Source organism: Erythrolamprus reginae, chromosome 2 (assembly GCF_031021105.1).
Source record: "Erythrolamprus reginae isolate rEryReg1 chromosome 2, rEryReg1.hap1, whole genome shotgun sequence".
In the NCBI taxonomy this organism is placed as follows: Eukaryota; Metazoa; Chordata; class Lepidosauria; order Squamata; family Dipsadidae; genus Erythrolamprus; species Erythrolamprus reginae.
In genome coordinates this window covers 10,570,124-10,641,919 of record NC_091951.1, presented here as the reverse complement: position 1 = coordinate 10,641,919, position 71,796 = coordinate 10,570,124, and the positions used below count along the sequence as shown (strand labels likewise).

At 40.3% G+C, this 71,796-nt stretch overlaps 3 protein-coding genes across 6 annotated transcripts; 2 read left to right on the top strand and 1 right to left on the bottom strand.

Moving 5' to 3' along the window:
• The first annotated feature begins 30,090 nt into the window (after positions 1–30,090).
• Positions 30,091–30,888, top strand: LOC139159136 (vomeronasal type-2 receptor 26-like). The gene has a single exon (XM_070736492.1). It carries the CDS (start codon positions 30,091–30,093, stop codon positions 30,886–30,888), a length of 798 nt encoding a protein of 265 aa, XP_070592593.1.
• Positions 30,889–36,245: 5,357 nt separating this feature from the next.
• Positions 36,246–44,223, top strand: LOC139159134 (vomeronasal type-2 receptor 26-like). Its single transcript, XM_070736491.1, has 5 exons — positions 36,246–36,253; positions 36,465–36,756; positions 38,457–38,663; positions 41,866–41,992; positions 43,313–44,223. The coding sequence occupies exons 1-5, from the start codon at positions 36,246–36,248 to the stop codon at positions 44,221–44,223; spliced, it is 1,545 nt and encodes a 514-aa protein (XP_070592592.1).
• A 3,391-nt stretch (positions 44,224–47,614) lies between these two features.
• On the bottom strand, positions 47,615–70,774 carry LOC139159691 (patr class I histocompatibility antigen, B-1 alpha chain-like). Of its 4 annotated transcripts, XR_011557820.1 has the most exons (10): positions 70,688–70,774; positions 70,109–70,261; positions 68,389–68,661; positions 63,735–64,013; positions 61,527–61,811; positions 57,981–58,070; positions 54,464–54,499; positions 52,886–52,917; positions 51,102–51,227; positions 50,494–50,537 (listed from the first exon to the last, which is right to left on the bottom strand). XR_011557820.1 is itself a non-coding variant. In XM_070737020.1 (9 exons), the coding sequence occupies exons 2-9, from the start codon at positions 70,179–70,181 to the stop codon at positions 51,222–51,224; spliced, it is 1,074 nt and encodes a 357-aa protein (XP_070593121.1). In that variant the 5' UTR covers positions 70,182–70,261; positions 70,688–70,774; the 3' UTR covers positions 47,615–51,221. The 4 variants fall into 4 exon arrangements, 3 of the variants coding, with proteins under 3 accessions (XP_070593121.1, XP_070593119.1, XP_070593120.1); XM_070737020.1 differs by having other exon boundaries at positions 47,615–51,227; XM_070737018.1 differs by lacking the exon at positions 51,102–51,227 and having other exon boundaries at positions 47,615–50,537.
• Positions 70,775–71,796: the final 1,022 nt, after the last annotated feature.

Sequence of the window (71,796 nt, the reverse complement as noted above, 5' to 3'; positions counted from 1 at the left end):
TGTAGCCTGTATTTGAGTTCTGTTTGTAAGTTTCTCAATGTTCTTATTTCCTGGAAGTGACAAATTTGGGGGGCAGGAAGTCCAATGAGTTCATGCTTTCCCCGACTCCTCTGTTTGCATCACAGCTTCCTTTGTAACTATCTGAAGATAACTTCCCTGCTGCTAAGATTGCTAAATAATCTCCATTAAAACTTCATCCCTATATCCCCCTAATTTGACTCTACAAGGAGAAACGTGGCTCATTATGGTTATGAGAATAGTTTGAAGTATTCCCATTAGCACCCTGATCCCCTTTCATAGATGGTCCAAAACCAGCCCCAAATCATCTGCAAAAGCTCTTAGGTTGTACAGTAAGTCCCTTTTTAATTCTCTATTCCCACAATCCTTGTTTTATGTCTCTATTCAGTATTACATGAACTATAATAAGCAGAAAAGGGGACAGAGGGCAGCCATGTCTTTTTCAGTCTGAAGTGGTGTAGGGTTTCCTGCCTAAGCAGGGGGTTGGACTAGTTGACCTCCAAGGTCCCTTCCATTCTTCTATTCTATTCTATTCTATTCTATTCTATTCTACTTTACTCTATTTCATTCTCCATTAACAATATTTGGTGCTTTCTGTAAAGTAGTGGTCCCCAAACTATGACACGTGGGTTGCATGTGGCCCGCTGAGGCCATTTATCTGGGCAACGGGTGAGTGACAGCGCACCAGATTTTAGACCTCCTTCCAGCACCGCTAACAGTCCATTACTGTGGGGGCAGGGACCACAGCAGTCGGGAGATTGTTGTTGGGGCAGCATGGGCCCGCTGATGTCAAGCCCTGCGCCAGCCAGCAAAGCTCCCCGCCAGGGAAGCAGCGTGCTTTTCAAATGCGCGCTTTTCAAACGCGCTGCTTCCACGGGCAACCAGCTTTGCTCGCCGCTGCTGGGCTTCACATCAACAGGGCCCTGCTGCCCTGACAGCAACCCCCTGACCGCCATACTCACATTGTGCCATGGGGGCGGGGGGGCCACTTGCAAGCCCCTCACCTCCACCGCCTCCTCTTCCACTGCCCCGCTGCCTGAGCCTGTGCTGTTGGAAGATCTGGTGTCGCTTTTGCTAAAGTTAGGCAAAAAAGAGAGGGGGTGGAGGAAGGAAGAGGGAGAAAGAAAGATGAGAGAAAGGGAGGGAGGCTGGCTATGGATGGGTTGGCTTTGTGGGAAGCGGCGGCGGCATCGGCAGCAACAATGTCTGGAGGAGGTGGCATTGGGGACCCCAAGGAAGGCACAGCAGGTTGAGGGGAGGGCTGTGGTAGCGGTTGTTTCAATATGGCACTGGCAGCAGCAAAGGGAGGGAAAAAGGGGGTGGGCGCCCCTGCTCTGTCCTCACTGCAAGGCCTTCAATGAAAAATATGGTGAAAAAAATATGGAGGAAAAAAAGGGGAAGGCTGAGTGGAGGAGAGAGGGAAGGGACAGCTGAGACCCTCACCCCACATCTCTTGGGCTTTAAGCGCCACAACAAATGCACACAGAGAAAGAAAAAAGATGGAAGGAGGTTGGTCATGGTGTTGGCGCGTTCAAGGCTGTGGCGCGTTGCCATCTTCAAACCCCTTCCTGCCAAGAGGGAAAGTGGACGGCTCTGCTGTGTCAAGAAAGGGAGGGAGGGAGGAAGAGAGAGAGAAAGAGATGGGGAAGAAAGAGGGAGAGAGAAAGAGACGGAAGGAAGGAAGGGAGAGAAAGAAAGAGGGGGGAAGGGAGATTGAGAAAGAGAAAAGAGAGAGAGAGAGAAGTGACTCTTGATTTAAGCATATGGTAAAAAGCACCCAAATAATAACAGAGAAAAAAATCCCAGCCCTCACTTGTTTTTGGAAATGGTTCAAGAGTTCACACACACACACAAGGTGGGGAGGAGACACGGATGGAAAAAGAGAGGAGAAGTGAGAGGGGGAAGGAATGAAAGAAAAAGGGAGGAAGAGGGAGAAATGAAAAAAAAATGAGAGAGAAAAGGGGGAGAGACAAGAGAGGTACCCAGAAATGAGACAGTGGTAGAAATTTGAGGAGGGATGATTGATTATTAAATATGGATTGACTATGGAATGATGGTAAAAGATATATTTAGGTGTTGTTTAATATTGGGATATATTAATTCGTAAAATTGGATTAGAATTTTAGAATTATATAGAATTACATGGGTAAAATTAATGGAAGATACATATGATAAACAAGGGGTTTATGATATGTACTGTATGATTGTATGAGTCCGCATTATGAATTTAAAATATACTTGGAAATGTAGAAGATTGATGAAAGTTAATAATAGTAAAAGCTAAGTGTCTGAAAATTAATTGAGCTTGGAAATATTGAATGAAATTATAGAAAAGTATAATTTATGGAAGTATAGGCAGGGATTTTTTCATAGGTTTTTTTTATAGTCCGGCCCTCCAACAGTCTGAGGGACAGTGAACTGGCCCCCTGTGTAAAATGTTTGGGGACCCCTGCTGCAAACCATAAATCATCTTTGTCCATTTTGTAAAATTCTCTCCAAAATTCATATCTTCCCAAACTTTAAATGAGAAAATCCCATTCAAAAGATTGAAAGCCTTTTACTGGTATTCATCGGGGGCGGGGGGGATCTATGCTGTTTCTTTCTTTGTTTATTTATTCATTATTTACATTTATAAGCTGACCATCTCCTTCCGGACTCTGTTTTTCATTATGTTGTTCTGAATATTCTAAAATGCCCAGCATAATTCTTTCATGGTCATTGAATTGTCTTTTAGGTAACAACATGCCCTGGTCTTCATGAATAAATTCTTGTAAAATTCTTGTCATTAGGAATGAACTTTAGCAGGACTTAATGTCCATATAGAATAGAATAGAATTTTATTGGCCAATTGTGATTGGACACACAAGGAATTTGTCTTGGTGCATGTGCTCTCAGCTTACATAAAATAAAATATACATTTGTCAAGAATCATGTGGTACAACACTTAATGATTGTCATAGGGGTCAAATAAGCAATGAAGAAGCAATATTAATAAAAATCTTAGGATATAAGCAACAAGTTACAGTCATACAGTCAACATGGGAGGAAATGGGTGATAGGAATGATGAGAAAAACTAGTAGAATAGAAGTGCAGATTTAGTAAAAAGTGACAGTGTTGAGGGAATTATTTTTTTAGTAGAGTGATGGCGTTCAGAAAAAAACAGTTCTTGTGTCTAGTTGTCTTGGTGTGCAGTGCTCTGTAGTGATGTTTTGAGGGTAGGAGTTGAAACAATTTGTGTCCAGGATGTGAGGGGTCAGTAAATATTTTCCCTGCCCTCTTTTTGACTCGTGCAGTATACAGGTCCTCAATGGAAGGCAGGTTGGCAGCAATTGCTTTTTCTGCAGTTCTGATTATCCTCTGAAGTCTGTGTTGGTCATGTTGGGTTGCAGCACCAAACCAGACAGTTGTAGAGGTGCAGATGGCAGACTCAATGATTCCTATAGGCTACCTTTTATCCATGTGAATATATCCTTTGCTTCCCAACCATTAAATATCCATTCATTCCTGACATTTATTTATGGGGAGCAGCTGTGTGATGAACAAGTGGTTTATCTTCTGATCTCCCCTTTATTTGGAGAGATTTCAGGGATTAGTAGTATCCTCAGAGCTCCCATCTCCATTGGAATGACAGCCCCCTTCCTTCAAAACTGTCTAGTCTGCCATAGATTTCACCGGGAACTTCCAGAAGCAGCGAATATATTATGATACAGAAGCTAAATGGAGGATGACAGTGTGAGCCTGTTTATTTTTGCAGGGTAGAAGCAAGAGATATATGGCATCTCCTTTCCTTCTTGTTCACCATCCAAGAGATCAACCAGAGTCCAAGTATCTTATCGAATATCACTTTGGGCTACAACCTCCATGATATTTATTGCAGTGAACAAATGACTTCTGAAGCCTTACTAGACCTTCTTTCTTTTGGACAAGCCAATATTCCAAATTTTATGTGTGGAGGCGAGGAGAACCTGCTGGTTGTTCTTGATGAGACAAACTCTGACATCTCCATCCAGATTTTGACCCTCTTAGGCATCTACAAAATCCCACAGGTAAAGTTGGAAAAACTAAAAACTACCGATTTCTCCCCATTAAACTCCACCTGAAAACTCAATGCATAGCAAACAATGTAGTAGCGTGCAGTTAGAAAGTTACAAGGATCCATTAAGGTTGAAAGTTGAAGACTGCCTGTAATTTTGTCATTTTTATGAACTTATGTCCCCAGAGCAATGGTGAAATCCAACCAGCATGCCCCGGTTCGGGCGTACTGGTAATGGCAGCCCTGGTGGTTCAGAGAACTGGTAGCGGTGGGACTGGCAGTGTGTGACTCCACCCATCGGACATCACAATCCAGGCTCCATTGGCTAAACAGTGAAATGAAATGAAATTTCATTTCATTTCATTTCATTTCATTTCATTTATTTTATTTTATTTTATTTTACTTCATTTCATTTCATTTTCATTATTTATTTTATTTTATTTTACTTTACTTTACTTTACTTTACTTTACTTTATTTATTTTATTTTATTTTATTTTATTTTATTTTTTATTTTATTTTATTTTTTTATTTATTTTATTTATTTGATTTTTTATTTTTTTATTTTGTTTTGTTTTGTTTTGTTTTGTTTTACTTTACTTTACTTTACTTTATTTTATTTTATTTTTTATTTTATTTTATTTTATTTATTTTATTTTATTTTATTTTATTATTTATTTTATTTATTTTTTTTTTTTATTTTTTTGTTTTGTTTTGTTTTGTTTTGTTTTGTTTTGTTTTGTTTTGTTTTGTTTTATTTTATTTTATTTTACTTTACTTTATTTTATTTTATTTTATTTTATTTTATTTTATTTTATTTTATAAAATGAAATGAAATGAAAATATAAAATATTTTATAAAATGAAATGAAATGAAATAAAATAAAATAATAAATGAAATGAAATGAAATGAAATGAAATAAAATAATGAAAATGAAATGAAATAAATGAATTAAATTAAATTAAATTAAATTAAATTAAATTAAATTAAATTAAATTAAATTAAATTAAATTAAATTAAATTAAATTAAATTAAATTAAATTAAATTAAATTAAATTAAATTAAATTAAATTAAATTAAATTAAATTAAATTAAATTAAATTAAATTAAATTAAATTAAATTAAATTAAATTAAATTAAATTAAATTAAATTATGAAATGAAATAAAATACATGAAATGAAATAAAATAAAATAAAATAAATTTCATTTTATTTCATTTTATTTCATTTTATTTCATTTCATTTCATTTCATTTATTTTATTTCATTTCATTTATTTTATAAAATAAAATAAAATAAAATAAAATAATAATAAAATAAAATAATAATAAAATAAAAAATAAAATAAAATAAAATAAAATAAAAAAATAAAATAAAATAAAATAAAAAAATAAAATAAAATAAAATAAAATAAAATAAAATAAAATAAAATAAAATAAAATAAAATAAAATAAAATAAAATAAAATAAAATAAAATAAAATAAAATAAAATAAAATAAAATAAAATAAAATAAAATAAAATAAAATAAAATAAAATAAAATAAAATAAAATAAAATAAAATAACGAAACAAAACAAAACAAAACAAAAACAAAAACAAAAACAAAAACAACAAAACAACAACAACAACAACAAAACAACAGCAGTAATAATAAATGTGCAGAGGGTAAAAAAGCACATGCAATTGCGGTGTGCACATGCAGAGTGTACCCTTCTGAATTAGTACAGAAGGTAAGTAGATTTCACCACTGCCCAGGAGTATTTTTATAGTTTTAACACGACTCATCTGCAATCCCTTCTTTTCATCCAATCCGTTCTTTTCATTCCAGGCATCTTATGCTTTTGTTTCTCAAGTGCTGAGCAATAAAGATATGTTCCCATTTTTTTACCGTATGGTGCCTGAAGAGGGAATCCAATATTTAGGGATGGTCAAACTCGTCCTTTATTTCAGGTGGACCTCCATTGGCCTGATTGCTCCAGACACAGACAAAGGGGAGGTGTTTCTGAAAACTTTGACACCACTCCTGGAAACAAATGGTGTTTGTGTCCTTTTCTCACTAACCCTCTCAGGAATAAATCGGAACAAAGTGGATATCCCTTCTGAAATCTTTCTCAAATGGAAGCAAATCAATGTCTATATTTTCTTGGTGGAGACACATTCTGACTTCTTTAGAATGCGTCTTATAGAGCTTGCCTTTGAGGAGGAAATAAAACCTGAACAAGGGAAAGTCTGGATCATTACAGCAATGAGGAATATCATCCTTGACTTGAGGTATTCTTCTCTATCTTTCCAATACATTTATGGCTTTTTTTCCTTCTCCCTCCGGACCAAAAAGAAGATGAAATATGATAATATGGTTTCCTTTTTTGCTTCAATGGAGTGGTATGTCTATCGAGCATTTTGGTGTTCATATTCAAAACACGTCTTATCTGTGAAGGGCTGGATGAGATGCAGGGAGAAACAGAAGCTGAGGTCTTTGCCCCAGGAGCAGATTGAAAGGGTGCTTTCCCTCAATGGCTACCACCTCTACAACACCATCTGGACTGTGGCCCGGGTCTTAAACACTGTCTATGCCTCCAGATCCAATGAGAGGAGGAGGAAAAGTGGAAAAGAGTTGGGAATTCAGAAGCTCCAGCCTTGGCAGGTATTTTGTTTTCATCTTTGGAGAGGGGCGGCATACAAATCTAATAAATTATTATTATTATTATTATTATTATTATTATTATTATTATTATTATTATTTCCTCTGTCTAATGTAATCATCACTTTGCAAATAATCAGAGGTGAAATGCTTAGTGGCTTGCAATAAAGGAGAATATTCGTAGGTCAGGGTTGAACTATCATTAGACTTATATACCACTTCACTGTGCTTCCCAGCCCTCTCTAAGCGGTTCACGGAGTCAGCCAATTGTTCACAACAATCCTCATTTTACCCACCTTTGAAGGATGGAAGGATGAGTCAAACTTGAGCCTAGTGAGATTTGAACTGCCAAATTGCAGGCAACCGGCAGTCAGCAGAAGTAGCCTGCAGTACTGCACTCTAACCACTGTACCGCCACAGCTCATGGAAATCAGAGGCCCTTGCTGCTCTCTGAACTGGATTATTTTCTTGCAGACATTTCATTATCCAAATTAGGTAACATCTGAATCATCTGGAAGAAAACAACCAAGGACTTTGTTGTTTGTAAAAAAAAACCAGGGTATCTGAGAAGAAGACACATGATTTATTTATTGTTAGAGTTGAAAGGGACCATGAAGGTCATCGAGTTCAACCCCCTGCCCAAGCAATAACACTATAGTACACCAGTCAAGTGGCAGTTCAATCTTCTCTTATAAATGTCCAGAGTGTTGGAGTTCACAACGTCCGCTGGTAGGTTGTTCCATTGGTTGATCGCTCTGACTGTCAGGAAGTTCCTCCTTATCTCCATGTTGAATCTCTCCTTGGTCAGCTTCCAGCCGTTGTTCCTCATCCAGCCCTCTGGTGCCCTGAAGAATAAAGTGTTCCCCTCCTCTCTGTGACATCCCCTCGTATACTTGTAGAGTGCTATCATGTCCGCTCTGGCCCTCCTTTTCTCTAGGCTATCCATGCCCAGTTCCCTCAGTCTCTCTTCGTAAGTCTTGGTTTCCAGTCCCTTAATCATCTTGGTTGCTCTTTTTTGCAACTTCTTCAGAGTTTCAATGTCTCTTTTGAAGTGTGGTGACCAGAACTGAATGCAGTACTCCAGGTGTGGTTGGACCAGGGCATAGTAGAGTGATACTAAGACTTCCCTGGTGTTGGAGTGTATTCCCCTGTTGATGCAGCTTAGGATTGTGTTGGCTGTTTTAGTTGCTGCTGCTGCACATTGTTGGCTCATGTTTAGTTGATTGTCCACCAAGACTCCGAGGTCTCTTTCACAGTCACTACTTTTTCACGATTTTCACTCATAATTATCACTGGCTTGCGCTGAATCTTCTGGCTCCCTTAAGAAATGGTTTGTTGGCACCTTCTGGACTTCACCATGACACATTTTGCCAAGTGCCACATGTCCTTTGTGAGGTCTAGGAACACCTGGCATGGCTAACTGGCCAAAGAGCAACACACTGCAGGACAAGAGTTACACTGATATAAAAAAAATGGTGGAATATAGCTTCTAAAATTTGTCATTCTAGCTACATCCTTTTCTACAAAATTCACAATTTTACAACAATTCCATAGAGAGTGTATACTTGAGTAAGAATGGAGAGCTGAGAGGTGACTTGGACATTATCTACTGGGTGAAGTTTCCCAATAAATCTGTCAATCAAGTCATCTTTGGGAGCATAGAGAGACAAGGATCCTTGGAGTCCAAGTTGATTATCAAGGAGGATGCCATCGTGTGGCCAAAATGGCTTAACCAGGTGAGAACATATCCCATGATTGCCAGCAGCATTCGGGAAGTGGATTGTAAGATACAGCATCTGAATAAGTTTTTCAATTCCTTCATTGTCAGCTTAGCAACAGTGGTATATTTCTTGTTTGCTGGTTTCTTTAATCTAAAAGGTAGAATCTAACCAACACTTAATAACGTTTATTGTCATTTTACAGTGTGTTATCATATTATCATCATTAGTTTGGTCACCTTTAATGTTTGTCCAGTTGTTACAGTGTTCCTTATTTACTACAATCAGTGAAACACATATAGACCTCTTCTCTTCTCTTCTCTTCTGCTCTCCTCTCCTCTTTTCCTTCCTTCCTTGCTTCCTACCTACCTTCTTTTCCTTCTTTTTAAATTATTCACCAAACATTACGAATAATTTCACATGTTCTGCTAGCATTGATCATTCAAAACCTTTTGAGATTCTTTTTAGAGGTTTTGCTAAAGGTTTGGTTTGTTTGTCTGTTTTGTGCCCACGAAGTAGTGTTGACCCCTGGAGAAGTACCTACAGCTTTCTTGGCAAGGCTTTCAATAATGGCTTGCCATTGCCTTCTTACAAAAGCTGAGAGAGAGAGAGAGAGAGAGAGAGAGACTGGCCTAAGGTCACACAACTGGATTTGTGCTTAAGGAGGGATTTTGGAAGTCATGGTCTCCTGGTTTAATGGCAGATGCTTTAACTACAAATCCACTCTGGTTCCTGCCCTGACCCCAATGGAGGATAATGGACAGTGGAGATTAATTAAGAAGCCATAAGCAATTATTCTTGTTGAAGAAAGTTAGTGTTAAATACAGTTGTTTCTTAGATGCAGAATCCCAAGACCCATTCATTAATATATCTTTTTTCTATTTAGTCCATGCCCGCTTCCAGGTGTGTTGACAGTTGCTATCCTGGATGGGTCAAGCTAGTTCCAGAAGGAGATCCAGTCTGCTGCTACCAGTGTGTTCTTTGTGCAGATGGGACTATCTCCATTCAGGAAGGTGGGAACTCTAGCGGGGTAGGGTTTCAATCAGTCCTATTATCCATCTCTGCATCCCCATTCCTGTGCCCAATTGATGGTTGTATGAAAGTGTGGTCCTGGATAGCCCCAAGTATAACATTATGAGAATGTGGAGCTGTATGAAGTTGTTGATGAAGATTCTCCGTCTATCCAAATAGACCTGTCTGGAAGTTGAGTCATGACAACTGGACTTCTTTTCTTGACAGTTTAAAACATTTCACTGTTTGGCCAAGTAGCTTTCTCACTGTGAGAAAGCTGATATAAAACATATGTCTTCCAGTGTGGTTTCATTTATCACCTAATCTGAATAGGCTCATTTGGACCCAGCTTTGTCAAGAGTCTGAATAAGCATGCAACTCCGTGAAAATTGGCCTCTGCCTCTTTGTTTATTCCAGGCTAGGCCTAATATTCCTGCTTAACAAGTAGGCAGAGAGTCATTGGGATGTAAGTGTTCCAATTCCTAAACCGGGATGAAAGTCAGCAGGTTCTGGAGAATTGGTAGTGGAAATTTTGATTAGTTTGGAGAACCGGCAAGTACCACCTCTGGCTGGCCCCATAGTTGGGAGGGAATGGGTATTTTGTAGTTTTCTTCCTCTGGAGTGGGGTAGAAATGGAGATTTTGCAGTGTCCTTTCCCCATTATGCCCACCAAGCCACGCCAACAGAATCGGTAGTTAAAAATTTCATCATTGTCTTAAACCCCTTAGAGCCATGATGGCGAACCTATGGCCAGCATGCCACAGGTGGCACGCAGAGCCATATCTGAGGGCATGTGAGGCATTGCCCTGTGTCAGCTCCAACATGCATGTGCAGGCTGGCCAGCTGATTTTCAGCCCTCCAGAGGGCAGGTGAAGGTTGTTTTGAACTTTCCATTGGGCCGTTTTTTGCCATCGACAATCTCCGGAGGCTCTCTTGAAGCTTGGGGAAGGCTGAAAATAAGCTGGAATCCATTTTTCACCATCCAGAAGCTCAGGAGGCTTCAGTGAGCCCTATGCACATGTGGGCAGGAGCAACATGGGAGGTTGTGCATGCATGCATGGGGGGGAGGGCATTGCATTATGGGCATGAACTTGCACAGGTGCATGAACTTTTTGCATCTGAGAAAAAAAAGGTTTGCTCTCACTGGCCTAGAATCATTAAGTATGGCCTCCCTGGTGAACCTGTGAAGTGGTCTTAATCTTCCTAGGGACTGATGAATGAACAGCATATAATGGGGAACAGGTTGTGCCTGAGGCCCCCTTAGTTTTTTCTCAAGCTAGCTTAGTCATCTGGCATCTCTTTTTCCATGTGGAGCTCTATTCTGCATTGCTGGGAGTAAATATGGATTCCAAGAGAATAAGTTCCTATTCTTATCCTTTGCAGATTCAGAGCAGTGCATCAGATGTCCAGACAATCTCTATCCAAATGAAGATCAAGATCGATGTATCTCTAAGTTTATAGTCTTCTTTCATTACAGAGAACCTTTGGGCATCGTTATGGTTTCCTTTGCTTCATTCTTATCTTTAATCACTGGACTCATTTTAGGAATCTTTATTAAATATTTGGAGACCCCAATAGTCAAAGCCAATAACCGGGACGTTTCCTATATCATCCTCACTTCCCTCTTGCTTTCCTTCCTGTCCACTTTTCTCTTCATTGGACAGCCAAGCAAAGCCACTTGCCTCCTCCGACAAACAGCCTTCAGCATCATCTTCTCAGTGGCTGTCTCTTCCATCCTTGCCAAAACAATCATGGTGGTACTTGCTTTCCTGGCCACAAAGCCAGGGAAGAGGATGAACAGATGGCTTGGGAAGAGTTTTGCCAACTCCATTATCCTTTCTTTTTCTGCTGTCCAGGTAATCATTTGCTCCATCTGGCTCAGCGTCTCTCCACCTTTCCCTGACTCTGACATGCTCTTCCAACCCAGAGAGATCACTCTGCAATGCAATGAAGGATCTGTTGCCATGTTTTATGTTGCTCTGGGCTACATGGGCTTCCTGGCTGCCATCTGCTTCACGGTGGCTTTCCTGGCCAGAAATCTGCCTGGGGCCTTCAACGAAGCCAAGCTGATCACCTTCAGCATGCTGGTCTTCTGCAGCATTTGGGTGTCCTTTGTGCCTGCCTATCAGAGCACTAAGGGAAAGTCCATGGTGGCCGTGCAGGTTTTTTCCATCTTAGCCTCGAGTGCTGGTCTTCTGGTCTGCATCTTCTTCCCCAAGTGCTACATTATCATCCTAAGGCCCGATCTGAACACAAAAGATCATCTGACCGCAAAAAAGAAACATGGCACCTGAATCTGAAATTTATGAAATATTCATTTTTCTGAAGAAGCAGTCTTCCTTCAAATTGTCATATTAGATACTGCTAACTAAGCAATTGCCTTTTCTTTTCATCTTAAACCTTTAGAAAAAGAAGTCATCAGGGATGCATTAGCCAGCAACCTTTTACATCTTCTTCACATTTAGCTTGAATTTTCATCTAAGTCATTTGAATCCCTTGTCCTGTCCTTTGGCCTAACAGAGATGAAGTCTATTGCTGAAATGTGATAACACTTGAAATATTTGAAGAGAATTCTTGCATTTGCTTTCAACTCTCTTTGTTGTAGTCTAAACAAGCCCATTTCCTTCAATTGTTCCTTCTGGCAGTTGTTTCCAGGGCTTCAATGTCTTGCTTATCCTGAGTCTCTCATCCACATCTCTATAACTATCTGGTTCAGTTCTGCAACCCAACAAGACAAACACAAACTTCAGAGGATAATCAGACCTGTAGAAAATACAATTACTGCCAACTTGCCTTCCATTGAGGACCTGTATACTGCACAAGTAAAAAAGAGGGCCGTGAAAATATTTACTGACCCCTCGCATTCTGGTCATGAATTGTTTCAACTTCTACCCTCAAAACGATGCCATAGAACACTGCACACCAAGACAACTAGACACAGGAATAGTTTTCCCCCGAACGCCATCACTCTGCTAAACAAATAATATGTTCAACACTGTTAAATGATTTACTAAGGCTTCATTACTATTATCATTAGTATTCTCATTGTTCCTATCACCCATCTCCTCCCACTTGTTGCTTGTATCCTTATGATTTATATTAATATTGATTGTTTCCTGATTGCTTATTTGTACCATGACAATTATTGTTTCAGGTCATGATTCTTGATAAATGTATGTTTTCTTTTATGTGCACTGAGAGAATACGCACCAATGACAAATTACTTGTGTATCCACAAACTCGGCCAATAAAGAATTCTATTCTATTCTATTCTATTCTATTCTATTCCATTCCATTCCATTCCATTCCATTCCATTCTATTCTAAACTTGTAATTGTTCTTTCTGTACTGTTATACCTCAGAATTAGATACTATATGTGGAATATTCTAGTTTAGTGAGAACACCTGCAAACAATTAGATCTTATGGTCAAGGTTTCTGAGGGGCAGGTGTGTCAAGCAAAAGAGACCTCTTTACATGGGATTGTACAATTTTTGTTGGTGAACTGATTCTGCGGCAGCTGTCCGAGGACTGGGATGGAAAAATGCTGAAGCAAGAAGAGAGCATCGTCCAAGGAAACAGGTTGGATGGACAATAGTGGTTGATGGAGAAAAAGACCTACATTGATAAAGTCATCCAGACAAAGCATGACCAACATGCAGGCTAGAAGGAACAAAGCTAAAATAAAGCATGACAAACCTCAATCAGTCAGTCAGTCATTGAGTTTAATAAATGTTTGGATTATGGAGAGAGCAATCAAACAGTGAACGAACTGCAGGAAGCTGTGTAAACAAATGTATATTTGGTTGTGTAAATTAAAGATCACTGCATACGAGAAAGATAAGCATAAAATATTTCTCCTTCAGTGCTAACAATAAAAATCTGTTTGGTTTGATAGAAGAACACTGTGTGTATCTGAGTTTGTTTCAGTTTCTTTTCTAGTCACAGTTCTCTCACCTGCACATTTTTTTTAATGATAGTTAAATCAATTGTGATAGTTTCAACTTACAACCTATGAAAAGTATTTCCTTAGCATCCTCCATATGGCTTATTTATGTAACTAAACCCTGATTTCATCCCCCGGCCAATTTTTTAACTGAACAATTCCAGAATTCTCCACTATTAATTAATAGTGAATTGTGCAGTTTCAGAAATTAGGTTAGGGCAAGAAAATTGGTGGGATAATCTGTATAAATCATTTAATTTATTTCAGCCAAGACAAATCAGAGAAAAACAATAAAGGGATATATTCCAACACTGGAGGTTTTTAAGATGATGTTGGATAACCAGTTGTCTGAAGCAGTGTATGATTTCTTGCCTAAGCAGAGGGTTGGACTAGAAGACCTCCAAGGTCTCCTCCAACTCTGTTGTTGTTATTATTATTATTACAGGTAAAAATATAACAAAAGATCTGAAGATTTGAGTGCTGGTGGGAAAACAATATTGTAAGAGACCATAAGGGGATGGGATCGGATGGGACGGGACAGAATGGGGCATAAAGGAAAGGAAAGAAGGGAAGGAAAAGTTTATTTTCATTACAAGAAATTCAAAGAATGGGGTATTGAATTTGTAAAAATGGCTACCTTAAGTAACAGTGTCATAACAATTTCATGCTTCACATGTTGACTGGGAAATTCTGGGAATTCAGAGAAATGTGGAGATCGCCTGTTGACTTTTCATAATTTTCAATGCTTCTTCTATCTGATTGAGAATGACTCAGCTGGAATATCTATGTCAATACAAGAGTAAATGTATATATATTTATATGAAAAGATGCCCTGCTGTTTCGTACCTTCACCGGCCAAATATTAATTTTACACTTTGATCCATTTACTGCATTAAATTGTTGGAAGTTGGGAGCCATTTCTTAGCTAATATGGGGGCTTTCTTATTTTAAAAGGGGGGAGAATTTTTCCTATAAAATATTGATCCACAACATCCAATTTTTTCTCTTTCTTAATTTCCTTTGGCTTCCTTCAACCCCACCTAATGTTCCCAGGCCTGGTGGCAAAGATGTGTTTCTAAACTTTTGCAGAAGGCACGGAGGGTCGGGGCACCACAGAGAAGGCTCTTCGCCTAGGTCCCGCCAGCCGACATTGTTTGGTCGATGGGACCCTAGGAAGACCAACATTGTGGGACCTCATTGGTCTCTGGGATTCATGCAGCAGAAGGCGATCACAGAGATAGTCTGGTCCTATGCCATGTAGGGATTTATAGGTCAACTGATGCACCAGGTGAGCCTGGGCAAACACCCCCCCTTGCTACAGCTGAAAGATGGTGCTCCAATGTCAGCTGTGGATTGAGGAGGACGCTGAAGTTGCGGACCCTCTCTGAGGGGGTCAATAATTCCCCCCCAGGGTAATGGATGGACAGATGGACGTGTCCTTGGGAGGCAGTACCCACAGCCACTCCGTCTTGTCTTGATTGACCTTGAGCCTGTTGGCACCCATCCAGACCCTGACAGCCTCCAGAGTTAATACTCTCTGAAGAGTTAACTAAACTGAAGCTTAAATACTGCATTCAGATGTATCAGTTCAAACAACAACAAGTTGGAAGACACCTGGGAGATCTTTTAGTCCAATCCCCACTTAGGCAGAAAACCCTACATAATAAAACCCTACATAATCTGAATTCACACCGTACACAGAATTGTCAGATAACCAAGTGGACTGATACACACACACATACAGTGGTCCCTTGACTTTAACGGGGGATATGTTCCAAGATCGCCCAAAAAAGTCAAATTTCCGCAAAGTAGAGATGTTCCCTTCCTTCCTTCCTTCCTCCTTCCCCCTCCCTCCTCCATTCCTGGTTTTACTTACCCCCAGAACCCTCAGGGGCAACGGGGCAGCAAGCTGGTGGCTTTGTGCGCTCGCTGCTGGTGCTCAGAGTGAGGGCAGGGGAAGGGGAAGCTCAAGGCAAGAGGGAACTAGGCCAGGACTCGGAGCAGAGATTCCAGGCTGGTCAGCTTAGGTGGGTGGGGGAAGAAGAGGCAACAACGGCAGGCAGCAGGCGGCTTAGGTGAATGGGGGAAGAAGAGGAGGAGGCGGTGGGCAGCCATAAGGTTTGGCTTCAAGTGGAGCATACCAATGCTTTTTTTTTTTTTACAGTATTATGCCTTCAAAGGTTTGTATGCTTGAATAAAGTTGTTCATAAATCTAATAGATATCTGAGTTGTCTTTACTGCACTTACTGATGAAGAAGGAAATTGTCAAATTATTTGTAAAATGCTCAGAGTCATTTAGTGAGATGGGTAGTTAAAATCATTCATTCCAATTCACACAGCAAGACATACTACACTCGTCGGCCAGGGGGCTAGGATCTAATGGAAGCACAGATAGGTCTTTAAACTTTTATGGAAGGTGAGCAGGGTGGGGGCAGTGCGACTCTTGGGGTGGAGCTGATTCCAGGGGGGTGGCCTCCCCACAGAGTAGGATTTTTCCCTAGATCCTGCTGAACGACATTGTTGAGTTGACGGGACCTGGAGAAGGCCGACTCTGAGGGACCTAACCGGTTGCTGGGACTTTGATGCACTCTTAGCTGGCATGTTTTATGGCAGAGGTTTCAGTACCCAAGACAACAATGTTTGTTCATTATTTATTTATGTACAACATTTATATTATCACCTATTCACCCAAGGCGAATTACGGGACACGAAAAACAAGAAATGATAATAACAACAACAACAATAAAATAATAAAATATAGATAGTCCTCTGTATGAGAGCATGTTACATGCAAGGAGATAAATAGGTATCACATTGGTAGGAAAAATAATGGTGCTTTGTGCAGAAATACGAACTCATACAGGGCCAGGCCTGCTCGACTGTGACACCTGGATGTGAAGTGGCATTGGTGGAGAGAAGAAGCCTTGGAAGACCCTGCAGTACACCATGAGCCATGTTGAGTGTGGAGCTGGTTCACCCCCTTGGATGTATTTCTGGATAGTGTGCAAGAATGAACCGAAGTAGCAATCTTCAGCAGCAAAAAAACTTACTTTGTGTTACTTTGTATTACTTTTCTGTACTTTGCATAAAACGTATCAGGAAAGACTTCATGAACTCCATCTGTATAGTCTGGAGGACAGAAGGAAAAGGGAGGACATGATCGAAACATTTAAATGTTAAAGAGTTAAATAAGGTTCAGGAGGGAAGTGTTTTTAATAGGAAAGTGAACACAAGAACAAGGGGGCACAATCTGAGGTTTGTTGGGGGAAAGATCAGAAGAAATGTGAGAAAATATTATTTTACTGAAAGAGTAGTAGATCCTTGGAACAAACTTCCAGCAGAAGTGGTTGCTAAATCCACAGTAACTGAATTTAACCCTGCTGTTCTGTTTAAGAAAAGTAACAAATCTTCTGTTCCCGGGTCACCCTGACCCGGACCGAAAACTCTTCATTTGCAGTGCTTATGTTTGGTCAATTTGAATACTTTTTTCACTTGGAAAGTAGTCTGAACATTTCTGCACACAATGATATGAAAATTGAACTGAAGAAATTAATCCTTATTGGTTTATTTTGCACATAAATATGCCTCCCCCCCCGTTTTTGTGAAGTTTCTTTAGGTTTATTGATAATTATGCCTGCAAAATACATTCTATTTTACTAAAGTTGGTGTGGGATTTGTAGCTTGAACATTTCTGAACATAATGATATGAAAATTGAGCTGGAAAAATTGATGCATATTGGTTTATTTTGCACATAAATGTATGCCTCCCCCCGTGTTCAATTATTTCAATTTATATAAAAATTATGCTGTTAATTTCAAACTTACATACTTTTTTTTAGTAAAATGGATTTGTTTCATAAAAGTAGTTCTCTGGCTACAATGTGGTTGATTTTCAAGAGGATATTCCAAATATTTCTAGCCAAATATGTATAAACAGTGACAATAATGGCACATAGCAAGGCCGGGGGGGGGTGGCCCTTTTGTGGCAAAAATAAACCAATAAGAACCATTTTTTTCAGTTCATTTATATTTTTCTTATATTCAGAAATGTTCAATTTAGTATATCAAACCTTTTGGGGGGAAATTCCTTAGGGATTTGTAGCCTTAAAAAATAGAAATTGACATGAAATTAAAAAAGGATGGGGGGAGGGGCTTTTTGATCAAAATAAAAATATAAGTCTCAATTTTTCCAGTTCAATTTTCATATCATTATGTTCATAAATGTTCAAACTAGTTTACCAGTTAAAAAAGTTTTCAAAAAGATCAAATTCAAGTACCTAAAAAAATTATTTTTGGTCCGGTCATATACGAACAGAAACAGACTCGAAGTTATGAATTTGTTTTGCCCAGAAAACAATTAGCCACCACCCCAAAAATATTTTTTGATGATCAGCATTGTTAAATTGAGTAAATGAATGCCTAAGATTTTAAAGAATATTTCGGATTTGGAGCATAAAAAAATAAAAAGTGAAAATGGTTGCAAGCAGCTGAGGGGGGGGAGGCCTTATTTCTGATATTAAAAAACCAATAAGAATCATTTTTTTCAGTTCCTTTATATTTTTCTTATATTCAGAAATGTTCAAGCTACCAATCCCACACCAACTTTAGTAAAATAGAATGCATTTTGCAAGCAAAACTATCCATAAATTGAAAAAAAATTCACAAAAACGGGGGGGCATGCATTATATCCGCAAAATAAACCAATAAGATTTACTTTTTTCATTTCATTTTTCATATCATTGTGTGCAGAAATGTTCAGACTACTTTCCAAGTGAAAAAAGCTTTCAAAAAGACCAAACATAAGCATTGCAAATGAAGAGTTTTCGGTCCGGGTCAGGGTGACCCGGGAACATAAGATTTGTAACTTTTTTTGCCCAGCAAAAACTAAGCCCCCCACCCCCCCAAAAAAATTCTCATAGAGAGAATCCCTGAAATGATGAAACTACATGAAATTTCAAGTTTCAGATATGCAGGGAAATTTTTTTACAGGGACTCAAACTTGGCTTCGGGTCACATACGACCCGAACAGAATATGCCTGGGATAAACATATATCCATCCTAAGATAAAATACAGGAAATAGTATAAGGGCAGACTAGATGGACCGTGAGGTCTTTTTTCTGCCATCAATCTTCTATGTTTCTATGTTTCTATGTTTCTAGCTCTATCTCTGTCTATCTCTGTCTATCTCTCTGTCCATCTCTATATATCTGTTTGTCTGTCTGTCTGTCTGTCTGTCTGTCTGTCTATCTATCTATCTATCTATCTATCTATCTATCTATCTATCTATCTATCTACATACCTACATACCTCTCCCTCTCTCTTCATCTATCTAGCATCTATGATCCCTCCCTCCATCATCTTTCTGTCTTCCTGTCTGTCCATCCTTCTATCCATCTATTTATCATCTAGCTAACATCTGTGATCCCTCCCTCCATCATCTGTCTATATCTGTCTGTCAGTTCATCCTTCTCTCTCTCTCTCTCTCGCTCTCTCATCATCTATCATCTATCATCTATCATCTATCATCTATCATCTATTTATCATCAATGAACCCTCCATCCATCCATCCATCCATCCATCCATCCATCCATCCATCCATCCATCCATCCTTACAGTTGCCAAAGTTGAGAAAAATACTTCTAAAAGATATCATGACTTTTTCTACATTAAAAAGTTTTATCTAAGTTTGGGCAGTGAATCATCCCAGGGGGAGGAACTGCAGCTGGACCCTTTGGTCAACATGTTTTCTCTGGTCCTGCATTGCGGTCGCAGAGAGAATTGAGCCTGTTGCCAGGACTGGTGTTCTTTGCTCTATAATTATCAAAATCACCATCATTTTCTCTTCTTTAAAAACAACTCCAGGGACCTTTGCCAAGAATGTCTTTGAGTTGAGTATCAACTAGAGCAGGTGATGTTTTCCGTCCAAGACTGCATAGACTGACTCCTAAATGCCTCTTGTCTACTGAGACTGGACTTTGACCAAGGTCTAACTCGGGGGAAGAAGATGTAGGATTTCTCCATTCCTATCCTCTTTGGAAAGGAATCAAAGACTCAAGTTAACTTGGAGAGCTTCTCCTCATGGTCCTGATCACTTGTGAAGCACAGGAAATTTTTCTAATCCTCACCAGAAATGTTTCTAGTGTTTCCCCTGCTTCTGCTACTTCTACGGATAACCTCTGGGATGTGGAAGACCAAATGCTCCTTGACTTTGGAAGGGATTATAAGACAGCGATTGCATGATTTCAAGTCAGCAGACTATATCCTTGGTGGGATTGCTTCTCAGAATATGGTTATGCGTCCATTTTACCATTTCAATGTGTCTCCCTCGACCCAAGAGTACTTTCAGTGAGTCCAAAGGTGGGGGTGGAATTGTTTCTAGCTCATACGCTCCTGATTTCATTGACATCAGTTATCCCAACTTCTACTACGAACTCCTTGCACTAATGGCTGCTTCTTAAATCTCTGGGAAAGGCTTTCATGATCTATTTACTTAGAGGTTTTCACTGTACTACAGCAGCATTAGTGTTGTTCCTGAATTCTGATGTAACTCTGAATTAGAACACCATGTTCATAACGTAGTACATATCTGAAGGCATGATTAAAGATACCAACTGTCTTGTAGCCTGTATTTGAGTTCTGCTTGTAAGTTTCTCAATGTTCTTATTTCCTGGAAGTGACAAATTTTGGGGGCAGGAAGTCCAATGAGTTCATGCTTTCCCCAACTCCTCTGTTTCCATCACAGCTTCCTTTGTAGCTATCTGAAGATAACTTCCCTGCTACTAAGATTGCCAAATAATCTCCATGACAACTTCATCCCTATATCCCCCTAATCTGACTCTACAAAGAGAAATGTGGCTCATTATGGTTATGAGAATAGTTTGAAGTACAAACTCCCTTCTCTTTTTAGCTTTAATCAAACTATCTAAGGAGTGCTTAAACATTCAGGAAAGAAAGAGTTAATGGAAGAGCTGAAAGCAGAGGGGATTGGATTCCATCTCTGTTACCTTTTGTATATATCATTCATTTCTTTATATCTTTAATTTAATAGTATACATTCAATTATATATATCATTGGTATAATACATCTTTGAGATAAAAGGAAAGAGGTAAAATGTTTGCTTTTTGTTTCTATTGATATTCGTAAGGTATTTATTATTCTTTTTATATTTACTGATACTTTATATTGTAACATTTTTCATTTTTCTTATGAATCCATTCATGCCATTTGTACCATGATCGTTTTGATTCTTTAATTTTAGTTCCCTTAATTGAATTTGTAATTTCATCCATCTCTACACACTTCTATATTTTGTCAATAATTAGGCTTTCTGATGGGATCTGTTCATTTTTCCACATTTGCACTAGCGATATTCTAACTGCGGTATTTATATAGGTCACAAGGAAAAGAGTTTGCTTTGAATAGTGTCTTTTCCAAATTCTTAGGAGCATACCTTCTGGAGTATATTCTATTTTCTCTTTGGTGATTTCTGTGAGCCATCTAGGAATTGTTTTCCATATTTTTTTGCAGTTTGGAGCAAGACCACCACATGTGAAAAAAGGAACCTTTTTGTTTTTTACATTTCCAGCAGGTGTGTTGTAGTGTCGGGTAAATCTTCGCTAGTCTCGATGGGGGCATGTATCATCTGTAAAAAAGTTTATAGTAATTTTCTTTGTATGCTGCTGACAGTGTAATTTTTGATATTGTGTTCCATGCACTTTCTCAATCTGCTAAGTGTATTTCTTGTTGGATGTTTTTTGCCCAGGCTGTCATGGGATTTTTGATTATATCTTTTGTTCTGTCTTGTTCGAGGAGCAGTTGGTAAATTTTGGTGATCTGTTTGTTCTCATGTCCTATCAAAATTTTATCTAGAGTTTTAGTAGAGGTTTCAATGCCAGGCGCTTGTCTATCTTTATTGTATATGGATTTTATTTGTGCATAAATCCACCAATCTATCTTGTAGTTTTATGATTCCAGTTCTTCTCTAGTTTTTAAATCCCCATTTAGGCGTAAGATATCTGTATAATTTAAGGTCTTGGTTGGGTCTATCAGATTTGGATAGCTAATAGCTTCCATAGTGGATAACCATCTAGGAATTTTAGTATAATGTTTCTTTTTGATTTCGTACCAAGTCTTTAACAGGGATTTTCTAATCAGGTGTTTATTAAAGATAGTTTGTGTTTTTCTTTTATCTTTCCAAAGATGGGCATGCCAGCCTATTTGTAGGTCATGGCCTTCCAGTACCAGTATTCTTTTATTGGAAAGGTTAATCCATTCTTTTATCCATACTAAGCTAGCACCGTTATAGTATAATTTTAAGTCTGGAAGCCCAAGGCCTCCTCTACTTTTACTATCTTGGAGATATGCGAATTTGATTCTGGGTTTTTTGTTTTGCCAAATGAATGTTGAGAAAATTTTGTTTATCTCTCTAAATAATTTTTGTTCTATATTAATAGGGGCGGTTTGGAAAAGATAGAGAAATTTTGGAAGAATATTCATTTTTATTACCGCTATTCTACCTAGCATTGATAATTATAAATATTTCCACTTTTCCAAGGATTTTTTTTTTGTTTCTTGTACTAGTTTATCGTAATTTTATTTCTTGAGGGATATAGTTTTGTTAGATATTATTAGTCCTAAGTATGTGGTCTTTTGGTGGTTTGGAGATTTGTAACTTCTTCCAATTTCTTAATTTGCCCTAGGGTCATATTTTTTGTCATAAGCATTGTCTTTTGCTTATTGATTTTTAATCCTGAAAATTCACTGAATCCTTCTATTTCTTTGATTAGCTTGGGGCCTGAATTTATAGGGTCTACCAGGAAAAAGACTATGTCATCTGCATATGCCTGCAGCTTGTATTCTTCATCTTTTATTTTAATTCCTTTTATTTCTTTATTGTTTCGTATTTTCTTTAATAGTAATTCTTGGTATTCATCTGGTGGGGGGGGAGCTATGCAGTTTGTTTGTATGTTTTTATTTACTTTTATAAGCCCCCCAACTCCTTCCGGACTCTGTTTGTTTCTCATTAGGTTGTTCCGAATATTCTAAAATGCCCAGCATAATTCTTTCAAGGTCACTGAATTGTCTTTTAGGTAATAACATGCCCTGGTCTTCATGAATAAAATCATGTAAAATTATTGTCATTAGAAATGAACTTTAGCAGGACTTAATGTCCACAATGTGAACATATCCTTTGCTTCCCAACCACTCAATATCCATTCATTCCTGACATTTACTTATAGGGAGCAGCTGTGTTATGAACAAGTGGGTTATCTTCTGATCTCTCCTTTATTTGGAGAGATTTCAGGGGTTAGTATTATCCTCAGAACTCCCATCCCCATTGGAATGACAGCCCCCTTCCTTCAAAACTGTCTAGTCTGCCATAGATTTCACTGGAAACTCCCAGAAGCAGAGAATGTGACACAGAAGCTAAATGGAGGATGACAGTGTGAGCCTATTTATTTTTGCAGGGCACAAAAAAGAGATATATGGCATCTCCTTTCCTTCTTGTTCACCATCCAAGAGATCAACCAGAGTCCAAGTATCTTATCGAATATCACTTTGGGCTACAACCTCCATGATATTTATTGCAGTGAACAAATGACTTCTGAAGCTTTACTAGACCTTCTTTCTTTTGGACAAGCCAATATTCCAAATTATATGTGTGGAGGCGAGGAGAACCTGCTGATTGTTCTTGATGAGACAGACTCTGACATCTCCATCCAGATATTGACCCTCTTAGGCATCTACAAAATCCCACAGGTAAAGTTGGAAAAACTGAAAACTACCAATTTCTCCCCTTGAAATGCCTTTGTATGGTATGAAAAGCTCAAAACTCATTCATATTTTAAGAAAAATATAATTAGGAAAGCATTAATAGAAGTGTGGAATGGGATAAAAAAGAATCATTTCTTAGTCATGCCACAATGGATTTCCCCGATAGAAGCTATCTCTCATCCTAATTTATTAAAAGAAGGTAAAATATGGAAATATAGAGACTTACTCGATAATCAACTAAAGTTGAAAATGAGACAGGAATTACAAGAGTTAAGTGTAGAAATAGATTGGTGGCAATACGCCCAGATTAACTCTAGATACCAAAAAGATATAAGAACATTCATTTTTTAGAAGGATAATAATATAATTGGGAAATTATTCATTCAAAACCAGGGAAAATTGATTGGGAAGTTATATAACTACTTAATAAACTATAAGACAATAGATTGGATATTGAAAGACAATATGATCAGCTGGTGTAAAGATTTTGGAAAAGAAATAGACCTAGATACATGGGAAAAGGTTTGGACATATAATTGGAAAATAACTGGATCGGTTTCCTTTAAAGAAAATCAAATAAAGATGTTCTATAGATGGCATTTACCACCCAATAGGATTTTCAAGATGTTCCCAAGTGTTTCACCTATCTGCTGGAAATGTAAAAAAGAAATTGGTACATACTTTCATTCATGGTGGACATGCCCAAAAACCAAGACTTATTGGGACAAGGTAGAAAAATGGTTAAATGAAATTACAAATAAAGAAATTAGGAAGATCCCGGATTTTTTTTTACTAGGTATCACAGAGGTTAGATATAAAAAAGAAATATATTCTTTAATAATTCATATATTAGTAGCAGCTAGGATTACTTTGCACAAAAATGGAAAGAAAAGGAAATTCCAAAAGACGAAGAGGTCTTTAGGAAAATAATGGAATGTGCAGAATTAGACATGATGACGAGACGGTTAAATAACCAAACTGAAACAGAATTTTATAAAACTTGGCAGAAAGTTTATAATTGGTGGAATGCAAAAAAAAAATTCTAAAGATTTTGAAGATATGAAAATAAAATATTAAATTGTTTAATATATTAGATTGAATATATCACATAGAGATATATGTTGGATAAGTTTATTTTTGCTAATTGATTTTAATTAAGTTAATTATAACTAAATAGATATTAGAAAGTATCAGAGAATTAAGATTTAATGTGATAATTGATTATCTGGAGATATTATATTGATAAGTTTATCTTTCTGTACTGATCTAAACTAGAATTTGTTTTTAGTTTATGTGTTAAGTGTTGATTGTTTTGTTTTGTCATACATTTAAAAAAAACTAATAAAAATATTTTTTAAAAAATAAATGCCATCTGAAAACTCAATGCATAGCAAACAATGTTACAGTGTGCAGTTAGAAAGTTACAAGGATCCATTAAGGTTGTAAGTTGAAGACTGCCTGTAATTTTGTCATTTTTATGAACCTATGTCCCCAGAGCAAATCCTACCAGTATGCCCCAGTTCAGGCGTTCTGGTAATGGCAGCCCTGGTGGTTCAGAAAACTGGTAGCGGTGGGACTGGCAGTGTGTGACTCCACCCATCGGACATCTTCCAAAGATGTCTTCTTGTTTTTAACTTTCTGTGTATGTACAAAGCCTGGTTATCTTCGAGACCACCTTCGGCCACACAACTCCTAGTGACCAGTGAGATCCACAGAGTTGGTCTCTTCCAGGTTCCGTTGGCTAAACAGTGTTGGGTGGAGGGCCCGTGAGGGAGGGCCTTCTCTGTGGCTGCTCCGGATCTCTGGAATTAGTTACATCTGGAGGTCAGGTCTGCTACCACCCTATTGGCCTTTTGAAAAGCAGTTAAGATCTGGCTTTTCCAGCAGGCCTGGGGCTGTTTATCTCGCAGTTGTAATCAGCGAGATCTGGCCATGGAATGATATGCATAAGTTTTAAATTGTTTTAATGCTTAAGATGTTTGTAATATTTTATTCTGTTGTTAAGCTGCCCTGAGTCCTTTGGGAGTTAGGTGAAAAATAATAAAATATAAAATAAAATAAATAAAATAAAATGAATAAAATAAAATAAAATAAAACAACAATAATAATAAATGTGCAGAGGGTAAAAAAGCACATGCGATTGCGGTGTGCACATGCAGAGTGCACCCTTCTGAATTAGTACAGAAGGCATGTAGATTTCACCACTGCCCCAGAGTATTATTATAGTTTTAACACGACTCATCTGCAATCCCTTCTTTTCATCCAATCCCTTCTTTTCATTCCAGGCATCTTATGCTTTTGTTTCTCAAGTGTTGAGCAATAAAGATATGTTCCCATTTTTTTACCGGATGGTGCCTGAAGAGGGAATCCAATATTTAGGGATGGTCAAACTCGTCCTTTATTTTAGGTGGACCTCCATTGGCCTCGTTGCTCCAGACACAGACAAAGGAGAGGTGTTCGTGAAAACTTTGACACCACTCCTGGACACAAATGGTGTTTGTATCCTTTTCTCAATAACCATCTCAGAAATAAATCGGAACGAAGTGGATATCCCTTCTGAAATCTTTCTCAAATGGAAGCAAATCAATGTCTATATTTTCTTGATGGAGACACATTCTGACTTCATTAGAATGCATTTTATAGAGCATGCATTTGAGGAGGAAATAAAACCTAAACAAGGGAAAATCTGGATCATTACAACAATGAGGAATATCATCCTTGACTTGAGGTATTCTTCTCTGTCTTTCCAATACACCTATGGCTATTTTTCCTTCTCCCTCGGGACCAAAAAGAAGATTAAATACGATGATATGGTTCTCTTTTATGCTTCAATGGACCAGTATATTTATCGAGCATTTTGGTGTTCATATTCAAAACACGTCTTGTCTGTGAAGGGCTGGATAAGATGCAGGGAGAGACAGAAGCTGAAGTCTTTGCCCCAGGAGAAGATTGAAAGGGTGCTTTCCCTTGATGGTTACCGCCTCTACAACACCATCTGGACTGTGGCCCAGGTATTAAACACTGTCTATGCCTCCAGATCCAAAGAGCGGAGAAGGAAAAGTGGAAAGGGGTTGGAAATTCAGAGGCTCCAGCCTTGGCAGGTATTTTGTTTCCATCTTTGATTTCCTCTGTCTAATGTAATCATCACTTTGCAAATAATTGAAGGTGAAATGCTTAGTGGCTTGCAATAAAGGAGAATATTTGTAGATCAGGGTTGAACTATCAATAGCACTTAGACTTATTTATCACTTCAAAGTGCTTTATAGCCCTCTCTCAGCATTTTACAGACTCAGCCTATTGCTCACAACAATTTGAATCCTCATTTTACCCACCTTGGAAGGATGAAAGGATGAGTCAATCTTGAGCCTAGTGAGATTTGAATTGGCAACCTGCAGTCAGCAGAAGTAGCCTGCAGTACTGTACTCTAACCACTGTACCACCACAGCTCATGGAAATGAGAGACCCTTGCTGCTCTCTGAGCTTGGTTATTTTCTTGCAGACATTTCATTATCCCAATTAGGTAACATCTGAAACATCTGGAAGAAAACAACCAAGCTCAGAGAGAACAAGGACTTTGTTGTTTGTAAAGAAAAACTAGGGTATATGGGAGGAAGACACACATGATTTTCACTCATAATTATCACTGGCTTGTGCTGAATCTTCTGGCTACCTTTAGAAATGGCTTCTTGGCACCTTCTGGACTTCACCATGACACATTTTGCCAAGTACCACCTGTCCTTTGTGGGGTCTAGGACAACCTGGCCTGGTTAACTGGCCAAAGAGCAACACACTGCAGGACAAGAGTTACACTGATATTAAAAAAAATGGTGGAATATAGCTTCTAAAATTTGTCATTCCAGCTACATCCTTTTCTACAAAATCCACAATTTTACAACAATTCCATAGAGAGTGTATACTTGAGTAAGAATGGAGAGCTGAGAGGTGACTTGGACATTATCTACTGGGTGAAGTTTCCCAATAAATCTGTCAATCAAGTCATCTTTGGGAGCATAGAGAGACAGGGATCCTTGGAGTCCAAGTTGATTATCAAGGAGGATGCCATCGTGTGGCCAAAATGGCTTAACCAGGTGAGAACATTACTTCCACACATATCCCATGATTGCCATCAGTATTCTGGCATTGGAATGTAAGATAGAGCATCTGGATATCTTTTTTAATTCCTTCATTGCTACCTTACCAACAGTGGTATATTTCTCGATGCCTGGTTTCTTTAACCTAAAAGGTAGAATCTATCCAACGCTTAAAAACCTTTACTGTCATTTTTACAGTGGGTTATTGTATTATTATCATCATTAGTTTGGTCACCTTTAATGTTTCTCCTGTTGTCACAGTGTTCCTTATTTACTACAATCAGTGAGACACATATAGACCTCTTCTCCTCTCCTCTCCTCTCCTCTGCTCCCCTCCCCTCCCCTTCCTCTCCTCTTCCTCTCCTCTCCTCTTCCTCCCCTCCCCTCCTCTTCCTCTCCTCTCTTCTTTTCCTTCCTTCCTACCTACCTACCTTCTTTTCCTTCTTTTCCTTCTTTTCCTTCTTTTCCTTCTTTTCCTTCTTTTCCTTCTTTTCCTTCTTTTCCTTCTTTTCCTTCTTTTCCTTCTTTTCCTTCTTTTCCTTCCTTTCAGATTCACCAAACATTACAAATAAGGTCTCATGTTCTGCTAGCATTGATCATTCAAAACCTTTTGTTATTCTTTTTAGAGGTTTTGCCCAAGATTTCTTTGTCTGTTTTGTGCCCACGAATTAGTGTTGATCCCTGGAGAAGTACCTACAATTTTCTTGGCAAGACTTTTAAAAGTGGCTTGCCATTGCCTTCTTTCAAAAGCTGAGATAGAGAGAGAGAGAGAGAGAGAGAGAGAGAGAGAGAGAGAGAGTGAGAGAGAGAGAGAGAGAGAGAGAGAGAGAGAGAGAGAGAGAGACTGGTCTAAAGTCACCCAACTGGATTTGTGCTTAAGGAGGGATTTTGGATATCATGGTCTCCTGGTTAAAAGGCAGATGCTTTAACTACAAACCCACACTGGTTCTTGCCCTAACATGCAATTTAAAAATCAACCAAGAGAAACCGAAAGAAGGATAATTGAGGGAGGACATTAATTAAGAAGCCATAAGCAATCATTCTTGTTGAAGAAAATTAGTGTTAAATACTTATTTTGAATTAAACCAAGTTTATTTACCTTTTCTTAGATGCAGAATCCCAAGACCCATTCATTAATATCTCTTTTTTCTATTTAGTCCATGCCCGCTTCCAGGTGTGTTGACAGTTGCTATCCTGGATGGGTCAAGCTAGTTCCAGAAAGAGATCCAGTCTGCTGCTACCAGTGTGTTCGTTGTGCAGATGGGACTATCTCCATTCAGGAAGGTGGGAACTCTAGAGGGGTAGGGTTTCAATCAGTCCTATTATCCATCTCTGCATCCCCATTCCTGTGCCCAGTTGATGGTTGTATGAAAGTGTGGTCCTGGATAGCCCCAAGTATAACATTATGAGAACATGGAGCATGGAGATGAAGTCACTGTATGAAGTTGTTGATGAAGATTCTCCGTCTATCCAAATAGACCTGTCTGGAAGTTGAGTCATGACAACTGGACTTATTTTCTTGACAGTTTGAAACATTTCACTGTTTGGCCAAGTAGCTTCCTCAGTGTGAGCAAGCTGATATAATATATATGTAGTTTCATTTATCACCTAATCTGAATAGGCTCATTTGAAACATAGAAACATAGAAGACTGATGGCAGAAAAAGACCTCATGATCCATCTAGTCTGCCATTATACTATTTTTTTGTATTTTATCTTAGGATGGATATATGTTTATCCCAGGCATGTTTAAATTTAGTTACTGTGCATTTACCAACCACGTCTGCTGGAAGTTTGTTCCAAGGATCTACTACTCTTACAATAAAATAATATTTTCTCATGTTGCTTTTGATCTTTCCCCCAACTAACTTCAGATTGTGTCCCCTTGTTCTTGTGCTCACTTTCCTATTAAAAACACTTCCCTCCTGGACCTTATTTAACTCTTTGACATATTTAAATGTTTCGATCATGTCCCCCCTTTTCCTTCTGTCCTCCAGACTATACAGATTGAGTTCATTAAGTCTTTCCTGATATGTTTTATGCTTAAAACCTTCCACCATTCTTGTAGCCCGTCTTTGGACCTGTTCCATTTTGTCAATATCTTTGGGTTCAATTTGGACCCAGCTTTGTCCAGATCTGAATAAGCAGGCGACTCAGTGAAAATTAACCTCTGCCTCTTTGTTTATTCCAGGCTAGCCAGCTGATTTTCAGCCCTCCAGAGGGCAGGGGAAGGTTGTTTCAAACTTTCCGTTGGGCCATTTTTTGCCATCCACAATCTCCGGAGGCTTTCTTGAAGCTTGGGGAAGGCTGAAAATAAGCTGGAATCCATTTTTCACTATCCACAGGCTCCGGAGCCTTCAGTGAGCCCTATGCACATGTGGGTGGGAGCAATGGGAGGTTATGCATTCATGCATGGGGGGAGGGCATTGCATTATGGCTATGGGCATGCACACTATTGCACATGTACACGACCTTTTTGCATCTGAGCAAAAAAAGGTTTGCTCTCACTAGGCTAGAATAATTAAATATGGCCTCTCTGGTGAACCTGTGAAGTGGTCTTAATCTTCCTGGGGACTGATGAATGAACAGCACATAATGGGGAACAGGTTGTGCCTGAGGCCCCCTTAGTTTTTTCTCAAGCTAGATAAGTCATCTGGCATCTCTTTTTCCATGTGGAGCTCTATTCTGCATTGCTGGGAGTAAATATGGATTCCAAGAGAATAAGTTCCTATTCTTATCCTTTGCAGATTCAGAGAAGTGCATCAGATGTCCAGACAATCTCTATCCAAATGAAGATCAAGATCGATGTATCTCTAAGTTTATAGTCTTCTTTCATTACAGAGAATCTTTGGGCATCGTTATGGTTTCCTTTGCTTCATTCTTATCTTTAATCACCGAACTCATTTTAGGAATCTTTATTAAATATTTGGAGACCCCAATAGTCAAAGCCAATAACCGGGATGTTTCCTATATCATCCTCAATTCCCTCTTGCTTTCCTTCTTGTCCACTTTTCTCTTCATTGGACAGCCAAGCAAAGCCACTTGCCTCCTCCGACAAACAGCCTTCAGCATCATCTTCTCAGTGGCTGTCTCTTCCATCCTGGCCAAAACAATCACGGTGGTACTTGCTTTCCTGGCCACAAAGCCAGGGAAGAGGGTGAACAGATGGCTTGGGAAGAGTTTTGCCAACTCCATTATCCTTTCTTGTTCTGCTGTCCAGGTAATCATTTGCTCCATTTGGCTCAGCGTCTCTCCACCTTTCCCTGACTCTGACATGCTGTCCCAACCCAGAGAGATCACTCTGCAATGCAATGAAGGATCTGTTGCCATGTTTTATGTTGCTCTGGGCTACATGGGCTTCCTGGCTGCCATCTGCTTCACGGTGGCTTTCCTGGCCAGAAATCTGCCTGGGGCCTTCAACGAAGCCAAGCTGATCACCTTCAGCATGCTGGTCTTCTGCAGCATTTGGGTGTCCTTTGTGCCTGCCTATCAGAGCACTAAGGGAAAGTCCATGGTGGCCGTGCAGGTTTTTTCCATCTTAGCCTCGAGTGCTGGTCTTCTGGTCTGCATCTTCTTCCCCAAGTGCTACATTATCATCCTAAGGCCCGATCTAAACACAAAAGATCATCTGACCGCAAAAAAGAAACATGGCACCTGAATCTGAAATATTTATGAAATATTCATTTTTCTGAAGAAGCAATCTTCCTTCAAATTGTCATATTAGATACTGCTAACTAAGCAATTGCCTTTTCTTTTCATCTTAAACCTTTAGAAAAAGAAGTCATCAGGGATGCATTAGCCAGTAACCTTTTACATCTTCTTCACATTTAGCTTGAATTTTCATCTATGTCATTTGAATCCCTTGTCCTGTCCTTTGGCCTAACAGAGATGAAGTCTATTGCTAAAATGTGATAACACTTGAATATTTGAAGAGAATTCTTGCATTTGCTTTCAACTCTCTTTGTTGTAGTCTAAACAAGCCCATTTCCTTCAATTGTTCCTTCTGGCAGTTGTTTCCAGGGCTTCAATGTCTTGCTTATCCTGAGTCTCTCATCCACACCTCTATAACTATCTGGTTCAGTTCTGCAACCCAACAAGACAAACACAAACTTCAGAGGATAATCAGACCTGTAGAAAATACAATTACTGCCAACTTGCCTTCCATTGAGGACCTGTATACTGCACAAGTAAAAAAGAGGGCCGTGAAAATATTTAATGACCCCTCACATTCTGGCCATGAATTGTTTCAACTTCTACCCTCAAAACGATACCATAGAACACTGCACACCAAGACAACTAGACACAGGAATAGTTTTTCCCCGAACGCCATCACTCTGCTAAACAAATAATATGTTCAACACTGTTAAATGATTTACTAAGGCTTCATTACTATTATCATTAGTATTCTCATTGTTCCTATCACCCATCTCCTCCCACTTGTTGCTTGTATCCTTATGATTTATATTAATATTGATGTTTCCTGATTGCTTATTTGTACCATGACAATTATTGTTTCACGTCATGATTCTTGATAAATGTATGTTTTCTTTTATGTACACTGAGAGAATACGCACCAATGACAAATTACTTGTGTATCCACAAAATCGGCCAATAAAGAATTCTATTCTATTCCATTCCATTCCATTCCATTCTATTCTAAACTTGTAATTGTTCTTTCTGTACTGTCATACCTCAGAATTAGATACTATATGTGGAATATTCTAGTTTAATGAGAACACCTGCAAACAATTCGATCTTATGGTCAAGGTTTCTGAGGGGCAGGTTTGTCAAGCAAAAGAGACCTCTGTACTTGGGATTGTACAATTTTTGTTGGTGAACTGACACTGCGGCAGCTGTCGGAGGACTGGCATGGGAAAATGCTGAAGCAAGAAGAGAACATCGTCCAAGGAAACAGGTTGGATGGACAATAGCAGTTGATGGAGAAAAAGACCTACATTGGTAAAGTCATCCAGACAAAGCATGATCAACATGCAGGCTAGAAGGAACAAAGCTAAAATAAAGCAAGGCTTTTTTTTTAACATAACAAACCTCAGTCAGTCAGTCAGTCAGTCAGTCATTGAATTTAATAAATGTTTGGATTATGGAAAGAGCAATCAAACAGTGAAGGAATTGCAGGAAGCTGTGTAAACAAATGTACATTTGGTTGTAAATTAAAGATCCCTGCATTCGAGAAAGATAAGCATAAAATATTTCTCCTTCAGTGCTAACAATAAAAATCTGTTTGGTTTGATAGAAGAACACTGTGTGTATCTGAGTTTGTTTCAGTTTCTTTTCTAGTCACAGTTCTTCCACCTGCACATTTTTTTTAATGATAGTTAAATCAATTGTGATAGTTTCAACTTACAACCTATGAAAAGTATTTCCTCAGCATCCTCCATATGGCTTATTTATGTAACTAAACCCTAATTTCATCCCCCGGCCAATTTTTTAACTGAACAATTCCAGAATTCTCTACTATTAATTAATAGTGAATTGTGCAGTTTCAGAAATTAGGTTAGGGCAAGAAAATGGGTGGGATAATCTGTACAAATCATTTAATTTATTTCAGCCAAGACAAATCAGAGAAAAACAATAAAGGGATATATTCCAACACTGGAGGTTTTTAAGATGATGTTGGATAACCAGTTGTCTGAAGCAGTGTATGATTTCTTGCCTAAGCAGAGGGTTGGACTAGAAGACCTCCAAGGTCTCCTCCAACTCTGTTGTTGTTATTATTATTATTACAGGTAAAAATATAAGAAAAGATCTGAAGATTTGAGTGCTGGTGGGAAAACAATATTGTAAGAGACCATAAGGGGATGGGATCAGATGGGATGGGACAGGATGGGGTGGAAAGGAAAAGTAAGAAGGAAAGGAAAAGTTAATTTTCATTACAAGAGATTCTAAAGAATGTGGTATTGAATTTGTAAAAATGTCTACCTTAAGTAACAGTATCATAACAGTTTCATGCTTCCCATGTTGACTGGGAAATTCTGGGAATTCAGAGAAATGTGGAGATCCCCTGTTGACTTTTCATAATTTTCAATGCTTCTTCTATCTGATTGAGAATGACTCAGCTGGAATATCTATGTCAATACAAGAGTAAATGTATATATATGAAAGGACGCCTTGCTGTTTCGTACCTTCACCGGCCAAATATTAATTTTACACATTGATCCATTTACTGCATTAAATGGTTGGAAGTTGGGAGGCATTTCTTTGCTAATATGGGGGCTTTCTTATTTTAAAAGGGGGGAGAATTCTTCCTATAAAATATTAATCCACATCCAATTTTTTTCTCTTTCTTAGTTTCCTTTGGCTTCCTTCATCCCCACCTTGGTGCTCCCACCCCATGCTGGTGATTTTCCTGTTTCTCCCCAATATTGGGAGCAGCTCTTAGCAGTTGAGAGAAAATAGAACGTCTGTGTTGCAAACTAGGCAAGGAGTATGGAAAACAGTTGTGGAGTGGCTAGCTGTCTGTCTGTCTGTCTGTCTTTCTGTCTATCTATCTATCTATCTATCTATCTATCATCTATCTATCTATCTATCTATCTATCTATCTATCTATCTAAGTAATTAACTATCTACCTACCTATCTACCTACCTACCTCTCCCTCTCTGTTCATCTATCTAGCATCCATCATCTGTCTTTCTGCCTGTCTGTCCATCCTTCTATCCATCTATTTATCACCTATCTAATATCTGTGATCCTTCCATCCATCATCTGTCTGTATCTGTCTGTCAGTCCATCCTTCTTTTTCTCTCTCTCTCTCTTTCTCTCATCATCATCATCATCTATCTATCATCAATGAACCCTGCATCCATCCATCCACCCATCCATCTATCCATCTATCCTTACAGTTGCCAAAGTTGAGAAAAAAAACTTCTAAAAGATATCATGAATTTTTCTACATTAAAAAGTTTTATCTACGTTTGGGCAGTGAATCATCCCAGGGGGAGGAAATGCAGCTGGACCCTTTGGTCAACATGTTTTCTCTGGTCCTGCATTGCGGTCACAGAGAGAATTGAGCCTGTTGCCAGGACTGGTGTTCTTTGCTTTATAATTATCAAAATCATCGTCATTTTCCCTTCTTTAAAAACAACTCCAGGGACCTTTGCCAAGAATGTCTTTAAATTGAGTAACAACTAGAGCAGGTGATATTTTCCATCCAAGACTGCATAGACTAACTCCTAAATGCCTCTTGTCTACTGAGACTGGACTTTGACCAAGGTCTAACTTGGGGAAAGAAGATGTAGGATTTCTCCATTCCTATGCTCTTTGGAAAGGAATCAAAGACTCAAGTTAACTTGAAGAGCTTCTCCTTATGGTCCTAATCACTTGTGAAGCACAGGAAATTTGTCTAATCCTCACCAGAAATGTTTCTAGCGTTTCCCCTGCTTCTGCTACTTCTACGGATAACCTCTGGGATGTGGAAGACCAAATGCTCCTTGACTTTGGAAGGGATTATAACACAGCGAGTGCATGATTTCATGTCAGCAGACTATATCCTTGGTGGGATTGCTTCTGAGAATATGGTTATGCGTCCATTTTACCATTTCAATGTGTCTCCCTCTACCCAAGAGTACTTTCAGTGAGTCCAAAGGTGGGGGGGGAATTGCTTCTAGCTCATACGCTCCTGATTTCATCGACATCAGTTATCCCAACTTCTCCTAGGAACTCCCTGCACTAATGGATGCTTCTTAAATCTCTGGGAAAGGCTTTGATGATCTATTTATTTAGAGGTTTTCAATGTACTACAGCAGCATTAGTGTTGTTCCTGAATTCTGAATTAGAACACCATGTCCATAACATAGCACATATCTGAAGGCATGATTAAAGATCCACAACTGTTTTGTAGCCTGTATTTGAGTTCTGTTTGTAAGTTTCTCAATGTTCTTATTTCCTGGAAGTGACAAATTTGGGGGGCAGGAAGTCCAATGAGTTCATGCTTTCCCCAACTCCTCTGTTTGCATCACAGCTTCCTTTGTAACTATCTGAACATAACTTCCCTGTTTCTAAGATTGCTAAATAATCTCCATGACAACTTCATCCCTATATCCCCCTAATCTGAAACATGGCTCATTATGGTTATGAGAATAGTTTGAAGTACAAACTCCCTTCTCTTTTTAGCTTTAATCAAACTATCTAAGGAGTGCTTAAACATTCAGGAAAGAAAGAGTTAATGGAAGAACTGAAAGCAGAGGGGATTGGACTGAAATGTGTATGAAGAGCCCTCCCCAGATTAAAATATTCTTTCTTCTTAATAAAGAACACCTTCGCCCATGGCTTCCCCAACATGAAACTGACAGGATTAAGAATTTACATTCTGTCACCCAAATTCTAAGGTCCAAAACCAGCCCCAAATCATCTGCAAACGCTCTTAAATTGTACAGTAAGTCCCTTTTTAATTCTATATTCCCACAATCCTTGTTTTATGTCCCTATTCAGTATGACATGAACTATAATAAACAGAAAAGGGGACAGAGGGCAGACTTGTCTTTTTCAGTCTTTTTGTCTGAAGTGGTGTGGGGTTTCCTACCTAAGCAGAGAGTTGGACTAGAAGACCTACAAGGTCCCTTCCAAGTCTGCTATTCTATTCTATTCTATTCTATTCTATTCTTTAGTACTGTTAGATCTCCATTAACAATAATTTGTGCTTTCTGTAAAGCATAAATCATCTTTGTCCATTTTGTAAAATTATCTCCAAAATAATAATAATAATAATAATAATAATAATAATAATAATAATAATAATTATTATTATTATTATTATTATTATTATTTATTAGATTTGTATGCCGCCCCTCTCCGAAGACTCATATCTTCCCAAACTTTGAATGATAAAATCCCATTCAAAAGGTTGAAAACCTTTCACTGGTATTCATCTGGGATGGGGGGGAGGGGATCTATGCAGTTTGTTTGTTTGTTTTTATTTACATTTATAAGCTGCCCATCTCCTTCTGGACTCAATATCCATTTATTCCTGACATTTATTTATAGGGAGCAGGTGCGTAATGTACAAGTGGGTTATCTTCTGGTCTCTCCTTTGTTTGGAGAGATTTCAGGGGTTAGTATTATACTCAGAGCTCCCATCCTCATTGGAATGACAGCCCCCTTCCTTCAAAACTGTCTAGTCTGCCATAGATTTCAACAGAAACTCCCAGAAGCAGAGAATATATTATGACACAGAAGCTAAATGGAGGATGACAGTGTGAGCCTATTTATTTTTGCAGGGTAGAAGCAAGAGATATATGGCATCTCCTTTCCTTCTTGTTCACCATCCAAGAGATCAACCAGAGTCCAAGTATCTTATCGAATATCACTTTGGGCTACAACCTCCATGATAGTTATTGCAGTGAAGAAATGACTTCTGAAGCCTTACTAGACCTTCTTTCTTTTGGACAAGCCAATATTCCAAATTATATGTGTGGAGGCGAGGAGAACCTGCTGGTTGTTCTTGATGAGACAGACTCTGACATCTCCATCCAGATTTCGACCCTCTTAGGCATCTACAAAATCCCACAGGTAAAGTTGGAAAAACTAAAAACTACTGATATCTCCCTTTTAAATGCCACCTGAAAACTCAATGCATAGCAAACAATGTAATAGCGTACAGTTAGAAAGTTACAAGGATCCATTAAGGTTGGAAGTTTAAGACTGCTTGTAAGTTTGTCATTTTTATGAACCTATGTACCCAGAGCAATGGTGAAATCCTACTAGTATGCCCCAGTTCGGGCGTACTGATAATGGCAGCCTTATTGGTTCAGAGAACTGGTATGGTGGGACTGGCAGTGTGTGACTCCACCCATCGGACATCACAAACTTCTTGTTTTTAACTCTCTGTGTATGTACAAAGCCTGGTTATCTTCGAAACCACCTTCTGCAACACAACTCCTAGTGACCAGTAAGATCCATAAAGTTGGTCTCTTTCAGGTCCCGTCGGCTAAACAGTGTTGGGTGCAGGGCCCGTGCGAGAGGGCCTTCTCTGTGGCTGCTCCGGATCTCTGGAATTAGTTACATCTGGAGGTCAGGTCTGCTACCACCCTATTGGCCTTCTGAAAAGCAGTTAAGATCTGGCTTTTCCAGCAGGCCTGGGGCTGTTGATCTCGCAGTTGTAATTGGCGAGATCCGGCCATGGAATGATATGCATAAGTTTTAAATTGTTTTAATGCTTAAGATGTTTGTAATATATTATTCTGTTGTTAAGCTGCCCGGAATCCTTTGGGAGTTAGGTGGAAAATAAAATAAAATAAAATAAAATAAAATAAAATAAAATAAAATAAAATAAAATAAAATAAAATAAAATAAAATAAAATAAAAAATAAAATAAAATAAAGTAAAATAATAATAAAATAAAATAAAATAAAATAAATAAAATAAAATAAAATAAATAAAATAAAAAATAAAAAAAATAAAAAAAAATAAAAAATAAAATAAAATAACAACAACAACAACAACAACAACATTGTTGTTGCGGTGTGCACATGCAGAGTGCACCCTTCTGAATTAGTACAGAAGGTAAGTAGATTTCACCACTGCCCCAGAGTATTATTATAGTTTTAACACAACTCATCTGCAATCCCTTCTTTTCATCCAATCCCTTCTTTTCATTCCAGGCATCTTATGCTTTTGTTTCTCAAGTGTTGAGCAATAAAGATATGTTCCCATTTTTTTACCGGATGGTGCCTGAAGAGGGAATCCAATATTTAGGGATGGTCAAACTCGTCCTTTATTTTAGGTGGACCTCCATTGGCCTCGTTGCTCCAGACACAGACAAAGGAGAGGTGTTCATGAAAACTTTGACACCACTCCTGGAAACAAATGGTGTTTGTGTCCTTTTCTCAGTAACCATCTCAGAAATAAATCGGAACGAAGTGGATATCCCTTCTGAAATCTTTCTCAAATGGAAGCAAATCAATGTCTATATTTTGTTGGTGGAGACACAGTCTGACTTCATTAGAATGTGTCTTATAGAGCATGCCTTTGAGGAGGAAATAAAGCCAGAACAAGGGAAAGTCTGGATCATTACAGCAATGAGGAATATCATCCTTGACTTGAGGTATTCTTCTCTGTCTTTCCAATACACCTATGGCTTTTTTTCCTTCTCCCTCCAGACCAAAAAGAAGATTAAATATGATGATATGGTTCTCTTTTCTGCTTCAATGGAACAGTATGTTTATCGTGCATTTTGGTGTTCATATTCAAAACACGTCTTGTCTGTGAAGGGCTGGATGAGATGCCGGGAGAGACAGAAGCTGAGGTCTTTGCCCCAGGAGAAGATTGAAAGGGTGCTTTCCCTCAATGGTTATCGCCTCTACAACACCATCTGGACTGTTGCCCGGGTCTTAAACACTGTCTATACCTCCAAATCCAATGAGAGGAGAAGGAAAAGTGGAAAAGAGTTGGGAATTCAGAGGCTCCAACCTTGGCAGGTATTTTGTTTCCATCTTTGATTTCCTTTGTCTAATGTAATTGTCACTTTGCAAATAATTGAAGGTCAAATGCTTTGTGGTTTGCAATAATGGAGAATACAGTGGTACCTCATGATACGAACCCCTCGTCTTACGAACAACCCGAGATACGAACCCAGGGTTCAGAATTTTTTTGCCTCTTCTTAGGAACTTTTTTCTTCTTACGAACCTGCCACCGCCGAGAAGCCCCTGAACCCGAACACCAAACCCGAACTTCCGAACCCAGAAGTTCGGCAAAAGTTCGGGTTCGGGAGGCGGCTGAAAAGCCCTGCCGCTTGGCTGTCGTATTTTAAAACAGCCGAGGGGCTTCTCAGCGTCCTCCTGAACCCGAATGCCAAACCTGAACTTCCGGGTTCAGCGTTCAGGAGGCCGCCGAGAAGCCCCCCAGCTGTTTTAAAAGGTGACAGCCGGGCGGTGGGGCTTCTCGGCGGCCTCGTGAACCCCGAACCCAGAAGTTCAGCAAAAGTTCAGGTTCAGGAGGCCGCTGAGAAGCCCCGCCGCCTGGCTGTCACCTTTTAAAACAGCCGAGGGGCTTCTCAGTGGCCTCCTGAACCCGAACGCCAAACCCGAACTTCCGGGTTTGGCACTCGGGAGGCCTCCGAGAAGCCCCCCCGGCTGTTTTAAAAGGTGACAGCCGGGCGGCAGGGCTTCTCAGCGGCCTCCCAAACCCCGAACCCGGAAGTTCGGCAAAAGTTCAGTGTTCGGGAGGCCGCCGAGAAGCCCCGCCGCTCGGCTGTCACCTTTTGAAACAGCCGGGGGGCTTCTCGGTGGCCTCCCGAACGCCAAACCCAGAAGTTCGGGTTTGGCGTTCGGCGTTTGGGAGGACGCTGAGAAGTCCCCCACCGGCTGTTTCAAAAGGTGACAGCTGGGCGCTGGCGTTTTTTTGCGTTTTTTTTCATTGCACGGATTAATTGATTTTACATTGTTTACTATGGGAAACAATGTTTTGTCTTACAAACTTTTCGTCTTACGAACCTCCCCCCGGAACCAATTAGGTTCGTAAGACGAGGTATTACTGTATTTGTAGCTCAGGATTGAAATACCAATAGCACTTAGACTTATTTATCACTTCACAGTGCTTTCCAGCCCTCTCCAAGTGTCAGCCTATTGCTCACAACAATTTGGGTCCTCATCTTACCCACCTTGGAAGGGGATGGAAGGATGAGTCAATCTTGAGCCTAGTGAGGTTTGCAACCGGCAGTCAGCAGAAGTAGCCTGCAGCACTGCACTCTAATTACCTTACCACCACAGCTCATGGAAATGAGAGACTCTTGCTGCTCTCTGAGCTTGGTTATTTTCTTGCAGACATTTCATTATCCAAATTAGGTAACATCTGAAACATCTGAAAGAAAACAACCAAGCTCAGAGAGAACAAGGACTTTGTTGTTTGTAAAGAAAAACTAGGGTATATGGGAAGAAGACACACATGATTTTCACTCATAATTATCACTGGCTTGTGCTGAATCTTCTGGCTCCCTTAAGAAATGGCTTGTTGGCACCTTCTGGACTTCACCATGACACATTTTGCCAAGTGCCACCTGTCCTTTGTGGGGTCTAGGAAAACCTGGCATGGCTAACTGGCCACAGAGCAACACACTGCAGGACAAGAGTTACACTGATATTAAAAAAAATGGTGGAATATAGCTTCTAAAATTTGTCATTCTAGCTACATCCTTTTCTACAAAATTCACAATGTTACAACAATTCCATAGAGAGTGTATACTTGAGTAAGAATGGAGAGCTGAGAGGTGACTTGGACATTATCTACTGGGTGAAGTTTCCCAATAAATCTGTCAATCAAGTCATCTTTGGAAGCATAGAGAGACAGGGATCCTTGGAGTCCAAGTTGATTATCAAGGAGGATGCCATCGTTTGGCCAAAATGGCTTAACCAGGTGAGAACATTACTTCCACACATATCCCATGATTGCCAGCAGCATTTGAGAAGTGGATTGTAAGATACAGCATCTGAATACCTTTTTCAATTCCTTCATTGCCACCTTACCAACAGTGGTATATTTCTTGATTGCTGGTTTCTTTAATCTAAAAGGTAGAATCTACCCAACACTTAAAAACCTTTATTTTCATTCTTACAGTGTGTTATCGCATTATCATCATTCGTTTGGTCACCTTTAATGTTTGTCCTGTTGTCATAGTGTTCCTTATTTACTACAATCTGTGAGACACATATAGACCTCTTCTCCTCTCCTCTCCTCTCCTCCCCACTCCTCCCCTCTCCTCTCCTCCCCTCTCCTCCCCTCCTCCTCTCCCCTCTCCCCTCCTCTCCTCCCCTCATCTCTTCCCCTTGTCTCCCCTCGCCTCCTCCTCTCCCCTCCCCCCCTCTCCTCCCCTCCTCCCCTCCCCTCTCCTCCTTTCCTCTCCTCTCCTCCCCTCCTCCCCTCGCCTCCTCCTCTCCCCCTCTCCCCTCCTCTCCTCCCCTCCTCCTCTCCTCTTTTTCTTCTCTTCCTCTCCTCTCCTCCTCCCCTCCCCTCCCCTACTCTCCTCCTCTTCTCTCCTCTTTTTCTTCTCTTCCTCTCCTCTTTTCCTTCCTTCCTACCTACCTTCTTTTCCTTCTTTTTAAATTATTCTCCAAACCTTACAAATAATTTCTCATATTCTGATAGCATTGATCATTAAAAACCTTTTGAGACTCTTTTTACAGGTTTTGCTAAAGTTTTGGTTTGTTTGTCTGTTTTGTGCCCATGACTCAGTGTTGACCCCTGGAGAAGTACCTACAGTTTTCTTGGCAAGACTTTTAAAAGTGGCTTGCCATTGCCTTCTTTCTAAGGCTGAGAGAGAGAGAGAGAGAAAGGGAGGGAGTGAGGGAGAGAAAGAGAGAGAGAGAGAGAGACTGGCCTAAGGTCACACAACTGGATTTGTGCTAAAGGAGGGATTTTGGATCTCATGGTCTCCTGGTTTAAAGGCAGATGCTTTAACTACAAACCCACGCTGGTTCTTGCCCTAACATGCAATTTAAAAATCAACCAAGAGAAACCCAAAGGAGGATAATGGAGGGAGGAGATTAATTAAGAAGCCATAAGCAATCATTCTTGTTGAAGAAAATTAGTGTTAAATACTTATTTTGAATTAAACCAAGTTTATTTACCTTTTCTTAGATGCAGAATCCCAAGACCCATTCATTAATATCTCTTTTTTCTATTTAGTCCATGCCCACTTCCAGGTGTGTTGAGAGTTGCTATCCTGGATGGGTCAAGCTAGTTCCAGAAGGAGATCCAGTCTGCTGCTACCAGTGTGTTCGTTGTGCAGATGGGACTATCTCCATTCAGGAAGGTGGGAACTCTAGAGGGGTAGGGTTTCAATCAGTCCTATTATCCATCTCTGCATCCCCATTCCTGTGCCCACTTGATGGTTGTATGAAAGTGTGGTCCTGGATAGCCCCAAGTATAACGTTATGAGAACATGGAGCATGGAGATGAAGTCACTGTATGAAGTTGTTGATGAAGATTCTCCGTCTATCATGTTTCTATGTTTCTAGACCTGTCTGGAAGTTGAGTCATGACAACTGGACTTATTTTCTTGATAGTTTGAAACCTTTCACTGTTTGGCCAAGTAGCTTCCTCAGTGTGAGCAAGCTGATATAATATATATGTGGTTTCATTATCACCTAATCTGAATAGGCTCATTTGAAACATAGAAACATAGAAGACTGATGGCAGAAAAAGACCTCATGATCCATCTAGTCTGCCCTTATACTATTTTTTTGTATTTTATCTTAAGATGGATCTATGTTTATCCCAGGCATGTTTAAATTCAGTTACTGTGGATTTAAGTCTGCTGGAAGTTTGTTCCAAGGATCTACTACTCTTTCAGTAAAATAATATTTTCTCATGTTGCTTTTGATCTTTCTCATGTTGCTTTTAAGTCTTTTCCTGATACGTTTTATGCTTAAGACCTTCCACCATTCTTGTAGCCCGTCTTTGGACCCATTCAATTTTCTCAATATCTTTGGGTTCAATTTGGACCCAGCTTTGTCCAGATCTGAATAAGCATGCGACTAAGTGAAAATTGGCCTCTGCTTCTTTGTTTATTCCAGGCTAGCCAGCTGATTTTCAGCCCTTCAGAGCACAGGAAAAGGTTGTTTTGAACTTTCCATTGGGCCACTTTTCGCCATCCACAATCTCCGGAGGCTTTCTTGAAGCTTGGGGAAGGCTGAAAATAAGCTGGAATCCATTTTTCACCATCCACAGCCTCCGGAGCCTTCAGGGAGCCCTATGTACATGGGGGTGGGAGCAATGTGGGGTGTTGTGCATGCATGCATGAGGGGAGGGCATTGCATTATGGGTATGGGCATGCACACTATTGCACAGTGCATGACCTTTTGGCATATGAGCAAAAAAAGCTTTGCTCTAACTGGCCTAGAATAATTAAATATGGCCTCCCTGGTGAGCCTTTGAAGTGGTCTTAATCTTCCTGGGGACTGATGAATGAACAGCATCAAATAGGTAACAGTTTGTGTCTGAGGCCCCCTTAGTTTTTTCTCAAGCTAGCTTAGTCATCTGGCATCTCTTTTTCCATGTGGAGCTCTATTCTGCATTGCTGGGAGTAAATATGGATTCCAAGAGAATAAGTTCCTATTCATATCCTTTGCAGATTCAGAGAAGTGCATCAGATGTCCAGACAATCTCTACCCAAATGAAGATCAAGATCGATGTATCTCTAAGTTTATAGTCTTCTTTCATTACAGAGAACCTTTGGGCATTGTTATGGTTTCCTTTGCTTCATTCTTATCTTTAATCACTGGACTCATTTTAGGAATCTTTATTAAATATTTGGAGACCCCAATAGTCAAAGCCAATAACCGGGATGTTTCCTATATCATCCTCACTTCCCTCTTGCTTTCCTTCTTGTCCACTTTTCTCTTCATTGGACAGCCAAGCAAAGCCACTTGCCTCCTCCGACAAACAGCCTTCAGCATCATCTTCTCAGTGGCTGTCTCTTCCATCCTGGCCAAAACAATCACAGTGGTACTTGCTTTCCTGGCCACAAAGCCAGGGAAGAGGATGAACAGATGGCTTGGGAAGAGTTTTGCCAACTCCATTATCCTTTCTTGTTCTGCTGTCCAGGTAATCATTTGCTCCATCTGGTTCAGCATCTCTCCACCTTTCCCTGACTCTGACATGCTGTCCCAACCCAGAGAGATCACTCTGCAATGCAATGAAGGATCTGCTGCCATGTTTTATGTTGGTCTGGGCTACATGGGCTTCCTGGCTGCCATCTGCTTCACGGTGGCTTTCCTGGCCAGAAATCTGCCTGGGGCCTTCAACGAAGCCAAGCTGATCACCTTCAGCATGCTGGTCTTCTGCAGCGTTTGGGTGTCCTTTGTTCCTGCCTATCAGAGCACTAAGGGGAAGTCCATGGTGGCCGTGCAGGTCTTCTCCATCTTAGCCTCGAGTGCTGGTCTTCTGGTCTGCATCTTCTTCCCCAAGTGCTACATTATCATCCTAAGGCCCAATATGAACACAAAAGATCATCTGACCGCAAAAAAGAAAGATGGCACCTGAATCTGAAATATTTATGAAGTGGTTCATTTTTCTGAAGAAGCAATCTTCCTTCAAATTGTCGTATTAGATACTGCTAGATAAGCAATTGCCTTTTCTTTTCATCTTAAACCTTTAGAAAAAGAAGTCATCGCTTAGGGATGCATTAGCTAGCAACCTTTTACATCTTCTTCACATTTAGCTTGAATTTTCATCTAAGTCATTTGAATCCCTTGTCCTGTCCTTTGGCCTAACAGAGATGAAGTCTATTGCTGAAGTATGATAACACTTGAAATATTTGAAGAGAATTCTTGCATTTGCTTTCAACTTTCTTTGCTGTAGTCTAAAGAAGCCCAGTTCCTTTTAAAGTGTTCCTTCTGGCAGTTGTTTCCAGGGTTCAATGTCTTGCTTATCCCGAGTCTGTCATCTACACCTCTACAACTATCTGGTTCAGTTCTGCAATCCAACAAGACAAACACAGACTTCAGAGGATAATCAGACCTGTAGAAAATACAATTACTGCCAACTTGCCTTCCATTGAGGACCTGTATACTGCACAAGTAAAATGAGGGCCGTGAAATTATTTACTGACCCCTTGCATCATGGTCATGAATTGTTTCAACTTCTACCCTCAAAACAATACTGTAGAGCACTGCACACCAAGACAATTAGACACAAGAATAGCCATCACTCTGCTAAACAAATAATATGTTCAACACTGTTAAACTATTTACTAAGGCTTCATTACTATCATTATTAGTATTCTCATGTTTCCTATCACCCATCTCCTCCCACTTGTTGCTTGTATCCTTATGATTTATATTAACATTGATTGTTTCCTGATTGCTTATTTGTACCCTGACAATTATTGTTTTACATCACAATTCTTGACAAATGTATCATTTCTTTTATGTACACTTAGAGAATGTGCACCAATGACAAATTACTTGTGTATCCACACAATTGGCCAATAAAGAATTCTATTCTATTCTATTCTAAACTTGTAAATGTTCTTTCTCTACTGTCATACCTCAGAATTAGATACTATATGTGGACTATTCTAGTTTAGTGAGAACACCTGCAAACAATTAGATCTTAAGGTCAATCTTTCTGAGGGGCAGGTTTGTCAAGCAAAAGAGACCTCTGTACTTGGGATTGTACAATTTTTGTTGGTGAACTGACACTGCGGCAGCTGTCCGAGGACTGGGTTGGGAAAATGCTGAAGCAAGAAGAGAGCATCATCCAAGGAAGCAGGTTGGATGGACAATAGTGGTTGATGGAGAAAAAGACCTACATTGATAAAGTCATCCAGACAAAACATATACCAAAATGCTGGCTAGAAGGAACAAAGCAAAAATAAAGCAAAGATTTTTTTTTAACACGACAAAACCTCAGTCAGTCAGTCATTGAGTTTAATAAATGTTTGGATTATGGAAAGAGCAATCAAACAGTGAAGGAACTGCAGGAAGCTGTGTAAACAAATGTACATTTCGTTCTAAATTGAAGATCCCTGCATACGAGAAAGATAAGCATAAAATATTTCTCCCTCAGTGCTAACAATAAAAATCTTCTCCGTTTGACAGAGGAACACTGTGTGTATCTGAATTTGTTTCAGTTTCTTTTCTAGTCACAGTCCTTCCACCTGCACATATTTCAATGATAGTTAAATCAATTGTGATAGTTTCAACTTACAACCTATGAAAAGTATTTCTTTAGCATCCTCCATATGGCTTATTTTATCTATCTATCTATCTATCTATCTATCTATCTATCTATCTATCTATCTATCTATCTATCTATCTATCTATCTATCTATCTATCTATTTTGTCCAATACAAAATACACATTGAAGAGAAAGATATGTAATAATATAAGTAAAGCAAAGTATAGGTGAACATATTTGAAAGGAAGAAAAGATAAATGAGATAAGGAGAGACAATTGGACAGGGGATGGAAGGCACACTGGTGCACTTATGAACGCCCCTTACTGACCTCTAAGGAACCTGGAGAGGTCAGTCGTGGATAGTCTAAGGGTTTGGGGTTGACACTACTGAGTCAGGTAATGAGTTATGAGTTATGAGTCAGGTATGACTGCCTTTGCCAGGGAATGCGGGATGGGGGTGGGGTGTTGGACTATATGACCTCCAGGTCATGTAATCACTCTGTGATTCTGTTACCTTTATTGTTTTGTTTTATTTGTTTGTTTGTTTGTTTGTTTCCCTCTAGGCTGGACCCGGAGAGGGATAGCAAAGGCTGGCGAGAAGAACAATAAGCCGTATTAAGTGAAGAAATATCAGCTGGAAGGCGCCCTTTAAAAAAGGAAGAGAGGAGGGAAGTTTTGGAGTCTCCACTCAAGGGTTAAGGAAAGTGAGTGGCGAAGCCTAGAGGGACAACTAAGAAGGAGGCGGAGGACGTAGTGTTTCGACCACATGCCCTCCCTGGCAAAGAAGCCTTGGAACTTCATGGTTCCTTATGCAGGGTGGGCCACCTTTAAGGCCTCAGACCTCGCATGGCAAGGTTAGAAGACAACTCGAAAAAAATTCCGGTAGCAAATGCTATTGGCAAACTTGTCAGGAAAACTTAGAAACATAGAAGATTGACAGCAGAAAAAGACATCATGGTCCATCTAGTCTGCCCTTATACTATTTCCTGTATTTTATCTTAGGATGGATATATGTTTATCCCAGGCATGTTTAAATTTAGTTACTGTGGATTTACCAACCACGTCTGCTGGAAGTTTGTTCCAAGGATCTACTATTCTTTCAGTAAAATAATATTTTCTCATGTTGCTTTTGATCTTTCCCCCAACTAACTTCTGATTTTGTCCCCTTGTTCTTGTGTTCACTTTCCTATTAAAAACACTTCCCTCCTGAACCTTATTTAACCCTTTAACATATTTAAATGTTTCGATCATTTCCCTCACTTTTCCTTCTGTCCTCCAGACTATACAGATTGAGTTCATTAAGTCTTTCCTGATACATTTTATGCTTAAGACCTTCCACCATTCTTGTAGCCCGTCTTTGGACCCGTTCAATTTTATCAATATCTTTTTGTACAAACAGAATGATTTCTCCAAGTTTGTAATGCAAACAGAGCTTTTCTCCTACACACTAACCTACAAAATGTGTGCAAAAGGCATCAGTTTTGGGCTTAACATAATATGTTTTGCAAATAAATCCAGAATTAAAATGATTTTGATTCAATCTCAAAATTAAATAATTTTTAAATTTGTAATTTTTTTAAAAAAAATATTTCCCGTGCACTCAAACATAGCATAGCCCCTAATCACAACTCACAGTTCCTGATTTATTTATTCATCAAACTTATACAATCACCCATCTCACTAAATGACTGAGCATTTTACAAATAATTTGACAATTTTCTTCTTCATCAGTAAGTGCTGATGCCGATGATGTAAAGACAACTCAGATATTTATTAGATTTACGAACAACTTTATACAAGCATACAAACCTTTGAAAGCATAATACTGTAAAAAAAATGTAACCAAAAATACAAATATATAAATATAATACATTAGGTAAAATCTTCATAATACTAGAATGATGCTAGTTGAGAACTCTAATCCCAATTTAACTAAGAAGCATCAGATTAAGAGAAGCATTGACCTTGATGAATGCATACCAAACACAGTGGTGATGTTTGTACAAATATCAGGGAGAAGTGTGGATTAGATTCCCTCTAGTCTTATATTCTGTGACATGTTTTACCAATTCAATTAAGATTCCAGTGCCCTCATTCATCTGCTTGAATTGTGTGTGTATTAAATCAGTCCACTTGGTTATCTAACAATTCTGTGTACAGTGTTCCCTCGATTTTCTCGGGTTCGAACTTTGCGAAAAGTCTCCTTAGACTCAGGGCGGCTTACAACATGTTAGCAATAGCACTTTTTAACAGAGCCAGACTATTGCCCCCACAATCCGGGTCCTCATTTTACCCACCTTGGAAGGATGGAAGGCTGAGTCAACCTTGAGCCGGTGATGAGATTTGAACCGCTGACCTTCAGATCTACAGCCAGCTTCAGTGGCCTGCAGTACAGCACTCTACTTGCTGCGCCACCCTGGATCTTCCACGGTTTTTCAAAAATATTAATTAAAAAATACTTCGTGGGTTTTTTCCCTATACCACGGTTTTTCCCCACCCGATGACGTCATATGTCATCGCCAAACTTTCGTCTGCCTTTAATAAATATTTTTTAAATAAACTTTAATAAATAAACTTGGTGAGTAATAATCTGAATGGTTGCTAAGGGAATGGAAAATTGCAATTATGGGGTTTAAAGTGTTATGGGAAGGCTTGTGATACTGTTCATAGCCAAAAATAGTGTATTTACTTCCACATCTCTACTTCGCGGAAATTCAACTTTCGCGGGCGGTCTTGGAATGCATCTCCCGCAAAAAGCGAGGGAACACTGTACTGTGTGAATCAGATTATGTAGTTTTGTATTATGTAGGGTTTCCTGCCTAAGCAGGGGGTTGGACTAGAAGATCTTCAAAGTCTGTTCCAACTCGTTGTTTGAACTGATACATCCAAATGCAGTATGTTACCTGCAGTTTAATTAACTATTCAGAGAGTATTGACTATTGGTTTCATTCAGAAGTCAAAACAGCATTCTGGCTAGAGAGGGGGCATTCCTCTCCCATCCTTATTATTAGAAACATAGAAACATAGAAGTCTGGCGGCAGAAAAAGACCTCATGGTCCATCTAGTCTGCCCTTATACTATTTTCTTTTGAGATGATTGCAAAAGGGTTTGTCATTGTCTGCTTCCTGGGGTTGAAAGGAAATGACTGCCCAATGTTACACAGCTAACTTCAGGTCCAAGACAGGACTAGAATTCAGAGTCTTACAGTTAAGCAAGAGAGTCTCCCAAAAATCTTCCATGGGTGAAGGAGTGACTAGATCTTGGATCGTCTTGCTCCCAGGCCAGATGTTTGGCCATAATGGCCCTCTTTGCCGTATTATGTTCCTGTGCAACTCTGCATTAATTTAAAATCACTCTGTTAAACTATTTTAGCATGGTGCTCTCTTAGCTTGCTTGCTTTCTTGCAGATGTTTCATTACCCAAACTAGGTAGCACCCTCCGTGTTAATCTAACTTCATCAGACATAGAAACATAGAAGACTGACAGCAGAAAAAGACCTCATGATCCATCTAGTCTGCCCTTATACTATTTCCTGTATTTTATCTTAGGATGGATATATGTTTATCCGAGGCATGTTTAAATTCAGTTACTGTGGATTTATCTACCACGTCTGCTGGAAGTTTGTTCCAAGGATCTATTACTCTTTCAGTCAAATAATATTTTCTCATGTTGCTTTTGATCTTTCCCCCTACTAACTTCAGATTGTGTCCCCTTGTTCTTGTGTTCACTTTCCTATTAAAAACACTTCCCTCCTGGACCTTATTTAACCATTTAACATATTTAAATGTTTCGATCATGTCCCCCCTTTTCCTTCTGTCCTCCAGACTATACAAATTGAGTTCATTAAGTCTTTCCTGATACATTTTATGCTTAAGACCTTTCACCATTCTTGTAGCCCGTCTTTGGACCCATTCAATTTTGTCAATATCTTTTTGTAGGTGAGGTCTCCAGAACTGAACACAGTATTCCAAATGTGGTCTCACCAGCACTCTATATAGCGGGATCATAATCTCCCTCTTCCTGCTTGTTATACCTCTAGCTATGCAGCCAAGCATTCTACTTGCCTTCCCTACCGCCTGACTGCACTGTTCACCCATTTTGAGACTGTCAGAAATCACTACCCCTAAATCCTTTTCTTCTGAAGTTTTTGCTAACACAGAACTGCCAATGGTTGATGCTCAAGATGCAGAATACAGAATAACAGAGTTGGAAGGGACCTTGGAGGTCTAGTCCAACCCCCTGCTCAGGCAAGAAACTATAGGAGTGACCCAAACCTTTTTTTTGATTGGGTGCCAAAAGGATGCACATACCCATAATGCAATGCCCTCCCCCTACGCATGCGCTCAGATATCACTGAAGCCTCCGGATATTCGGTAGCTTTTGATCTTTCCCCCAACTAACTTCAGATTGTGTCCCCTTGTTCAGACTCACCTGATGATTTCATTTCAACTCTGAGCTACAAATATTCCCCTTGGTTGGTACTTGACAATTCTTCGAATTGTGAGAACTCACAAAACAGCCAAATAAAGGTGTGGATAGCTTGAACTCTTCCTGATGGCTAGAACAATGCTCGCATTTTTGAGCTACACAAACCTGATCCTTGAGGATCACCAAGTGATTCACAGCAGGTCCTCTGTGGAAATCGCCTTTGCTCTGGTTCTATCTGCCAAGTGGGCTTCGTAACAGGAAGAGAGGTGAAAGAAACAGTGCATGATGTTAAAACATCAAATAATCCTTGCAGCAAGTAGACTAATACACTCTCTAAAGTTGTTTCAGTCAGTTGGTCTCTTTGTCTATCTATCTTTTACTTAGACTTATAGTCAGCTTTAAGTATGGATGATTCTAAGTGTTATGTCTGTAAAAACTGAAAATAAACGGTTAAATCACTGATTGGTTAAGACACGGCTTAAGTTAGAATGCCGCCAAAAATAAATGGTTGTCAGAAAATGTTCCCACGTAAAAGAACTGTATAAATAGGGCAATGGATTAGCCATTGCCCTTGTTGGGAGTTGAGTGTCGAAGAGAGCTGTTCCATTGATTATGCCTAACGAAATAAACCTGTTGAACTGAAGCAGTCTCCGAGCACTGATTTAACAGTGGTGATGAAGAGGTTGAACTCCTGTTGAACTACCATGAGCTCCGTCATGGCTCAGGCACCGGCGTTCTACAACCCGGACACAGAACCGTGGACGTCCTACATGTCAAAATTCCGCATTTTCCTACACATGAAGTGTTGTACCTCATGATTCTTGACAAAGGTATCTTTTCATTTATATACACTGAGACCATATGCACCAAAGACAAATTCCTTGTGTGCCCAATCACACTTGGCCCATCAAGAATTCTATTCTGTTCGATTTCAATTCTGTGGGGGGAAAAAAGAAAGGATTAAAATAATGAACAATAATAGCATAAAACAATCCACCTAAATAATAACTGGCATCTAGGTTTTTTATTCTAATACAAAAAATTCTTAAAGTGAATATAAAGTTAAAACCAGAAACTTTTTTGCCTGGGTATGGGGCTTAATGAAAAAAAGACTTTAGGAAAATTTGGAGCTCTGATCTTAATGGCACAAAAATGAAAGGGCATTTCGATTCCTGCCATGTATGAATGGCTACAAAACTGGATGGAGCTAGCAGAGATGGCTAAATTGACCGTTTTGATCAAATAAAAATAATATATGAGTACCACCCAGAGTTGTCTTCAGTGAGATGGGCTGCTACATAAATTTGATAAATAAATTCAGTTTTGGTCGCCACCATGTAAAAAAGATGTTGAGACTCTAGAAAGTGTGTAGAGAAGAGCAACAAAGAGGATTAGGGGACTGGAGGCTAAAACATATGAAGAGCGATTGCAGGAACTAGGTATGTCTAGTTTAATGAAAAGAAGGACCAGGGGAGACATGATAGCAGTGTTCCAATATCTCAGGGATTGCCACAAAAAAGGAGGAATCAAACTATTCTCCAAAGCACTTGAGGGCGGAACAAGAAGCAATGGGTGGAAACTAAACAAGGAGAGAAGCAACTTAGAACTAAGGAGAAATTTCCTGAAAGTTAGAACACTTATTCTGTGGAACACATTATTATTATTATTATTATTATTATTATTATTATTATTATTATTATTATTATTATTATTATTAATTAGATTTGCATGCCGCCCCTCTCCGAAGACTTGGGGCGGCTCACAACAGTAATAAAACAGTATAACAATGGGACAAATCTAATAATAAAAATATATAAAAACCCCAATAATTAAAAACCATACAGCACATACATACCAAACATGAAATATAAAAAGCCTGGGGGAGATGTCTTAGTTCCCCCATGTCTTGCGATATAGGTGAGTCTTGAGTAACTTGCGAAAGACAAGGAGGGAGGGGGCCGTTCTAATCTCTGGGGGGAGTTGATTCCAGAGGGCCGGGGCCGCCACAGAAAAGGCTCTTCCCCTGGGGCCCGCTAAACGACATTGTTTGGTCGACGAGACCCGGAGAAGGCCAACTCTGTGGGACCTTATTGGCCGCTGGGATTCTTGCGGTAGAAGGCGGTTCCGGAGGTATTCTGGTCCAATGCCATGTAGGGCTTTAAAGGTCATGACCAACACTTTGAATTGTGGCCGGAAACTGATCGGCAGCCAGTGCAGGCCATGGAGTGTTGTAGAAACATGGGCAAATCTAGGAAGCCCCACAATAGCTCTCGCGGCCGCATTCTGCACGATCTTGCCTCCAGAAGTTGTGAATACTCCAACACTGGAAGTTTTTAAGAAGATGTTTGATAACCATCTGTCTGAAGTAGTGTAGCGTTTCCTGCCTAAGCAGGGGGTTGGACTAGAAGATCTCTAAGATCCCTTCCAGCTTTGTTGTTGTTGTTGTTGTTGTTGTTGTTGTTGTTGTTGTTGTTGTTATTATTATTATTATTATTATTATATAAATATATCTTTTTTAATTGCAGAGATGGAGATATTTTTTTTCTGTTTCTGATAAAAGGGATGTAACCCTACAGACTGGCATCCCCTACTTACCACTGGAGGACTTGCAAAATCTGGTATGCTGTCTGTAACAAAGAGATGAGAAAAATCAAGTTTTTGAGGGAAGCAGCATGTCCCTTTTGTCAAACAATAGATCACACACATGCAACACAAAGTCCTGGGAGTGTCCCACATGTACACTTTTTTTAAAACATAAGGAGTTCCCTCTTGTTATCTGTCATCTCATGTCAATCATCATATAGAACCAGGATCTCCAAATTTGGCAACTTTTAAAACTTATGGACTTCAACTCTCAACTTCCAGTCTGGGGAATTCTGGGAGTTGAAGTCCACAAGACTTCAAGTTGCCAAAGTTTGGAAACCTCTGATCCAGAAGAGGATTTTTCCAAAATCTTTTCTGCATGAACATGATTATTTTGTAATATTATTTCTAAATCTTTTAATTCTTTTTCTAATTGTTCATATTGTTTCTTTTTTTTCTCTATTTTTTCTTGCAGTGTAGGAAATTGTTATACCCCGGATATATGGCTTGGTTGTATCCCATAAATTTTGTAGGGATGTTTCTGAGTTTTTATTAATTTAAAAAAAATCTAATTCTTTTTCCATCCATTCTATATATTGTGGGTCCTGTAAAACATTCCTATTCACTTTCCTATTAAAAACACTTCCCTCCTGGACCTTATTTAACCCTTTGACATATTTAAATATTTCGATCATGTCCCCTCTTTTCCTTCTGTCCTCCAGACTATACAGATTGAGTTCATGAAGTCTTTCCTGATTCGTTTTATGCTTAAGACCTTCCACCATGTGGTATGCCCATGTTACACCAACACTCCGCAGTCTGCATTGGTTGCCGATAAATTTCCGGTCACAATTCAAAGTGTTGGTTATGACCTATAAAGCCCTTCATGGCATCGGACCAGAATATCTCTGGGACCGCCTTCTGCCGCACGAATCCCAGCGACCGGTTAGGTCCCACAGAGTTGGCCTTCTCTGGGTCCCGTCGACTAAGCAATGTCGTTTGGCAGGACCCAGGAGAAGAGCCTTCTCTGTGGCGGCCCCGACCCTCTGGAACCAGCTCCCCCCAGATATCAGAGTTGCCCCCACCCTCCTTGCCTTTTGCAAGCTCCTTAAAATCCACCTCCGTCATCAGGCATGGGGGAATTGAAATTTTCCCTTCCCCCTAGGCTTATAGAATTTATACATGGTATGCTTGTATGTATGATTGGTTCTTTAAATTGGGTTTTTTTAGATTATTTTTAATATTAGATTTGTTCACATTGTCTTTTTTATTGTTGTTAGCTGCCCCGAGTCTTCGGAGAGGGGCGGCATACAAATCTAATAAATACAAATACCATTCTTGTAGCCCGTCTTTGCACCCGTTCAATTTTGTCAATATCTTAGCAAGTTTCTCACTTAGTGTTGTGGTTGGCTCTGGCACAGCTCCTGCATAAAATTTTGGCTTAATCGTGGCTGTAAGTTGAGGACTACCCATGTTTCTCATTGCAGAGAAGATGTAAATCTGCCACAGTTTCACTTGGGCTAATCGGGATTGTTCCGCCTTCCATCCCAAAGGCAACTTATACCAAAATTATATTTCAAGGTCACTCACCTGATGCTGTTCTGTATGCATTTCTGCCATATTTTTCTGCAAAACAGAATGGAAAAGTCAGAGATGGTATTCCCACTTAGAGATCCCTCAATTTTTCCTCAGGCTTTGGCAGAAGTTCAGAGCTTTGGACTTTCATTCCCACAGAATCAGAAATTTCCCAAAGTCAGAAAACCCTCCTGGAAGAAGGGGGTGGCCCCCAAAAGTAAGGATGTGAACATGTTACTAGCTAACTTTGGCAGGTTTTTTTTTAAAAAAAATATTTATTAGTTTAATACATTAAAGAATAAAACAAACAATAATAATAATAATAATAATAATAATAATAATAATAATAATTTATTAGATTTGTATGCCGCCCCTCTCTGAAGACTCAGGGCAGCTCACAACAACGATAAAAACAATATTATAATGGCACAAATCTCATATTAAAAAACTAAAAACCCTATCATAATTAAAAACCAAACAGCACATACATACCAAACATAAATTATAATAAGCCTGGGGGAAAGATCTCTCAAATCCCCCATGCCTGGTGGTATAGGTGGGTCTTAAGTAGTTTACGGAAGACAAGGAGGGTGGGAGAAGTTCTAATCTCCGGGGGGAGTTGATTCCAGAGGGCCGGGGCCGCCACAGAGAAGGCTCTTCCCCTGGGGCCCACCAGATGACATTGTTTAGTCGACGGGACCCAGAGAAGGCCAACTCTGTGGGACCTTATCGGCCGCTGAGATTCGTGCGGTAGCAGGCAGTTCAGGAGGTACTCTGGTCCAATGCTATGTAGGGCTTTAAAGGTCATGACCAACACTTTGAATTGTGACCGGAAACTGATCGGCACCCAATGCAGGCCACGGAATGTTGTAGATACGTGGGCGAATCTGGGAAGTCCCACGATGGCTCTCGCGGCCGCGTTCTGCATGATCTGGAGTTTCCGAACACTTCAAAGGTAGCCCCATGTAGAGAGCATTGCAGTAATCGAACCTCGAGGTGAAAAGGGCATGAGTGACCGTGAGCAATGACTCCCTGTCCAAATAGGGCCGCAACCAGGGCCACCATCAGGAATTTTGGGGCCCCATACAGCCTAAGTGTCTGCCCCCCCCGGCCATTTTAAAACTACTGCCCCCCAAATCCCGTGCCATGCCCACCATGGCCACACACCCTGGGCAAGCCCTCCTCCGGCCCTCTGAAGTCAAACACAGCCCTGATGTGGCCCTCAATGAAATTGAGTTTGACACCCCTGGCCTAGAGGCTAGAGGCTAAATCCTATGAACAAGGGCTAAGAGAATAAGAGACCCTATACCAGTGATGGCGAATCCGTTTTGGTTCACATACCAAAATGGGAGGTGCGGGGAGGCATACGAGTGCATGCCTACACCCATAATTCCATGCGGCCCCTGTGTGACTTCCCCTGCTCACAGCACATGATGGCACAACTTTTTTTTTGCTCTCCCCAGGCTTCAGAGCATTTCTAGGAGCCTGGGGAAGGTGTTTGGAAACTCCAGATCATGCAGAACGTGGCCGCAAGAGCCATTGTGGGGCTTCCCAGCTTCGCCCACGTATCTACAACACTCCGTGGCCTGCATTGGCTGCCGATCAGTTTCCGGTCACAATTCAAAGTGTTGGTCATGACCTTTAAAGCCCTACATGGCATTGGACCAGAGTACCTCCGGAACCCCCTGCTACCGCACGAATCCCAGCGGCCGATAAGGTCACACAGAGTTGGCCTTCTCTGGGTCCCGTTGACTAAACAATGTCGTCTGGCAGGCCCCAGGGGAAGAGCCTTCTCTGTGGTGGCCCCGGCCCTCTGGAATCAACTCCCCCGGAGATTAGAACTGTTCCCACCCTCCTTGTCTTCTGTAAACTACTTAAGACCCACCTATACCGCCAGGCATGGGGGATTTGAGGCATCTTTCCCCAGGCTTATTATAATTTATGTTTGGTATGTATGTGCTGTTTGGTTTTTAATTATGATAGGGTTTTTAGTTTTTTAATATGAGATTTGTGCCATTATAATATTGTTTTTATCGTTGTTGTGAGCCACCCCGAGTCTTCGGAGAGGGGTGGCATACAAATCTAATAAATTATTATTATTATTATTATTATTATTATTATTATTATTATTATTATTAATTATTATTACCCACCCACCGGAGGCCTTCCAGAAGCAGAAAATGGCCCATTTGCCAAGTTCTGGTTGAACCGGAAAGCCTATTTTTTTGCTCTTCCCAAGCTCCAGAGCCTTTCCAGGAGCCTGGGAAGGGCAAAAAATTATTCAAGTTTCTGGCCTCTGAAGGGCCTCCATAGGGGGAGGCCATTTTTGCCCTTCCCAGGGTCCTGGAAAGGCTCTGAAACTATGGAAAGCAGGGAGGATTTGATGGAGATTTGGAGGCTGTATTCATGAAGTTCAGGGGCACTAAGTTTGGCAGTACTGTATTTTGGCTGGGGATTCTAGAGTTAAAGTTCATGAACCCTCAAACTGCCAATATTAATATTAATATTATTATATAATACGATACAATACGATAAATATAATATGTAATATCCTAAGATTGTGTTTCTCAACCTTGGCAGTTTGAGGGCAGATTAATAGTAATAATAATAATAATAATAATAATAATAATAATAATAATAATAATAATAATAATATATTAGATTTGTATGCCACCCCTCTCCGAGGACTATTATTGTATAGTATAGTATAGTATAGTATAGTATAGTATAGTATAGTATAGTATAGTATAGTATAGTATAGTATCGTATCGTATTAATTATGTTATGTTGTATTGTATTGTATTGTATTGTATTGTATTGTATTATGGCTTAGAGCAGTGTTTCTTAACCTGGCCAATTTGTAGATGTATGGTCTTCAACTCCCCTGGCTGGGGAATTATGGGAGTTGAACTCCACATATCTTCATGTTGCCAAGGGTGAGAAACTTTAGGCTATTATGTAGACCATAACTTTAGGATCTTCAGAAGGTTTGGAGACCATGTTCAGAGGGAGCCTGATCAGGAAACATGTGGAAAATACCAGATTTTGGGATGTATCAGGAAAGACTTAATGAACTCAATCTGTATAGTCTGGAGGACAGAAGGAAAAGGGGGGGGACATGATCAAAACATTTAAATATGTTAAAGAATTAAATAAGGTCCAGGAGGGAAGTGTTTTTAATAGGAAAGTGAACACAAGAACAAGGGGATACAATCTGAAGTTAGTTGGGGGAAAGATCAAAAGCAACATGAGAAAATATTATTTTCCTGAAAGAGTAGTAGATCCTTGGAACAAACTTCCAGCGGATGTGGTAGATAAATCCACAGTAACTGAATTTAAACATGCCTGGGATAAACATATATCCATCCTAAGATAAAATACAAAAAATAGTATAAGGGCAGACTAGATGGACCATGAGATCTTTTTCTGCCGTCAGACTTCTATGTTTTTATGTTTCTATGTGTGGAGATTGGCAGCACCTCCCACATGTTTTATGAAGGATGCAACCTGTGGCCATCCAAAAGATACTTACTGATGTAGATAGTCAGTCCCACAGCAACGAAGACTGTGGCCACCAAGATACCAACTACTCCAGCTACGATCCCCATGATGGGCACAAAATCTGTGTTAGAAAAAGGATAAAATGACTAGGGGAATCCAGGGATTTTTCTTCTTTCGGATTTCCCAGTCTTAGAAAGAGGTAACCAAGAATGAGTTAGCTAAGCCATAGTGCTCTAACCAGCAGTTCCCAAGATTTCTGGCTTTACGGACTGGTTGATAGTGGGAGAGAGGGGATGGCTCTCTACATGGGGCAACCTTTGAAAAGTGTTCGTAAACTCCAGATCGTGCAGAATGCAGCTGCGAGAGCAGTCATGGGCTTCCCCAGGTATGCCCATGTTACACCAACACTCCGCAGTCTGCATTGGTTGCCGATCAATTTCCAGTCACAATTCAAAGTGTTGGTTATGACCTTTAAAGCCCTTCATGGCATAGGACCAGAATATCTCCGAGACCACCTTCTGCAGCACGAATCCCAGCGACCGATTAGGTCCCACAGAGTGGGCCTTCTCCAGGTCCCGTCAACTAAACAATGTCAGTTGGCAGGCCCCAGGGGAAGAGCCTTCTCTGTGGCGGTCCTGACTCTCTGGAACCAGCTCCCCCCAGAGATTAGAACTGCCCCTACCCTCCTTGCCTTTCGTAAACTCCTTAAAACCCACCTTTGTCATCAGGCATGGGGGAACTGAGACATCTCCCCCGGAACTATTCAATTCAATTTATGTATGGTATGCTTGTATGTATGTTTGCTTAAATAATGGGTTTTTTTAAATATTTTAAATTGTAAATTATTATATTTGTCATGAACTGTTTTATTGTGTTGTGAGCCAGCCCGAGTCTACGGAAAGGGGCGGCATACAAATCTAATAAATAATAATAATAATAATAATAATAATAATAATAATAATAATAATAATAATGGTTCTGCATGAATGGTGGGCGAGTGTGTGAATCTAGCTCCGTTTATACAAGTGGCAGGCACGTGCACCTGCCGTTTGTGGAAATGGAGCCGTGCATGCATGTGTGGTTCCAAACAGCCAACACCCTGGTACTGGAAGCTATGGCCCAGGAATTGGGAACCCCTGCTCTTAAATATTCTTAGCTCATTGTTAACGAACTGTGGTGGTGCAGTGGTCAGAATGCAGTACTGCAGGCTACTTCTGCCGATTGCTAGCTGACTGCAAATTTGGCAGTTCAAATCTCACCAGGCTCAAAATTCCATCCTTCCAAGGTGAGTACAATGAGGACCCAGATTGTTGGGGGCAAGATGCTGATTCTGTAAAACCACTTAGAGGGGGCTGTAAAAGCTCCATGAAGAGGTATATAAGAGGTACTCAAGACTTATTTATACCGCTAGGCATGGGGGAGTTGAGATAGCTCTTCCCCCTAGGCCATTACAAGTTATACATGGTATGTTTGTGTGTATGTTTGGTTTTATAATAGGGGTTTTTAGTTGTTTTTTATTATTGGATTGTACATGTTGTGCTTATTATTGTTGTTAGCCACCCCGAGTCTGCGGAGAGGGTCGGCATACAAATCCAATAAATTATTATTAAATTATTATTATTATGATCAATTTGTTGGTGGGGGAGTGAAATAGCCATTTTTCTGAGATGGTTTAACTTGGTCGCCTGCACTAACCAAGGGTGGACTTGAAGACCTCAAGGGACACTTACAACTCTAGGATTTGACATGCAATAAAAATATACCTGATTTTCCAAACTATAACCCCTCCACCTCTACAAATCCACACATGTTTTTTCTTCTTCTGGCATCCCATAGGAGGCAAACATTACAAAATCACCCTTAAAAATGTCTCTTCTTGCAGAAGGCCTTCATTTACCTACCAGGTATTCATCTGGCTAGTGTCCTTAGTCAGGTCAACTTCCACACATTAGAGCTGTGTTTGACAGCTCAGTTCCACAAAGATCTGAGCTGCCAAACACACTGGACTAGTTCAAGGGTTCGTCTTTTAGGCCAGGCATGTTGAGTGAATCCAACTTTTGACCACATTTATGGTCAATGCATTGGGTGAACCTAGTAAATGAGGGTTCTCCATCACCACATTCATTAGGCTGTATGATCACTTAATGCAGTGTTCTCAATTATTTTCTTTTATGTCCCCCTAGGAAGAAGTAAACATTTCACATCCCCTCTCAACTCTCTGCCGGGACAGTTGTTTGCAATATTCAGCATGTTTTTGCTGAAAAATGTCAAACAGCTTATCAGCATGATTGGGGTGTAATGTGTTTAAGTGATACCTTAGCAGTAGTGATGGGCGAACCCAACAGTGTTCGGTTCGGCAAGTTCGGACGAACTTTACTCAAAGTTCAGCCGAACCCGAACCGAACCCGAACTCGAACTCCAAATGCTACGTGATGTCAAAGCTCCGCCCCCAGAATCCCATCATTTTTTATTTTTACGGATATTTTATTTTTATTTATTTTTATTTTTACGAAAAAGAATGCCGGAGCGGCACTGCAAGCAAAGGGCGGTCCTTTCACATAAAAATAAACATATTTATTTTTACATGAAAGCACCACCCTTTGCTTGCAGCGCCGCTCTGGTGTCCTTTTTCGTAAAAATAACAATGTTTATTTTTACGTGAAAAGACCTCCCTTTGAAGGAGCTGGGGAATCCCTCCCACGAAGAGATTCCGGGGGCGGAGCTTTGACATCACATACACCGGCAGGTTGCTAAGGACGCCAAGGTGATCACTTCCTGGATTCCATGGCATCCTTAGCAACCTGCCGGTATATGTGACATCAAAGCTCCGCCCCCGGAATCTCTTTATGGGAGGGATTCCCCAGCTCCTTTTGTGCCTCCCTCCCATTCTCCCGACCGTCCGAAAGCTCCCCGGTGTTCGCCTTCCTCCGCTGCCACCGGCGCCCGGCTCCTCCTCCTCTTCTCAGCAGATGACAGCTGGGTGGTGGCTTTCGCAGTGTTCAGCATGAATGCCGAACCAGAGCATGAATTTTTTAAAAAATTCAGGTTCGGGGCCAGCCTACCGAACACCACAAAATTCGGTATGGACCCAAATTGTGTGGATTCGGTTCACCCAATGCTACTTAGCAGCTATCCACTGCCAACATTTTTAGGCACAGTAAACATACCAGTCTTTTCTCATCTCCCACCATAGTCACAGTGAAGCCTAGTGCAACATACCATTCATATTTCCTCATCTTAGGTTTTGGGAGACTTAGGTTTGTCTCATTATCTCTGTCTCTCTCCTCCTTTGTTTTCATCCCTGTTAAATATTTTTTCCATGGTATTTCTTAAGAGTTTGTTATTTGCACTTCATATCTCCTGCTCTGTACTGTGTGCTATTGTTCAGTGCAAAAAACCCCTATTCTTTGCGACCAAAAAAAGCAAATTCTTCAGGATCATGCACCCCCCTCTTGGTGTTGCTCTGTGCCCCCTGAAGGGGGCCTGCCCCACTATTTGAAAAGCACTGACCTAATGTGAAATTTCAGGGACACCTTTGCTCATGTTCAACCAGTTCCGTCCACCTCTTTTCTCTTACCAGGCTCCTCCCAGGCCACGATCAGAGTTTCTGGCAGTCCATCGTGGTCCACATAGCACCGATAGTGGTCTCTCTCCTTCATGTCAACCTCAATGCTCAGCCAAGTATGATAAGTCCCATCTGAGTTTGGAAGAACACCACCCCGGAAGGTGTCCTGCTCCCAAACCTCTCCATCCTTCCTCCAAGTGGCATCTATCTCTTTGGGATAAAAGCCGTAGACTTGGCAGACGAGGGTCTCTATACCATTGTACTGGATCCTGTGCGTTACCTTTACCACTGGGGGCTCTGTAGAGAACACAACAATGGCAAATTTTAAGACTGAACATAATAGATTAACAGAGTAACAGAATTGAAAGGGACTTTGTAGGTCATCTAGCACAACCCCACCCAAGCAGGAGACCTACACCATTTCTAACAAATGATAATTGTTGAGGAATATTTGATGATGACTTAGGGAAAAAATATAGGTACATTACTCAACACATTCTTACAGCAACAAGAATAGTAATGGCACAATATTGGAAACAGAACAAAATACCGAGAAATTTGTAGAGTGTAAAGATATTGATAGAGATAGAGAATTAGGGAATGGATAATAATAATATCTTAATGTTTGCATGTTGATTGTAATATATAAAATGTAGATGTTGAAATACTGATATTAATAAGGAAATACAGTATATTGAAAGTAAAAAACTGTAAAAGAAATAGTTTAACCATTTAAACTAGAAATAGTTTAGCTGCCCCGAGTCTACGGAGAGGGGCGGCATACAAATCTAATAAATAACAATAATAAATAATAGTATGAAATATGACAACAGTATAGTTTACTGTAAAAAGAAGAGATTTAGAAGTTGAATTTTCTTTTTTTCTTTCTCTTTTTCCATTTTTTTCTCATTCTTTTTTTTGTTCTGTTTGTATGTTTGTTTATATGTATCTATGTTATGTTATGTGAGTATAAGTCTAATCAATGTTCTAAATGTTTTTTTAATATTTATATCCAATAAAAATTATTTTTTTAAAAAAGATAATTGTTGAGTCCTGGGATGGTAGAGGCTTGAGACAGGCTTCAGGACAACAGCTTTCCCTTTTATAGGGAGCTGTCAGATGGCTCAGCCAATCAGCAGTCTCCATTTTCACACTTGAAAAGCAGACCATGGATTAACCAGGCAGTCTCAATATCTAACAGTAGTCCAGTCTCTTCTTGAAATCTTTCAGTAATGAAGCACCCACAATTTCTGATGGCAAAGATGCAGTATTTTAGGTATGGTTTTTACTAAGACTGATATTAATACCTCACTTGATCTTGATTGAATCCCTCCATTAATGCAACTTAGACTTTCATTGCCTTTCTGACCGCCACTGCAAACCGTTGGCTCATATTTAATTGGTTGTCCATTAACACTCCAAGATCCCTCTCACAGTTGCTGCTATTAAGCCTGATTTCACCCATTCTAGATTCGCCCACATTTCTGCAACACTCCATGGCCTGCACTGGCTGCTGATCGGTTTCCGATCACAATTCAAAGTGTTGGTAATAACCTTTAAAGCCCTACATGGCACTGGGCCAGAATACATCCGGAACCGCCTTCTACAGCATGAATCCCAGCAGCCGATAAGGTCCCACAGAGTTGGCCTTTTCCGGATCCCGTCGACCAAACAATGTCGTCTGGCGGGCCCCAGGGGAAGAGCCTTCTCTGTGGCGGCCCCAGCCCTCTGGAACCAACTCCCCCCAGAGATTAGAATGGCCCCCACCCTCCTTGTCTTTCACAAATTACTTAAGACCCAACTTTGTCACCAGGCATGGGGGAGTTAAGTTATCCTTTCCCCCTAGGCTGTTACAAGTTATGCACGGTATGTTTGTGTGTATGTTTGGTTTTTTATAATAAGGGTTTTTTAGTTGTTTTTATTAATTGGATTGTTCATGTTGTTTTACCACTGTTTTTAGCCGCCCCGAGTCTGCGGAGAGGGGCGGCATACAAATCCAATAAATAATAATAATAATAATAATAATAATAATAATAATAATAATAATAATAATAATAATAATAATATGTACTTTTGGTTATTCTTGCCTAAGTGAAAGACTTTACTTTTCTCTACATTGAATTTCATTTTGTCAGATACTTCTGTAGCATGGAGTCTTTGCATCACAGATGCCACACTCTATGACATCACCCACCCTTGGCTTCCTCCTTCCTTCCTCACCTTTCCTCAGCAGGAATTCCTTTCCATGCACCATGCACTTCTGAAGCAGCTGGATACATTCCTGCTCCAAAAAGTTATTCCTGCTCTGGGCGATGAAAGGCTCTGCTTCCCACCTCCTCTTGGTCACCTGAGCACGGACGTCAACCGCAGTCCAGGTAAGAGTCTTCTGATCCAAACTGATGAAGTCCTCTCCATCGTAGCCGTACTGGTAAACCCCACTCTTGTAGCCATCTTTGCCCAGGTCGCAGCCGATCACACGCTGCCAGCTGTGAAACCCTGCTGAGAAGATGGGTATAGAGCAGAAATATAACACTCATGGGAGAATCCGCTCCATTGTCCCTATTAACCATCTCTTTCCACTTATGATTGATTGACTGTAACTTGGTGCTTGTAACCTTATGATTTATATATTCAGAGTCTTCGGAGAGGGGCGGCATACAAATCTAATAAATAATAATAATTATAATTTTAACTATTGGATTTGTACTGTGTTCTGTTGTTGTGATAATTATTTTTTATTATTATTATTATTATTATTATTATTATTATTATTATTATTATTATTATTATTATTTTGTTTCCTGATTGCTTATTTGACCCCTATGACAATCGTTAAATGTCATACCTCATTATTCTTGACAAAAGTATCTTTTTCTTTTATGTACACTGAGACCATCTGCACCAAAGACAAATTCCTTGTGTGTCCAATCACACTTGGCCAATAAATAGAAACCTATTCTATTCTATTCTTTCCTTCAGTGACAGGACACCATTTCCGGCGCCACCGGAACATATAAAAATAATGAGTTCAGAAGGGACACTTCAGATCATGCAGAATGCAGCTGCAAGAGCAATCATGGGCTTTCCCAGATATGCCCATGTCACACCAACACTACGCAGTCTGCATTGGTTGCTGATCAGTTTCCGTTCACAATTCAAAGTGTTGGTTATATCTCCGGGACTGCCTTCTGCCGCACGAATCCCAGCGACCGATCAGGTCCCACAGAGTTGGCCTTCTCCGGGTCCCATCGACGAAACAATGTCGTCTAGTGGGACCCAGGAAAAGAGCCTTCTCTGTGGTGGCCCTGACCCTCTGGAATCAACTCCCCCTGGAGATCAGGACTGCTCCCACCCTCCTTGCCTTTTGCAAACTCCTTAAAACCCACCTCTGCCATCAGGCATGGGGGAATTGATTCCCCTGTGTCGCTCCGTTTTATGCATGGTTTGTCTGGGATGTATGACTGTTTTATATTAAATTGTTTTTAACTATTGGATTTGGAGCCTTCTCTGTGGCGGCCCTGGCCCTCTGGAATCAACTCCCCCCGGAGATTAGAACTGCCCCCACCCTCCTTGTCTTTCGTAAGCTACTCAAGACCCACCTATATCGCCAGGCATGGGAGAACTGAGACACCTTCCCCAGGCTTTTATACTTTATGTTTGGTATGTATGTGTTGTTTGGTTTTAAATGATAGGGTTTTATATGTCTTTTTCTCTTTTAATATTAGATTTGTTCCACTGTAACATTGTTTTTATTATGGTTGTGAGCCGCCCCAAGTCTTCAGAGAGGGGCGGCATACAAATCTAATAAATAATAATAATAATAATAATAATAATAATAATAATTATTATTATTATTATTATTATTATTATTATACTGTGTTCTGTTGTTGTGAGCCGCTCCGACTCTGGAGAGGGGCAGCATACAAATATAATAATAATAATAATAATAATAATAATAATAATAATAATAATAATAAATAAAATAAAAAAGATGCATGGGAATATGTTATCAGTCTGTTAAATATAAGTTGAATTAGGATTAGAATCACTGGGGGGAGGGGGAAGAGAGAGAAGAGGAAGTTGAAAAGGAAGGGAGAAGAGAAGGACTGGAGGGAAGTAGGAAGGGGGAGAAAGGGAGAAAGAAGGTCAAAGGAGGAGATGGAGATGAGGGGCGTGTAAAGAAATGAGGAAACAAACTGATAAATAGGTGCAAAAATAGGATATTGATTCATGATATCTGCGAGACCGCCTTCTGCCGCACGAATCCCAGCGACCGGTTAGGTCCCACAGAGTTGGCCTTCTCCGGGTCCCATCGACTAAACAATGTCGTCTGGCGGGACCCAGGGGAAGAGCCTTCTCTGTGGTGGTTCCGACCCTCTGGAACCAGCTCCCCCCAGAGATTAGGATTGCCCCCACCCTCCTTGCCTTTCGTAAACTCCTTAAAACCCACCTCTGCCGTCGGGCATGGGAGAATTGAAACATCTCCCCCTTGTGTGCTTGTTTTTTATATATTGTGTGCTTGTTTTTTATATATTGTGTGCTTGTTTTTTATATATTGGGGTTTCTTTATTTTGGATTTTTTAACCTAAAACTGTAATTTAGATTGCTAAATATTAGATTTGTTACTATGTACTGTTTTTTACCATTGTTGTGAGCCGCCCCGAGTCTGCGGAGAGGGACAGCATATAAATCCAATAAATCTAAATCTAAATGATAGTTTGGATAAAAATATATAACTGTATGTTTTTGATATGTTTTAAGGTATATGCACAGATGTATATATGGAAACTGTGGAGAAATAATAAAAAATAATTTAAAAAAAAGATTTGTGGACTTCAACTCCCAGAATTCTTCAGCAACAAAGCTGGAGAATTCTGGGAGCTGAAGTCTACAAGTTATAAAGTTGCCATGTTTGAAGACCTCTGCTGTAGATATACGATACTCCTGCACAGGGAACCATCCTTATTCTCAGACATCCCTGTTTCCTAAAACAAACTTTAATAAATGTTCTTACTAAAACAAAAAAGGGTGGGGGGGGGGGGGGAAAAAACTAGAGCCCAGATTCTTTTCTAGAATTTCCTAACTGGTTCAAAGCTGGAGAATTCTGGGAGTCCACCAAATTCTTTGCTAGAATTTCCTAACTGGTTCAGATTTTTCCTAAAGGAGAACAGTCCGCCATGGAAGCGAAAATCCAGCTCTTCCGACTCAATTTTGTTTGTTCGTTTGTGTTGTCACGTACGTATTGATGGTATACAAAGATATATTTATATACATACTAGTAAAAGAGAAACATTAGGACAGGGGACGGAAGGCACTCTAGTGCACTTATGCATGCCCTTACTGACCTCTTAGGAATCGGGAGAGGTCAACAGTGGATAGTCTAAGGGTAATGTTTTAAGGGTTAGGTGATGATACTACAGAGTCTGGTAGTGAGTTCCATGCATCAACTACTCAGTTGCTAAAGTCTGCTAGAGTCTACGGAGAGGGGCGGCATGCAAATCCAATAAATAAATAAATAAATTTATAGATAGATAGATAGATAGATAGATAGATAGATAGATAGATAGATAGATAGATAGATAGATAGACAGACAGACAGACAGACAGACAGACAGACATACAAAATAAATAAACAAACAAACAAACAAACAAACAAACAAATAAAGTCATATTTCCTGCAGTTGAGTTTAGAGCGGTTTACTTTTAAGTTTGTATCTGTTGTGTGCTCGTGTGTTGTTGTGGTTGAAGCTGAAGTAGTCATTGACAGGAAGAATGTTGTAGCAGATGATTTTATGGGCTATGCTTAAGTCATGTTTAAGACAATGTAGTTCTAAGCTTTTTAAACCTAGGATTGTAAGTCTAGTAGTGTAGGATATTCTGTTATGAGTGGAGGAGTGGAGGGCTCTTCTAGTAAAATATCTCTGAACATTTTCTAGAGTGTTTGTTTGTTTGTTTGTTTGTTTGTTTGTTTGTTTGTTTGTTCGTTCGTTCGTTCGTTCGTTCATTCATTCATTCATTCATTTATTTATTGGATTTGTATGCCGACCCTCTCCGTAGACTCGGGGCGGCTAACAACAGTAATAAAAAAACATCATGCAAATCCAATACTAAAAATTACTAAAAAGCCCTTATTATAAAACTAAACATCCATACAAACAAACATACCATGCATAATTTTAAAGGCTTAGGGGGAAAGAATGTCTCAATTCCCCCATGCCTGACGACAGCGGTGGGTTTTCAGGAGCTTACGAAAGGCAAGGAGGGTGGGGGCAATTCTAATCTCTGGGGGGAGTTGATTCCATAGGGTCGGGGCCACCACAGAGAAGACTTTTCCCCTGGGGACCCGGAGAAGGCCCACTCTGTGGGACCTAACCGGTCGCTGGGATTCGTGCGGCAGAAGGCGGTCTCGTAGATACCCTGGTCCAGTGCCATGAAGGGCTTTATAGGTAATGACCAACACTTTGAATTGTGACCGGAAACTGATCGGCAACCAATGCAGACTGCGGAGTGTTGGTGTTACATGGGCATTTTTGGGAAAGCCCATGATAGCTCTTGCAGCTGCATTTTGCATGATCTGAAGTTTCCGAACACTTTTCAAAGGTAGCCCCATGTGGAGAGCATTACAGTAGTCGAGCCTCGAGGTGATGAAGGCATGAGTGACTGTGAGCAGTGACTCCCGGTCCAAGTAGGGCCGCAACTGGTGCACCAGGCGTTTATGTCCGAAATGTGGTGCAGGTTCCAGACAGATGAGCTGTATTCAAGGATTGGTCTGGCAAAAGTTTTGTATGCTCTGGTTAGTAGTCTGAGATTACTGGAGCAGAAGCTAAATAGGATTAGGTTAACAACTCTTGAAGCCCTTTTGACAATGTCTTACCTCTGCTGGAGTTGTAGTAACTGTGCAAGATGGCAAGGTCAGTTTTGAATCGCCGCTCCGTGGTGCTCACTCTCCGTGATGTCAGATCCCAGAAATGGGAGTCGTCCTCGTACTCAAATGTATGAAGCCAGGACTTTTGGGGTAACATTCTTCTTGTGGGGGAATCAAAGTGTGCAGCTAGTTGGTCGTTCACATACGCCACTACAACATAATGGGGAACATCCCGGCTGGAGCCCATGACCAGCGTGTAGAAAATGCGCAATGAATGGGAACCTGAAAAGAGCCAGGGATGGGGGTGCGGGGAGAGGAAATTTGGAGACAGAGATGTCTAAAGGCAACTTAAACACCTGCCCTTTTATATTTGGAATCAACCCTTTTTTTCCTGAGAAAGCCTCAATACAGCTAGTCCTCAACTTACAAGTGTTGAATTTATTTATTTATTTATTTTATTGGATTTGTATGCCGCCCCTCTCCGGAGACTCGGAGCGGCTAACAGCAATAACCAGACAGCATACAATAATAATCCAATACTAAAAACAGTTAAAAACCCATTATTATAAAAACCAAACATACATACAGACATACCATGCATAAAATTGTAAAGGCCTAGGGGGAAAGGGTATCTCAATTCCCCCATGCCTGGTGGCAGAGGTGGGTTTTAAGTAGCTTACGAAAGGCAAGGAGGGTGGGGGTAATTCTAATCTCTGGGGGGAGTTGGTTCCAGAGGGCCAGGGCCACCACAGAGAAGGCTCTTCCCCTAGATCCCACCAAGCGACATTGTTTAGTTGACGGGACCCGGAGAAGGCCCACTCTGTGGGACCTAACTGGTCACTGGGATTCGTGCAGCAGAAGGCGGTCCCTGAGATAATCTGGTCCAGTGCCATGAAGGGCTTTATAGGTCATAACCAACACTTTGAATTGTGACCGGAAACTGATCGGCAACCAATGCAGACTGCGGAGTGTTGGTGTAACATGGGCATATTTGGGGAAGTCTGCCCTTATACTATTTCCTGTATTTTATCTCACAATGGATATATGTTTATCCCAGGCATGTTTAAATTCAGTTACTGTGGATTTAGCTACCACGTCTGCTGGAAGTTTGTTCCAAGGATCTACTACTCCTTCAGTAAAATAATATTTTCTCACGTTGCTTTTGATCTTTCCCCCAACTAACTTCAGATTGTGTCCCCTTGTTCTTGTGTTCACTTTCCTATTAAAAACACTTCCCTCCTGAACCTTATTTAACCCTTTAACATATTTAAATGTTTTGATCATGTCCCCCCTTTTCCTTCTGTTTTCCAGACTATACAGATTGAGTTCATGAAGTCTTTCCTGATACGTTTTATGCTTAATACCTTCCACCATTCTTGTAGCCCATCTTTGGACCCGTTCAATTTTGTCAATATCTTTTTGTAAGTGAGGTCTCCAGAACTGAAAACAGTATTCCAAATGTGGTCTCACCAGCGCTCTATATAAGGGGATCACAATCTCCCTCTTCCTGCTTGTTATACCTCTAGCTATTCAGCCAAGCATCCTACTTGCTTTCCCTACCGCCTGACTGCACTGTTCACCCATTTTGAGACTGTCAGAAATCACTACCCCTATGGAATGGAACCTAGCCAACCAACCGTTGCGACCCCTCTGGAACTCGTTGCCACGGGGAAAGCAAGTCGCCCATCTCAGATCTCCTTAGCCCCGCCCGTCCCCTCCGGCCACTCACCTGCGCATCCTCCCCGCAGCAACAGGAGGACCGCCGCGGACAGCAGCCTCAACCGGGCTATCGGGAGCCCCATCCGGATCCAGAAGCAGGAGGGCAGCCCGCATCAGTTGGCGGCGAACGGTCGGGACGAGGCTGCGGCCACGGAGAAAGTCTCTAAAACGCGCCGGGGGGAGAGGCTGAGCCCTGGAAACTGAAAGTGAGGGGGGTGGCGGCGGCTCCCTTTGGAGAGAAGGAAGGGAGACTCGTACAGAGAGCCAGAAAAAGGAAGCGGAAGGAGGCTTCGAAGTAAAAATCTACCAATCCCCGAGCCCCTTAAATAGGGGGCGAGGCATCGCGGGAATTTCCCTTGTTTGTTATGGAGTTGGTCAGCTGAACCCTCCTGTCCCCTTCACGGGTGGGTGATCGGTTTCCAACCTAGCTCCGTGCGGGGCACTACAATCCCCATTTCCCCCTGTGGTGTGCGGATAATGGGGATTGTCTCTAACATCCGCGAAAGGCGCCCGGTTGCCTGGATAAACAGGAGTGGTCTGGAGTCGGGCAGTCTTTAAATCGATTTTTTTTAAAAAAATTCTTTCTCACCTGCTAGCCCTTCACTCTTCTTGTAGTTCACTTTTGCTGACTTCTGAGCCTGGTAGCCCACCACCTAAACTCGGCGCCAAACGAATCCCCGAAACGCATCCAGGAATGACACAAAACGAAAGTAAACTGCGCTTTGTGGCTTAAACGGTTGCTGGACCGCAGCGTTAAGTGCCAGTCCCTCCCACAGGCTCTGGTGTCTTACCGTAAGTCTTGAAATCGGAGGGAAAGAAAGGAAAGAAATAGAGGGGGAGGGATGGAAGGGAAAGGGGGAGAAAGAGAGAGAAGAAAAATAAAGAAAAAGGGAGGGGGGAGGAAGGGAGGGAGGGAGGGAAGGAAAGAAGGAAGGAAGGAAAAGGAAGGAAGGAAGGAGAAGGAAGATGGGAAGGAAGGAGAAGGAAGATGGGAAGGAAGGAAGATGGGAAGGAAGGAAGATGGGAAGGAAGAAAGGAAGATGGGAAGGAAGGAAGGAAGATGGGAAGGAAGGAAGGAAGATGGGAAGGAAGGAAGGAAGATGGGAAGGAAGAAAGATGGGAAGAAAGATGGGAAGAAAGATGGGAAGAAACAAAAACAGAAAGAAAGATGGGAAGAAAGAAAGATAGGAAGGAAGGAAGACAGGAAGAAAAAAAGAAAGAGAAAGATGGGAAGAAAGACAAGGAAGAAAGAAAAGGAAAGAACGAAAGAAAGAAAATAAACAATTTGGGGTTTTTTCTGAGCAAGGTATGAAAGTGAAATTAGAGTGTTCAGAGCTCTGCCCTTCCCCACGTCCTCCCGTCCCCACCTCCATTCTTGGCCTCCCTCCAGTCCAGCTCCCCTCCCCCAACCGAACAATCTCTTGGGGAAGACTGTGTAGCATCTTCAAGAAGTGGCACTCCTCCACGCTCAAGCATGAAACTCCAAGCAGGTCCTATCCAGCAGGCTCTCCAGGGACTGGACCTGTGGGGTCAAAGTGGGGTTCAGAGTAGACCCACAAGCTACTGGGTGGAACCCCGAGAAGAGTGGCCCAAGGACTCTCTCGCCATCTGCTTCCAGGCTCAGCCAAGAGATGCCTGGGATTTCTCTGGCCAATTTCCAAGGTGAGCATCCCGACTGGAATCCTCCCAAGTACAGGT

Coding starts and splice junctions, on each gene's coding strand:
- LOC139159134 (XM_070736491.1), top strand. Junction 36,757..38,456: donor GCATCTACAAAATCCCACAG/GTAAAGTTGGAA, acceptor TTGTCTGTGAAG/GGCTGGATGAGATGCCGGGA. Junction 41,993..43,312: donor GACTATCTCCATTCAGGAAG/GTGGGAACTCTA, acceptor TATCCTTTGCAG/ATTCAGAGAAGTGCATCAGA.
- LOC139159691 (XM_070737018.1), bottom strand. CDS start 70,181: ATGGGGCTCCCGATAGCCCGGTTGAGGCTGCTGTCCGCGGCGGTCCTC. Junction 64,014..68,388: donor TTACTACAACTCCAGCAGAG/GTAAGACATTGT, acceptor CCATCTTCTCAG/CAGGGTTTCACAGCTGGCAG. Junction 52,918..54,463: donor TGCATACAGAACAGCATCAG/GTGAGTGACCTT, acceptor TCTTTGTTACAG/ACAGCATACCAGATTTTGCA.
- LOC139159136 (XM_070736492.1), top strand. CDS start 30,091: ATGGTTTCCTTTGCTTCATTCTTATCTTTAATCACCGAACTCATTTTA.